Here is a 72,089-nt window from a genome sequence, read left to right as displayed (position 1 = left end):
TCGTCACAGAAGGTATAAACTTATGTAAACTCACATACCCATTTCACCAAACTCAAAACCCTTCAAAGCCTAGATGGATTTTTCCATTATTTAACAAATCAACCAAAACCCACAAATCAAGCAAACTCATGTAAACCCATAAATCAAGCAAACCCAGATGATATAAACTCATGTAAACTCACATACCCATTTCACCAAACTCAAAACCCAGATGGATTTTTCCATTTAACAAATCAAACATAATTGTAACTAGTAAAATTAGTGTAATTAGTGTAAATACTCACAAGATCTAAAACCGATGAACGACCAGAAGCAATACTCTTCAAATGACGCATCACATTCATTATGTTTCACAAATATAACCCACCTCTACACACCACCACCACTTAGGGTTCCCCCACCAACCCCAACGCCACCACCACCAACACCAGTCACAAAAACCACCGTCGAACCTACCCTCCACCGTCACCCACCTCTGCCCCACACCACCAAAAAAAACCCGCCACCACCACCACCACCAACACCTTCGCCCACCTCTGCCCCACACCACCACCATCACCGAACTCTACCGACCACAACCACCACCTAGGGTTCTGGCAGTGAGCAAGGAGAGAGAGATCTTAGATGTGACAACTCGAGTTTCCAAGATTCCTTATTCGCATTTAGTGCGCGTTGACTGTTTAAATTGCTTGATTGATTTCTTTGTAACTGTACACTGGATTATAATTCAAGATGATTGTTGATAAACTATGTGTTTTATATAAAGTGTTTGGTTTGTGAACTTGTAAACTGCAAACTGTTTAAGACTTGAACAACCCACGAAAACACAAGTGTGTTTCGCCCAAACCCACCCGACGAAACTAGTAGACGAAACAAGTGTGTGTTTCGTCACACACACCTCCGACGAAACAAAGTGTGTTTCGCCGGCCCAGAGTTTTGCCGAGGCCCAGTAAAGGCCCAGTCTGTTACGCAAATATTTATCAACTATTCTGGTTCATTCGTTACACTTCTGGCAAGAAGAAAAACCCTAGAGCTCTCCTGTGCACCGACGGCAACGTCTCCCCTTTAGAAAGTCTACCTGTCTCGTTCATACTAATCGCTTAGTTCTCCGGTTAGTGTTTATGTTAATTGATTTCAGTGATCTTCATAAATTGTTTTCTGTATCATCAAATACTGTTCCTGCTTGAAATCATTAGGAATCATGCTAGATTATGGTTGTGTTCATGACTGGGTGAGGAATTTGGCTATGTTATGATTTATATTATCAGTTACAATTATGTGATTGGAATTGTTGTTCTTAATGATCGGATTAGGATATTAATATTGTGGAAACTGTGATGCACTTTCATATAATGACTATCACCTATGCTAGATTTCATAAGGTTAACGCATGATCAAATTATGATCGGTAGTCAATGATGTTGATGAGTTGTTGAATAAATACTGTATGATTTCTGTATGATGAGGACTGTATGATTTTCGTATGATGATGACGGCAATTAGGGTTTCTGTGAATTGGTAACTGGCACGGCGTAACTGATGCTTTAGACAAAACGGGCATGGCGAAACAAATGTGTTTCGCTGAAACCCATCTTGACGAAACGAACAAGACGAAACACAAAATGTTTCGCCGAGACCATTACGACGAAACAAACGGGACGAAACAAAAGGGTTTCGTCGAAGGATTACACGGCGAAACAGGGGGGGTGTTTCGCCGAATGGGTAATTTGCACAGTGACTTGATTTCTTTCTGATAAAGGGGAACTGAATTAACTAACTGCTGTTAAATGTTAAGCATAACTTGTATGAACTTGAATACGTGCTTCGTGCTACTTGGTGATCATTGATTCAATAACCACTATCATTGTGCTATACATGGACTTGTGGATATAAACTGATTAAGTATATGTGCGTACTTTAGGACTTGATTGATTAACTGTGAGCACATACTTAGCATACCGAGCAAACCAAGGTGAGTTCACACTCTTACCAAGGCATGGGATTCCCGGGGTAGGGCATGGGATTGAATGGTTACCTGCACTTACATTGTTATGGGGAATTACGAATCACTGACCTCGTTAGGGGAAGGTCACTTATAGATACTGCTAGACTAGTGATACAAATACTACTCTTCGCATACATGCCTGGAATGGCCGCGATACAAATACGAATCTTCGCAAACATGCCTGGAATGGTCGCGATACTAATACTAAACTTCGCAAACATGCCTGGAGGGCCGCGATACAAATATAACTAGTCTACAATACATGGGAAACTTCCACTAATCTTCACAAACATGCCTGGAGGGCCGCGATACAAGTATAAACGATACATGGTTTACTAAACAAACAAACGGTTTACGAAATGAACACTATAACTAAACAACCAACTGTGAACTCGCTCAACTTTGTTGTTGACTCTCGGTTACATGCCTTGCAGGTCGTTAGGTACTCATGGAGCTTGCACAGGGAGGCGCGGTCGTTGTGGACATGGATTGCAGATGCTTTGTTAAACATTTATGACATTTCAAAACTTATACTTATGATTGGGTTTACTTTTATGCTTCCGCTAAACATTGAAACTATACTTATGTTTGAAACACCTTTCATATTGGGTTGGTTGATTTACATTTACTATTTACTTATCTGTTCAATATGATTGGTGGCTTGATCCTGGTCAGTCACGCCTCCAAGCGGTGGTACTCTGCGTGTGGATTTTGGGGGTGTAACAGATTGGTATCAGAGCCATTGGTTATAGAGAACTTGGTTTTAATAAGGGGAAAACGTTTTTATTAAAACCAGACTATAACCTGTACAGTGCTCAACGATCCACAACGACGCTTCGCTCCACGTGCAAGACTCAACACACTAGGTACTACTGTTCATGTTTACATTGCCTACTTGCTAGATTACCTAGAACTTTGCTCATGGTATACTTAGATAAACGTAACAACTATTGCCTGAGAACACTTGTGTGCTTACTCTCTTCTGTCATCGCACTTTTCGCGAACCTCTCTCACTTATGTTACCTTTGCTATGAAGATCATGGCTGGATGCATTAACATGACACAAGCCCAGTTGACGGCTCTCATTAACGAACAAGTTGTTGCGGCACTTGCAGCCGCACAAGCAGGAGGTATACCCTGCAGTCGTAACTCACACTAGGATCCTTAGATCCTTCACTCCTAAACCAACTCTTGTGTTTAACCTTGTCCTGTTCTTATAACACAACAGGTCAACACGCTCAGCAACCTGTGTGCACTTTCAAGAATTTCATGGATTGTCGTCCTAGCACATTCAGTGGCACTGAAGGAGCAGTTGGACTCCTCCATTGGTTTGAAAAGCTCGAGTCCGTATTTGAGATGTGTAAATGCCCTGAGGCTCGCAGGGTGAAGTACGCCACTGGTACTCTAGAAGGCATTGCGCTGACTTGGTGGAACGCGCAAGTTCAGATGTTAGGGTTGGCAGCTGCTAACGCCACCCCTTGGAATGATTTCAAGGAACTAATCAAGCGAGAATACTGCACACGAGACGACATCCACAAGTTAGAAGTGGAGTTCTTCCATCTGAAAATGACGGGGTCGGAAATTAAGGCATATACTAAACGGTCAAACGAGTTGGCCATCCTGTGTCCAACTATGGTGGACCCTCCTATCAAGCGTATTGAGTTGTATCTCAAAGGGCTAGCACCAGAAATCCAAAGTCACGTGACATCGGCCAACCTTGATAATATCCAGGATATTCAACGTCTTGCTCATCGCCTCACAGATCAGGCAGTGGAACAGAACAGGCTGCCTAAACGTATCAGTGCTACCGATGCTACTACTTCCGCTACTCCCAGTGATAACAAGCGGAAATGGGATGGGGATTCCAGCAAGGGTTCAGCTACAGCTCAGTCTCAGGTTCAGCAGCGAAAGACTGATAACTACCAGAGCCCTGGTCAGCAATCTTCGGGTAGTCATAGACAGGGTGGATATCGAGGAAACCTCCCAAGGTGCAATACTTGCAACAAGCACCACAATGGCCAGTGCAACAAGGGTCGTTGTCAGCGGTGCCTCAAGATGGGTCATGAGGCTAAAGATTGTAGAAGCTCACGGCCTGCGAATCAGAATCAACAACAACAACCACCTGCTCCACAAAACCAGCAGCAACAGCAGCGAGGCAACAGGGGATGTTATCAATGTGGTGCTGAAGGCCACTTCAAACGTGACTGCCCCCAGTTAAACCAGGAACAACAACAACAACAACAATCAGGGCAATGGGAACAACAACGGGGGAAACAATAATGGCAACGATGCGAGGGGTCGTGTGTTCGTGCTAGGGCAGGGTGATGCCAGGAATGATCCTAACGTGGTTATGGGTAAGTTTCTTCTCGACGACTTTTATGTTATTGTTTTGTTTGATTCGGGTGCGGATACCAGTTATGTGTCTCTAAAAGTTAGTCAAATGTTAAAACGTACACCAACACCCTTAAACACCAAACATGTCGTAGAGTTAGCCAATGGTAAAAGTTTAGAGGCCACACATGTAGTCAAGGGTTGTAACATCGTTTTAGCGGGTCAGACTTTCTCCATCGATCTCATTCCTATAGTTCTGGGTAGTTTCGACATCGTCATTGGTATGGATTGGTTATCCCAACAACAAGCAGAGATCTTATGCAAGGAGAAGGTAGTTCGTATTCCCCGTTCTGGTAAAGAACCTCTCGAAGTTCAAGGCGACAAGAGTGGTGCCGTGGTTGGCATCATCTCCTTTCTGAAGGCTCAGAAATGTTTGAGAAAGGGTCACACTGCCATCTTGGCACTTGTTACTGATGCATCAACGAAAGAGAAGAGATTAGAGGACATCCCAGTTGTACGCGATTTTCCTCAGGTGTTTCCTGAAGATTTACCTGGACTACCGCCTCATCGCCAAGTCGAATTCCAAATCGAACTAGCTCCAGGAGCAGCACCAATAGCTCGTGCACCGTATCGCTTAGCCCCATCAGAATTAGAAGAACTGTCCAAACAACTACAAGAACTCTTGGATAAGGGTTTTGTTCGTCCTAGCTCTTCGCCCTGGGGAGCTCCAGTATTATTCGTGAAAAAGAAAGACGGTACCTTCCGCATGTGCATAGATTACCGTGAACTCAACAAGGTGACCGTGAAGAATCGCTATCCTCTGCCACGTATTGACGACTTATTCGACCAGTTGCAACGGTCGAGCTATTACTCAAAGATTGGCCTGAGGTCAGGCTACCATCAACTGAGAGTCCGGGATGAGGACGTCTCCAAAACCGCATTCAGAACTCGCTACGGCCACTACGAGTTTCTAGTCATGCCATTCGGGTTAACAAACGCGCCTGCGGTCTTTATGGATCTTATGAATAGAGTGTGAAAGCCTTACCTAGACAAGTTTGTTATTGTCTTCATCGACGACATCCTGATCTACTCTAAGAGTCAAGAGGAACACGAGCAGCATTTACGACTTATTCTGAAGCTCCTTCGAACAGAACAATTATACGCCAAGTTTTCGAAATGCGACTTCTGGCTTCGTGAAGTCCACTTCCTAGGCCACGTGGTAAACAAGGATGGGATTCATGTTGATCCATCCAAGGTAGACTCGATTAAGAACTGGCCTGCACCACGTACACCAACGGAAATACGCCAATTCTTGGGTTTGGCGGGTTATTACAGACGGTTCATCAAAGACTTCTCAAAGATTGCTCAGCCGCTTACATTACTGACACAGAAAGGTGTTACTTATCGTTGGGGTAATACACAGGAAACCGCTTTTCAGCATCTAAAGGATAGACTTTACAGCGCACCTATTCTTTCATTGCCAGAAGGCACAGACGACTTTGTGGTTTACTGCGACGCGTCAATTCAGGGTCTTGGTTGTGTATTGATGCAACGGGATAAAGTCATTGCCTACGCTTCGCGCCAACTTAAAGTTCACGAACGGAATTACACTACACACGATTTAGAGCTGGGAGCTGTCGTTTTCGCGCTTAAGATATGGCGACATTACCTGTACGGTACCAAGTGCACCATCTACACCGATCACAGGAGTCTCGAGCATATCTTCAAGCAGAAGGAATTGAATATGCGTCAACGCCGATGGGTCGAACTACTAAATGATTATGGATGTGCCATCAAGTACCATCCGGGCAAAGCCAATGTTGTGGCCGACGCCCTCAGTCGAAAGGATACTACGCCTAGACGCGTACGAGCATTACAACTTACTATTCAGTCTAGTCTTCCTGCACAGATACAAGATGCTCAGGTAGAAGTATTGAAACCAGAAAATGTCAGGGCTGAAGCCCTACGCGGCTCAAGGCAACGATTAGAACAGAAGGAAGACGGCGCCTATTATGTAACTGGGCGTATCTGGGTCCCACTATGGCAACTTACGCGAGCTTGTAATGGATGAAGCCCGTAAGTCTCGCTACTCGGTACATCCAGGTTCGGATAAAATGTACCACGATCTCAGAACTACGTATTGGTGGCCTAGCATGAAAGCCCACATCGCAACTTACGTCGGCAAATGTTTGACTTGTGCGAGAGTCAAGACAAAATATCAGAAACCATCGGGCTTACTTCAGCAACCTAAGATACCACAATGGAAATGGGAGGAAATTTCCATTGATTTTGTTACTGGCTTACCTAGATCGCAGGTTGGGAACGATACTATTTGGGTGATCGTGGATCGACTCACAAAGTCTGCTCACTTCTTGGCTATCAAAGAAACATACAAATTCTCTACTTTAGCAGACATTTACTTGAAGGAAGTTGTTTCGAGGCATGGGTGCCAACCTCTATTATTTCGGATCGTGATGCACGATTTACTTCAGAACTATGGCAAGCAATGCATAAAGCTTTTGGCTCGCGATTAGACATGAGCACGGCTTATCACCCTCAGACGGATGGACAGTCTGAGCGTACTATCCAGACTCTAGAAGACATGCTTCGGGCATGTGTTATCGATTTCGGCAACAGCTGGGAAAAGCATCTCCCGTTAGTGGAGTTTTCGTACAATAACAGTTACCACACCAGCATTCAAGCCGCTCCATTCGAGGCATTATACGAGCGTAAATACCGATCACCTCTCTGTTGGGCAGAGGTGGGCGATAGTCAGATCACAGGTCCGGAACATGTAGTTGATGCTACTGAACGGATTACACAGATACGACAACGCATGGCGGCAGCTCGTGACCGTCAGAAAAGCTACGCTGATAAGCACAGGAAACCACTCGAGTTCCAGGTTGGGGATCGAGTGCTACTCAAAGTCTCGCCCTGGAAGGGTGTAGTTCGTTTTGGCAAACGAGGCAAGCTCAATCCATGGTATGTCGGACCATTCGAAATCGTAGAAAGAATAGGCAAAGTGGCCTACAAACTGAACTTACCAGCAGAACTCGGTGCAGTTCACAACGTTTTCCACGTGTCGAATCTGAAGAAGTGCCTGTCAGATGAGACCCTCATAGTTCCTTTGAAGGAGCTCACTATCGACGAACAGTTACATTTCGTCGAAGAACCAGTTGAAATCACGGACCGGGATGTCAAGGTCCTCAAAAACACCAGAATACCTCTCGTTCGAGTTCGTTGGAACTCCCGTCGCGGCCCAGAGTTCACCTGGGAACGAGAAGACCAAATGGAACTCAAATATCCCCAGTTATTCCAGAACAATGCAACCACTAGTGAGGCTGAAGCTACTACAGAATTTCGGGACGAAATTCCAAATCAACAGGGGGATGATGTGACACCCTAGGAAAAACAGTAAACGATACAACTTAACTAGCTTCCTCAGTAACCGCATGCTAAATTTCGTGACGAAATTTCTTTCAAGTTGGGGATAATGTGACAACTCGAGTTTCCAAGATTCCTTATTCGCATTTAGTGCGCGTTGACTGTTTAAATTGCTTGATTGATTTCTTTGTAACTGTACACTGGATTATAATTCAAGATGATTGTTGATAAACTATGTGTTTTATATAAAGTGTTTGGTTTGTGAACTTGTAAACTGCAAACTGTTTAAGACTTGAACAACCCACGAAAACACAAGTTTCACCAGTTGGCCGATAATAATCCCAACTTTAAAAATTCCCTCCAATAATCCCAACTTGTAAAAGTTTGGCCGCCATTGATCTTTTTCAAACATATAAGAATTTGGTCTCCTCAATAGATTCAATTACACCTAGAGACTCCTTAATTGATTTAAGTGCACCTATGTTAGAAAAGGATCAATGGCGGCCAAACTTTTACAAGTTGGGATTATTAGAGGGAATTTTTAAAGTTGAGATTATTATCGGCCAACTCGTGAAACTTAGGATTATTAAAATCCAATAACCCTTTAGATTAAAAGTAATTAAAACATATATTTAATTCTTTTTGTCTTATTATGTTTTTAATATTTATTGTCATAAGGGTAGTTTGATAAATTTGTTATTTTGTCTTATTTGGTTATTAATATTTTACAAATCAGATTTTTTAACAAAAAAAAATAATTTTTTATAGATTTTTTACAAAAAAAAAAACAATTTTTTTATAGATTTTTTTACAAAGTAGATTTTTATGCCCCGGTTTTAAACTTTTTCTTACGCCTCGTTTTTTAACCTTTTTTTACGCCCTTGTTTTAAAATTTTTTTACGCCCCGGTTTAAAAACTTCTTTTACACCCCAGTTTTAAACTTTTTTACACTCCGATTTAAAAACTTTTTTTACGCCCCGGTTTTAAACTTTTTTTACGCTCTGGTCGGTTTTAAATTTTTTTACGCCGGGTTTAAAAACAATTTACGCCCCGGTTTTAAACTTTTTTTACGCCCCGGTTTAAAAACTTTTTTACGCCACGATTTTAAACTTTTTTTACGACAAAATTTTAAACTGTTTTTACGCCTCGGTTTTAAAAATAAATTTACGCCTCGGTTTTAAAAATAAAATTACGCCCCGGTTTTAACCTTTTTTACGCCCTGGTTTAAAAACTTTTTTTACGCCCCGTTTTTTTTTACGCCAAAATTTTAAACTGTTTTTATGCCCCAGTTTTAAACTTTTTCTACGCCAAATTTCTTTTTTTACGCCAAAAACTTTTTTACGCCAAACATTTTTTACAGCAAAATTTTTTTACGCCAAACATCTTTTTACGCCCAGACCCCGATTTCGGGTTTACGAAATTTCAGAATCTTAACAAACAAAACTCAACCAAAAATCACGACTCATAGATGTCTCAGATAAATTAATAGAGTTAATTACACTGTTAGTCCCTGTGGTTTATGGAAAATAACAAGGTTAGGTACTAATATTTTAAAATCACGTTCTAAGGTACTAACTTTTCATTTTTTAACAATCTGGGGTATTAACACTAACTTTTGTTAACTTTTCTGTCAACTTTGAATGAAATTACTATAATACCCTTTTTCAACTACAAGGGCTATATATGTAATTAACTTTATCTTAATCCAAGGACCATTTGTGTAATTACTCTACAATGCTTTCCCACTGTGTAATTAACTTTGTCTTAATCCACTCTACAATCGTTAAGTAGGAGGGTCAGCTTATCAAAACTGATTCTTGAATCCACCTAAACGGCTTTTTCAATCCTTTTGTTGCATAATTTCATCAAATTAAACCATCATGTCCATTCAACATCTTCAAGAAAGAAACAGAGCATAAATGGAAAAAGGTTAATTGACCAAAAATCAAAACTGAGAAAGTAATCCCCACAAATAAAAAAACCTTTCTTAGAATTTTGATCGACCAATTGGTGTGCAAAGTTTCATCTCATATGGTAATTTCAGATTTCAGCAAATAAAATGGTTCTTTTTGTTTAATTCTCGCCCAAATTTCTACACAAAATCCGATTCTTTAAATGAATCTAACATCGACGTATACACCAAAATCTCTACAAAAAATTTCACACATTGAACATTTCCCCCAAATAACCACACATAAATTCATCAATCAATTAACACAACAGAAAACAAAATAACTCACTTATGATGTGTCGCCGTCACTTGTAGTTGCAGATCTGAGTTGCAGGTCTGGATGGCTAGTAGTGGTAGTGTCAGTTTGGGGTGAGGTGAGGTGGGCGGCGATAAGAGTAGAGGGTGGTGGCCAACGGTGGTCGAACGCCGGTGACCATCATCATCAGTTATGGGGAACGGTTGTGTGATGATGTTGGTGGTTGTCTGGGTTGTGTGAGAGGAATAGGGTGGGTAGGGATGGGTTGGGTTGGGTTTTAGTCAAGTATAGTAATTACACAAATAGTCCCTGAATTAAAATAAAGTTAATTACATAAATGGTCATATAGTTATAAAAGGGTATATTAGTAATTTTACTCTAAGTTAACTGAAAAATTAACAAAAGTTAGTGTTAATACCCCAGATTGTTAAAAAATGAAAAGTTAGTACCTTAGAACGTGATTTTAAAATATTAGTACCTGACCTTGTTATTTTCCATAAACCACAGGGACTAACGGTGTTATTAACTCTAAGTTAATACTTATCATCATCGACTGAAAATATAAAAACCAACAACAAAAATAAAAAACCATCTGTGGATCTTGAAAAAAACAGGGTTTGGCTCAAAGTTTCCAAAAACTCATGGCTGCAAAGTGAGGTTGCAAGTCAAAAACCTACCCTCCAGCATCATTGTCACGCCATCGTCATCAACTGTCGGAAAAAAAAATGTTTTGAACTATCACTGATAACTCAACCCATATGTTTATTTTCAATACAAAGGTTCAATAACAAAAACAAAGAACAAAAAATACAATTTCAAATAATAAAAACTAAAGAATGACAATTTACCGATGATATAAAAATCGGCACCAACGGCAAACCGGGACTACCAGCACCACCGGGATGAAACAAAGACCACCGGCACCACATGCCTCTCTCCCCCTTCACCACTTTCCTCCTCCATCTCCCCCCCCCCCCCTCTCTCTCTCTCTCTCTCTCTTTCTCTCTCTCTCTCTCTCTCTCCAACACTTCTGTAAACCTTCTGTAAAACCCAAAAAAACTAAACAGTTTAAATCTTATTAGCCAAAATTCAAGATACTCATTTCACCATCTTTAAACAAATCAAGAAACCCCATCATTAATTTGTGCTTAAACTCATCACAGAAGGTATAAACTTATGTAAACTCACATACCCATTTCACCAAACTCAAAACCCTTCAAAGCCCAGATGGATTTTTCCATTATTTAACAAATCAACCAAAACCCACAAATCAAGCAAACTCATGTAAACCCACAAATCAAGCAAACCCGGATGATATAAACTCATGTAAACTCACATACCCATTTCACCAAACTCAAAACCCCGATGGATTTTTCCATTTAACAAATCAAACATAATTGTAACTAGTGAAATTAGTGTAATTAGTGTAAATACTCACAAGATCTAAAACCGATGAACGACCAGAAGCAATACTCTTCAAATGACGCATCACATTCATTATGTTTCACAAATATAACCCACCTCTACCCACCACCACCACCACTTAGGGTTCCCCCACCAACCCCAACGCCACCACCACCAACACCAGTCACAAAAACCACCGTCGAACCTACCCTCCACCGTCACCCACCTCTGCCCCACACCACCAAAAAAAACCCGCCACCACCACCACCAACACCGTCGCCCACCTATGCCCCACACCACCACCATCACCGATCTCTACCGACCACAACCACCACCTAGGGTTCTGGCAGTGAGCAAGGAGAGAGAGATCTTAGATGTGACAACTCGAGTTTCCAAGATTCCTTATTCGCATTTAGTGCGAGTTGACCGTTTAAATTGCTTGATTGATTTCTTTGTAACTGTACACTGGATTATAATTCAAGATGATTGTTGATAAACTATGTGTTTTATATAAAGTGTTTGGTTTGTGAACTTGTAAACTGCAAACTGTTTAAGACTTGAACAACCCACGAAAACACAAGTGTGTTTCGCCCAAACCCACCCGACGAAACTAGTAGACGAAACAAGTGTGTGTTTCGTCACACATACCTCCGACGAAACAAAGTGTGTTTCGCCGGCCCAGAGTTTCGCCGAGGCCCAGTAAAGGCCCAGTCTGTTACGCAAATATTTATCAACTATTCTGGTTCATTCGTTACACTTCTGGCAAGAAGAAAAACCCTAGAGCTCTTCTGTGCACCGACAACAACCTCTCCCCTTTAGAAAGTCTACCTGTCTCGTTCATACTAATCGCTTAGTTCTCCGGTTAGTGTTTATGTTAATTGATTTCAGTGATCTTCATAAATTGTTTTCTGTATCATCAAGTACTGTTCTTGCTTGAAATCATTAGGAATCATGCTAGATTATTGTTGTGTTCATGACTGGGTGAGGAATTTGGCTATGTTATGATCTATATTATCGGTTACAATTATGTGATTGGAATTGTTGTTCTTAATGATCGGATTAGGATGTTAATATTGTGGAAACTGTGATGCACTTTCATATAATGACTATCACCTATGCTACATTTCATAAGGTTAACGCATGATCAAATTATGATCGGTAGTCTATGATGTTGATGAGTTGTTGAATAAATACTGTATGATTTCTGTATGATGAGGACTGTATGATTTCCGTATGATGATGACGGCAATTAGGGTTTCTGTGAATTGGTAACTGGCACGGCGTAACTGATGCTTTAGACGAAACAGGCATGGCGAAACAAGTGTGTTTCGCCGAAACCCATCTTGACGAAACGAACAAGACGAAACACAAAGTGTTTCGCCGAGACCATTACGACGAAACAAACGGGACGAAACAGAAGTGTTTCGTCGAAGGATTACACGGCGAAACAGGGGGGTGTTTCGCCGAATGGGTAATTTGCACAGTGACTTGATTTCTTTCTGATAAAGGGGAACTGAATTAACTAACTGCTGTTAAATGTTAAGCATAACTTGTATGAACTTGAATACGTGCTTCGTGCTACTTGGTGATCATTGATTCAATAACCACTATCATTGTGCTATACATGGACTTGCGGATATAAACTGATTAAGTATATGTGCGTACTTTAGGACTTGATTGATTAACTGTGAGCACATACTTAGCATACCGAGCAAACCAAGGTGAGTTCACACTCTTACCAAGGCATGGGATTCCCGGGGTAGGGCATGGGATTGAATGGTTACCTGCACTTACATTATTATGGGGAATTACGAATCACTGACCTCGTTAGGGGAAGGTCACTTATAGATACTGCTAGACTAGTGATACAAATACTACTCTTCGCACACATGCCTGGAATGGCCGCGAAACAAATACGAATCTTCGCAAACATGCCTGGAATGGCCGCGATACTAATACTAAACTTCGCAAACATGCCTGGAGGGCCGCGATACAAATATAACTAGTCTACAATACATGGGAAACTACCACTAATCTTCGCAAACATGCCTGGAGGGCCGCGATACAAGTATAAACGATACATGGTTTACTAAACAAACAAACGGTTTACGAAATGAACACTATAACTAAACAACCAACTGTGAACTCGCTCGACTTTGTTGCTGACTCTCGGTTACATGCCTTGCAGGTCGTTAGGTACTCATGGAGCTTGCACAGGGAGGCGCGGTCGTTGTGGACATGGATTGCAGATGCTTTGTTAAACATTTATGACATTTCAAAACTTATACTTATGATTGGGTTTACTTTTGTGCTTCCGCTAAACATTGAAACTATACTTATGTTTGAAACACCTTTCATATTGGGTTGGTTGATTTACATTTACTATTTACTTATCTGTTCAATATGATTGGTGGCTTGATCCTGGTCAGTCACGCCTCCAAGCGGTGGTACTCCACGTGTGGATTTTGGGGGTGTGACATTAGAAGCATCTGATTTCCGGTAAGTGAGCAAGGAGAGAGAGATCTCATTTTTGAGATATGAGAGGCAGAGAGAGAAAGTGATCTGGATCCTGACTTTTGTATGAGAGAGAGAGAGAGAGAGAGAAAAGTGATCTGATTTAAGAGACAGTGACAGTTATGGTTAAATTACAAATATACCCCTCAAATACACTCACATGTTTAATGATGTGTCCCTTTCTGATTGGTTATTATCGATTCCTACGGTTCTCGCAACTGAGGGTGGTTTACATTTGAACAGATCCCTATATATATATAGGCATTGGTTAAAGTACAATATTCCTTAACGTATGATGCGTACAAGATGAAATTACGCACGTTATAAAACTCAAAAACTCTAATCACGCATGTTGAAAACCATAATCACGCATGTTGAAATCAATAATCACGCATGTACAAAATCAGAAATCACACATGGGGTAAAAACCTAATTACGTATGTTATATTTTCACAGCGTATGTTAAGCAAAATTGTACAATACACTTTCACTATATATATATATATATATATATATATATATATATATATATATATATATATATATATATATATATATATAGTAGGAGTTGGGTAGAAAGTGGGTTTTTCCTAGAAAGTCTAGGAAGCAATCAGAATGCGGCATGCGGCATTGAAGATTTTTAACTAGAAAGGCAATTGTGTACTTTCACATTCTATTTTTATTTTTGGAATTTATCTTTATTAACTAACTATCCATGTCCATATTTTGTAACCGTTTTTCTCCATGATATTCTGAATAATTTGTTTTCGAAATCTAAACCAATCGCATATTCCATTGTTCAGAAGATTACTGTAAATTATCAGCATGTTCTTGGTGCTGTGTTTTAACAGTTTACAGGGCTAAAGTCAATTTTTTTATAGATCCCACAATATAAATATAAAGATGGTAAAACACAGGGTATGAATCTGCCTGCTGTTAAAACATAACTATATGAATCTGAATGCTAAAACACAACTGTATGAATCTGCTTCGCTGTTAAAACACAACTGTATGAATCTGAATGCTAAAACACAACTGTATGAATCTGCTTGTTGTTAAAACACAACTGTATGAATCTTAATGCTAAAACACAACTGTATGAATCTGCTTGCTGTTAAAACACAACTGTATGAATCTGAATGTTAAAACACAATTGTATGAACCTGCTTGCTGTTAAAACACAACTGTATGAATCTGAATGCTAAAACACAACTGTAATGAATCTGCTTGCTGTTAAAACACAATTGTATGAATCTAAATGCTAAAACACAACTGTATGAATCTACTTGCTGTTAAAACACAACTGTATGTATCTGCTTGTTGTTAAAACACAACTGTATGAATCTGAATGCTAAAACACAACTGTATGAATCTGCTTGCTGCTAAAACACAACTGTATGAATCTGCTTGCTGTTAAAACACATTGTCAAGAAAACGGAGATGATAAGAACAATATTTGAATGGTGATGATGAACTCGGAGATGGAGAAGTATTTTAATTTGATCTGGTGCTCTCCATCCTTTCTAAAGTTATCTTCTTCCATGATTGTAGTTATTTTTTGTATGGATTGGGGTTTCGAAGATGGGTTTGGAGAGAGAGAGAGGGAAAATCGCGTGAAATTAGGGACTGGGTTTGACTGACGGTTATCTAATTGATTTAAAACACAATATATTGACAAAATTTCCCCTAGTCTTTTAAAACAATGAATTAAATAAACTAAAAAATTACAAGATTGCCATTGACTTCATCTTAACCATTAAACACACCCATTGGATGGCCCAGATCGCTTCCTAGACTTTCTAGGAAAAATACACTTTCCGCAGGATCCCTACTCTGTATATATATATATATATATATATATATATATATATATATATATATATATATATATATATATATATATATATATATATATATATATATATATATATATATATATATATATATATATATATATATAACTATCCTAAGAAGAATAGTATAGATGACTCGAATTTATATCATCTAATGGAAACGTATTATATTTGACTCGACTCGTTTCCAAACAAAGATTACGTCAAAATGTAGAACAACGGAAAATGTATATAAAATTAAGTACAAAAACGTATTATATTTGACTCTACTTATTTGCGAAAGAAACATACGTTGAAACGTAAACTAACTTGAACTTATACCGACACATACATAAAAATAAGCACACAAGAATATAATGTTTTTTTAAGTTAAAGAATGGTATGTCGCGTTATGGTGGGGTTGAAACGTAAAGTAACCTTAATTTATACCGCCTAATGAAAACGTATTATATTCGACATCGCTCTTTTCAAACAAAATTTATGTCAAAACGTTGACAAAACGAAAACGTACATAATAAGCAAAAAAACGTATTATATTTACCTAACTGATTTCTAGAAAAACTTACATCGAAACGTAAGTCAACTTAAATTTATGCCGATACGTAATAAAAACAAGTACGTAGAACTCGATAAAAAGCTGAGTAATCATAAGTGTCAATGCTGAAAGTTGAAAAGTACAAATAAAAAAAAATAAAAAGACAGGAAAAAAAACATGTAAGTCCTTGTCCCCATCCTTGCCCGTACAATTACAATCTCAACAAAATACATAAAAAAAAAAAAAAAAAAGCGATAAAAAATACACGGATGGTATTGACTCAGTTACTTATATATGAATGAATTGCTATGAAGGTTATCTTGCTTCCATAAAATCTGCTTTGAAATAGTATAAAATTAGTACTCTTGATATGGCAGGTGGGGTGAGAATGATTAAGCTTGGATCACAAGGTATGGAGGTATCAACTCTCGGTTTAGGATGCATGACCATGACCGATAGTATGTATGGACCTGGCAAGTCTGAGGAAGAGATGATCAAACTCATCCACCATGCTGTCAACTCCGGAATCACTCATCTCGATACAGCAAACTTCTATGGACCTGAAACAAATGAAATCCTCATCGGCAAGGTTGATATGATGATTGTTCAGACTTCAGTCATTATTATTTATTATTTGTTGTTGATTTCTTTTCTCATTTTCTTTGTTGGTTTAGGCGATGAAGGGATTGGAAAGAGGAAGAGTGCAATTGGCAACGAAATTTGGGATCAAATCGGTTGAGGGAGACTGTGATATATGTGGTGATCCGGAGTATGTTAGAGCTTGTTGTGAAGCTAGTTTGAAACGCCTTGATGTTGATTACATTGATTTGTATTATGTCCATCGCGTCGACTCTCGCGTTCCAATAGAGATTACGGTTAGCATTTCGAGATCCCATAATTCTCTTAGATTGCATATGTTAACTTGCACTTCTTTTTGCTCAAATATTATTTCCTACTAGAACAATTTAAGTTAATTTTTCATTTAAAATCCATTCACAAACATACTTATCATACTTATTGTAAATAGTTAACTTCTCTTTTGCTCCCTGTGCTTTGGTCGTTTTAACGATTTTGCCCCAATCATTTAAAAAGTGTTATTTTATTCCAATTATAGTTTACTATGTTTTTCCATATCAGCTCATTGACATTAACTTTATTATAAACTATGTTTAGTCCACAATATAAAAATTGTAGGGTAGTTTATGTAAATTCTTAAATTGTATAAATACTCTTGTAGAAACCATAATCATTTGACAATCAATACAATCACACACTTTTCCTAAATTGTATAAATACTCTTGTATTATAATCAATGTGACATCGTCGTCATCTTAAACAACCATCTATTTCTCAAGGAAGTTACAGGCGAAAGTAAAAGGCTTCGCCATACAAGGCGAAACATACAAGGCTTCGCTATACATGTTTAGAGCGAAAGTACAAAGTTTCACTATACAGTTTTCGAGCAGAAGTACAAGGTTTCGTTGTACAACTTTCGGGCGAAAGTACAAGTTTTTACTGCATAAAGGTTCTGCTTGAGATTTTTGATTGAGGTTTCGCTTAGTTAAGTTCCTTTAGCTTATCTAAGTTATGCATGAAGTTTCATTTGACAAAGTTTTCGTTTGAATAATCAACCTTTCGTGTGAACAAGTATGGCAACAATTTTATGTGCCCAGACAGATCCCTAGCAATTTTACATTTACTCTATCTCCGACTAACTATGGTTATTGGAAAACTATGATCCAGCCTTTTCTAATCACGAACAACCTTCTTGGTTACACTGTCGATTCAATTATGTGCCCAGACAGATCCCTAGTAAATGCATCAATACAACTGCAATCTTATCCCAACTACACAACTTGGACCACAAATGATGCATATGCTGGCATGATTATCATATCCACATTAGACATTCTTCTGACATGCAAGGCATCACTGCCCACAAATTATGGGGTTCTCTTTCCCATTCCCCTGCTCCAGACAACGCCTTAAGTGAATAATTATTTAAGACAAAACTTCATAAGCTTCATATGAAAGGGGATAAGACACCCCTCACTTATATAAGCCATGCACAAGAGTATGCATTTGCACTTGCTAACAATGATCACCCAATCAAAGACAAAGATCTGGTTTTGTTTGTCATGTATGGATTACATAAGAAATTCAAAGGCCTCTAATACCCATCACTTGCATGCTCATCTCCTCTTGCATTTAATGAGTCTCACTAACCATGACTACATGGTAACAAAGTCTCCACAACCTGCTGCAACTACAACTTTTATTGCTACTATAACTCATGCCCTATATTCCCCACATCAGCTTCTCACTTTGCAACAAATAGATTCTTAACTTGTTTATGAGCTTATTCGAAGTATCATTGTTGCAAATTAGCCACCTCAAGCTTTCTTTAGTGCACGTTAGCTAAGCAATCGAGGAGACTAAGGTTCTTATCAAAGTAATAACACCAACTACAAAAAAAGTAACAAAAGTCCTACTGTGATCCGTCAACCATTCGTACGGCACGTGCAACAGGTGTAGAGTTGGAAACATTCCTTCAGACTGTCCCAACCGTGATCCGTCATCAACAATTGGTAATCGTGCACATGCAGACTATGACTATGCGGATGTTCAATCATAAGCAGGCTGCCAAGCAAGCTCCATGTTGTACCCAAATACATATAGATGAGCCAACATCCACATCATAATGGATTTGGCAAGTCTTGACAGTTCTAAGACATATCATGGTAAATGTCTTCCTCTTTGTTGGTAATGGTAAAGGTCCTCTTATTCTTCGTATTGTCTCTTTCAAAATTCATTCCTCACACAAACCTTTTAGCATATTGATATTCTTCATGTTCCTGAAAATATTTTATCAGTCCAAAATTTTTTCATAGATAACAATGCTTTCTTTGAATTTCATTCTTCCTTTTTTTTTGTTGTCAAGGACAAGTTTACACGCACTATCCTTCTCACACGTCCGGATGAGCATAATCTTTACACTCTTCATCTTCCACATATCCACACTATTCACATTATCTCTGCTACACGAGCTTCATATACTGGTTGTCACATCAGGCTTGGTCATCCACATCATCGTATTTTCCAATTTATGATTTTTAGTTGTTACTTCCTGTTACTCAACCTCATAGTCCATTGCTTGTCCTTTGGGCAGATCTACTAAGTTACAATTATCTAATTCCAATTCTCGTTGTTCAAGTTACTTTGATTTTATATATTGTGATGTTTGGAGCCTTGCGTTTGTTTTTATCATATAATGGCCACCGATATTTCATGCTTTAATCTTTTTCTATGGAAATCCTTGTGTACTTAAATTCTTTTAATCCTTCAATCATTATCTCAATTTGTATCTTGCCTTCTTTTCTTTTATTTACGTGGAATTGAAGCAGATATGAGAGTTGACCGTGTGTTAAGAGATTGAATTTTTAAAGATTACCTTGACAAGTTTGGGAAATCTATGTTTTAAGTACTGGATTACCAAGAACTTGACAAAGAGTATAATTCAACACTAAATGCATTTGAGTTGGTTTTTCTAGATCAAGATATAGTCCTCAAGATAATGTGCATGGATCTCATACCTTTTCTTGTACGAACACAGATGGGAGAGCTCAAGAAACTGGTTGAAGAGGGTAAAATCAAATATATAGGTCTATCTGAGGCCTCACCCTCCACTATCAGAAGAGCCCATGCTGTTCATCCAATTACAGCTGTACAGTTAGAATGGTCACTGTGGGTTAGAGTCCATGAAGAACAAGTAATTCCGACTTGCAGGTAAACCATGTCCGATGTAGTATACAACAAAGTCTGCAAACTTAATAGATGCGAGTTTGATTTTGGACCATTAATATGGTGTGTAAATTTTGGTTGTTAAAACATTGTATGTTCTTTAAAAGCCATCTCTTACAAGTCTTGTTTCCACTTTATTGATGTGTATTTTTCAGAGAGTTAGACATTGGGATTGTTCCGTACGGTCCTCTTGGAAGTGGGTTTTTAGCTTTGGGTCCTAAGTTGGTTGATGGTATGCTAGATGAAGATTCTAGGAAGGTTTGTGTTACTTTGTAATGAAAACTTTGTGCTTCATATTATACTTGTATTCTTATTGTCAGTTCTGATTTCTGTGATGTGTCTTTGTAGAGCATTCCAAGACTACAAGGGGAGAATCTTGAACACAACCTTACTTTGTTTAATAAGATTCATGAAATTGCAAAGAAGAAAAGGTGCACCACGTCTCAGTTGGCTTTAGCGTGGATCCTACACCAAGGGGCAGACGTGTGTCCCATCCCAGGCACGTCCAAAATGGAGAACTTTAACCAAAACGTCGGTGCTTTGTCTGTCAAACTCTCACCACAAGACATGGTTGAGCTTGAATCTATAGCTTCAGTTGATGCTTTTAAGGGCAGTAGATTACCTCCCAAAATCTTGGCTCTTTCATATGTTGAGACTATGCCTTTGTCATCATGGAAATAACTCTCTCCTTTGAACACATACTTAATTATTGTGATACTTAGCTTTATTCCACAGTCATATGGTGATATGTCATGAAATATCATGTAGATGCATAACTAATTGTGCACTTTTGTTTCATCCTCTTGTATTGGAATTGAGTTTTAAGGGAATTGTTCTTGATTCATCCAAATGTCTTTAGTTGTTTAATTTTTTTAACAGAAGAGGATATTATTCATTCATCATAAACAAGACCTGCTAGCCAGAGACTAGAAGTCGTTACATGCAGCCATTATACATCGCCTATATTAACTTCCTTTACTACTGTGAGAACATCTATGATTGCTGCGCAAGATGCGAGTTCCGTAACCTTCATCCACACACCCACTGGCCACCATAACGCTTCAACTGTCACACAAGAAAGCAACACGTGATTGGTAGTTTCCTGCATATAACCGCAAAAAGGGCATGAAGTGTTTACAATCTGCACTCCTCTTTTGGCTAGCTGGGTACAAGTTGGGATTCTGCCAGATATGCTCCTCCAAACCAATGTGTTAGCCGAGGGCCGATCCAACGTTGTTGGAGGCTCTAAGCGAACTATAAAATCGGTGCTCTTTTGAATTGGTATAAAGAAAAGATCGGTTTTTTCTGCCTTTCAAGTCCTAATCGGAAATTCGCAATCACAAGATCCGAAGTATCAATTAGGTAGTTATAGCAAACAATGATTGAGTAAATCGCAATATATACAACTTATTATAAGAAAAAAGTCGTTAACCAACTTGAATTATCCTCGCGATGCCATTAATTTCACCTATAATTTCTTCTCAATTTGCGACATTGAGAGCACGTGGCGTTACAGTTAGCAAGAATGACGAGGACGACCTGAATTAAAAATGATTGCATATCGCTTGGAGTTGGAATTGGTCATTTTATACTCTAAAATTGGTTCTTTATAGTTGGGCCTTGCAATCAATACAGTTTTTGTTTTGTTTGTTTGGGCCTACTATACTAATACAAATATACTAGATAAAAGATTTTTTTTTTTAAATGGAGGCCCTATTTTTTAGGCCCTTGGCACTTGCCTAGACATGAAACACTACATGTATGGCCCTGTGTTAGCCTTAGCCGTTGCCCAGCTACACCACTCCATCATGACGTCTTCATCATTCGAGTAATTTGCTGCACCAAGTTCTTCTCTAATAGATTTAACCCTAAAGAACCTCCCTTTATCCGACTCCTATCCCCACAGTTTATTTGTTTAATTGGTTAGTTTACTAGGTTGGTTTATTTTATTACTTAAATATAGTATTGGTATGTATATGGTATAAATACATGGCAGAACCTTGTGTTTTTGCCAGTAGTGACTGTTTCCAGTCTTATGAATTCTGATATCCCCGACTATTTACATATAAGCCCGTATCACATCATCCAGTTGGAGCAGAGTGAATCATTTGTTGCAACCCGGATTCACCACCAACTTCCCAAAAATGTGACATGATACACGCATATCACATCAACTATATTCCACGGGCTTGGGGTCCTAAAAACCATGAAATACAACATAATAAACAACACTTAAAAAGACGATAAAGATCATTCAAGCATATGAAGAGAAGAAAGAATGTTATACTACGAACCTATTGACTTACATGAAAGTTGATTGCTCTCTCAAGTTCCTTGATCACTATATCCATAGTAGGACGCTTGGCAGCCTCTCCCACACACTGACATGCAATTTTTAAGAATGTGTTTAAAGAATCTTGATTGGGTCCTCTATTTGAAGTAGAAATGTCTTCATCGGCGGCTTCTTTTAGCGTCGGATCCATTATACTCTCTATGGTTCCACCATTGAAACATTGGCATGCAATGGGTGCAAGCCCTTTGTTATTTTTTTCTATGTAAACTGGATCATATGCCACCCTCCCACAAAAGATTTCAAAAAGCACAACTCCAAACGAGTATATATCAGAATTCCTTTCCAGTGCTGTTTCTATATTTGTTGCAGGGCGTAACTTTGAGATTACAAAGTAAGCAATTTTCGGCCCCAAGTTCTTGTCTAACAGAATGTTGCCACTCTTTATGTCAATGTGTATTATCCTTTGTGGGTTGACCATCTTTGTGTGAAGGTGATCAAGTCCACGTGCAATCTCAAGGCACATGTGTAGACGGCGGATCCATGTAAAAGTACCCATTTTATCAACACTTTTCAAATAGTCGTTGAGGCTTCTCTCAGAAACATGCTCATAGACAAGGATCATTTCATCCCCTTCATTACAAAAGCCAATAAGAGGGACTATGTTGGGATGTTGATAACTAGTACACATTTCAATCTCTTCATAGAATTCTTGTTTTCCTTGCCCGCCTTTTCTACTGGTGATGCGTTTTATAGCTACGGTAATGCGTTTCTTGGATGACTCACTGTTATTCTTCCCTTCTGCTGCCAACAAATTATTGTTGTTAAAATGATCGAGTTCAGCTTTGTACACCGTCCCAATTGCGTCTAAACCGATGCAGTATTTTTCAGCAAAGTTCTCGGTAGCCAACACTATATCACTGAGTCGAGACCTTGAGAGTACCACGGTTGTCCCCTGCAACATTGTGTGATAAAATGCATGCAAGTTAAGATTATGATGATGATGATGATGATGATGATTTATATACTTGCTTAGAAGGCCCCACTAAACATACACGATATGTTCTCTAAAATTTCAAACAAGTATGTATTTTAATTCTACAAACACACAAAATTTATGGTTTAACAGTATCATAGTTGTCGATAGCGAATAGCGACAAGGCACCTATAGGCTACGTAGCGAATAGCGACAAATAGCGACGCTATTTTATAAATAGCGATTACACTAGAAAAAGAATTTTGAAAATTTTTATATGTAATATTACATCAAAATACCCTTGTATATATATGCTATTTTACATGTATATTTAACAAAAACCTATAAATCCAGCTATTTTATAGCTAGGTAGAGGATCCTGTAAAAAGTGCTCAAAGTGTGAGAAGTGTATTATAACACTATATATAATACTATATAACACCATATAAACACCGTATAACAATATGTAACACCATATAATACCATATAACACTATGTAACACTATATATCATTATATAACAAATATAACACTATAGTTTGTCTGATAACATGTCTATGATAGATGTATAGTGTTATATTTGTTATATAATGTTATATAGTGTTACATAGTGTTATATGGTATTATATGGTGTTACATATTGTTATATGGTGTTTATATGGTGTTATATAGTATTATATATAGTGTTATAATACACTTCTCACACTTTGAGCACTTTTTACACTATCCTTACCCTTTATAGCTATATCTAATTGCTATTTAGATAAAAACAAAAAAAAAAACAATCGCTATCATCGCTATTTGTCGCTATGACCCATATAGCGACACTACGTCGCATGGCTACATAGCGCGCTATAGCGGTCGCTATAGCCGCTATTAACAACTATGAACAGTATGGAGATATATTTGTCGCTATTTTATTTTGTGCTTTATGCATTCTAAACTAAAGGGAGAATAAACCCTACCATCTTTTTAAAATGTTAGCGAACATAGTATTTCAAAGAAATAAAGCATATGAAGAAAAGCATAGTATTGTTTTCTAAACCATCAACTTACTTGCAGTTTTAATGCATTCTGAAGTTCTTTAATGACGACGTTGATTGCTGGACGTTTGGCTTGAGTTTCTGCTAAACACTGATATGCGATTTTCGAAAATGCATGGAAAGAATCTTGATTGGGTCCTTTATTTAAAGTAAAAATGTGATCATCGTCATCTTCAATTAATTTAGGATCAATCAATTCCTTTATTGTCCCCTCGTTGAATCGTCTCCTTGCAATGGGTGCAAGTCCCAAGTCATCTTCATCGGTGTAAGTTGAATCATACGCCACTTTCCCAGATAGGACCTCAAATAAAACTACTCCAAAGGAATAAATATCCGATTCCCTTTTGTACTTACCGGTAGTTGTATATTCTGGGTCCATGTATAATGTTGTCCCTGCAATATTCTTTGAATAGATAGTGCTAGGTTGTTGATTTGTAGGATGCAATTTGGAGAGCCCAAAGTCAGCAAGCTTCGCGTTCATATTTTCATCTAATAAAATGTTATCACTCTTTATATCTCGATGTATTATCCTTGGTTTTCCCTCCATGTCAGTGTGAAGGTAACTAATTCCATGCGCAATATCAAGGCAAATTTGTATTCTTTGCGCCCAAGGAAGAACAACACTGGTTTTATCACTGCTTACTAGATAATCACCAAGACTGCCTTTAAAAGCGTACTCGTAAACAAGAATCATTTCACCAGACTCTCTAGAAAAGCCGAGAAGAGAGACTATATTTGGATGCTTACAACGAGAAAGCAGTTTAAGTTCCGTTAAAAAGGTTTGTTTACCTTGCTCATCTACTCTACTAGAAATGCGTTTTATAGCTACAGTTTTGCTTATCTTGGGCAGTTCATCTTTACTCTTCTCATCCATCGACGACAAAGCTTCGATATTTAAAAAGTCAAGTTTTGCTCTGTACACATCAGCATATCCTCCAGACCCAACAAAACATGCTTTATTGAAACCATTTGTGGCCTGCCTTATGTCTCTTAGTGGGATCTGCAAGAAATCCATTTAGAAAGTATAAGGAAACTAGAAAGAAAACTATGTCCTTTAATCTTTATACTATGTTCATCCCTATCTAGGAATAGATAGTGCTAGGTTGTTGATTCTAATAACGGGGACGCAAATTGCAGTTTACTCTAAAGATTTTATTGGTTTGAGTAAATAAGAAATATAATATAGTGGCGCTTAAAACGCTATTGAACTAGTTTGAAACAACAATACCATTTTGGTTCCAAAAGTGTCAACTGTAACCGAAAACTTAAAACCTTATTCAGCACATTTAGTTACATGTGTTGTGAAAGACCAGTTTTATTTACCATCATCGCAGACTAATGAAAAAGAAGTAATTACCTTCAAGATGTCGGATAATATACCTTCATCTGCAGCTTTGGTTACTAAATGTTCTTTCTATACACGGAAAACAAATTCGTAAACATAAAAGTGGTGATCAGGAAAGGTTGAAACAACAAAAACAAAGAAATTGACTTACCATATCAGCATGTTCCCATTGAAGTTCCCATTGAAGTTGCAACACCTCCTCAAGTTCTTTGACAATTTGATCCATAGTTGGGCGTTGCACATACTGTTGCTTCAAGCATTTATAAGCTATGTTTGTGAAAAGTACCATCGTTTGTGTATCCATTTGTTTCCTTAAATTAGGGTCAATGATCTCTTCTAGTTCTTCCTCAACAACGTCGTTTGTGAACACTCGTTTCCTCCCACAAAGAACTTCAAGCAATAATACACCAAAAGAGTAGACATCATATTTGGGCGTCAAATTGTTGGTGTCAAAGTAGCGAGAGAAGAGAAGACGATGCCTCAAACTTCGAGGATATGTTGTGGAAAGTTCGAAACCATATATCTTGGGTTCCCAATTATGATCTAAAATAATTTTAGAGCTATTGATGTCACAATGTATGACATCATAATGGATGTAATTCAACCCACGAGCAACACCTAAACATATTTGAAGTCTTTGGGACCATGTGAGAGTTGGATCACTTAGACGTTGACAAAGAGTTCCGTGAAATGCTTTGTGAATGATGATCTTTTCATCATTCTCATCACAATACCCGGAAATAGAGGCGATATTTTTATGATTGAGACTCTTAATTGTTGAAATCTCTGTTTGTAGCTCGTCTCCTTGCCCATGCTTAAAATCTAACCTTTGTATGACCAAATTCTTAACATGTGAAAGGTACACCTTTCCTAATGGGCCTTCCATTATCAGATTTTCATGAGAGAAGTTGTTGGTGGCGGATAATATCTCTTCAAGAGTGTATCTCTAAGCAAATTGAAGAGGAAAAAAACAGGGATAGATATGAATGAGAAGGTAATTGATACTTTTTATATTTTTGAAACTAAAAAAAAAGATTCTAGATTTAAATATTTATTGTGTTTAACACGCCTTTATTATTATTATTATTTATTATTATTATTATTTATTATTATTATTAATATACAAAAATAAATAAAAACATTGATACGTCTAGAAAACAGATGCTTGTGGTTTTCTGTTTTATTTTGCAGTTTTGACCACATCCCGAACATTGACAATGAATCTTGAGGACAGAATATTTGAGATCGATATGGGAAGATAGGTGGCCAAATTGACGGGACGGATAAACTGGTGAATCTTTAGGGTGGATCACCAAAAAAATTGTCTCCTTTTAATTCACAAATAATTGATATTTGACATATTAATTATGGTTACAAAAAGGGAATATGCCACACAATAGTAATAAAGTTTTAGAAGTGTTTCAATTAAGTCACTAATAAAATTTATTGTTCCAATTAGATCATTCTACTTTATTTTGGTGTTCTAATACTAGATATTTTATCTGAATAGCAGGTCATAGTCCTACATGGCATTTATTTAACCTTTTTTTAAACATGATGACATGGAATCAAATAAAAGAAATATAATAAATCAAAACCCAAAATTATCAAATATTACAAATCGTAAAACAAACAATTAGGTACTATTCCCACCATATCCTTATTCTAAAGTGATGTTCCATGAATCGGTATTATTAGTAGTATGAAGGGTTTGGTAAAAAAAATTGCATTTTTTGCCCATTTTTATTTTTTTAATAAAACTTTCATAATTTTTCGTAATTTAAACGAAATGATTTAGGAGCTTTTATTAATTTATTTATTAAAAATAGGGTAAATCACATTTTTTTTTAATTTTTTCGCATTTTTTTAACTTTTCTACAATTTAAAAAAAAATCGCATTTTGTTAACTTTTCTAGAATTTTTTAAAATTTTTTTAAACCTATTTCTCATTTTTTTTCTAATCCATTTGGCATTTATGTGCCATGTCAACAAATTTTTTAAATAAAAAACCTAAATAAATGCGCCATATAGGATGGATGACCTTCTATTTAGGTAAAATATCTAGGATTGAAACATCAAATGAAACTTGACTGACCTAATTGGAACAAAAAGAATTATGAGTGACCTAATTAGAACACTCTTAAAACTTGGTTACTATTGTACAAAGTTAACCCAAAAAAACCATTATTTAAATTTCATATGTTGACAGTTAACAATAAAAATAAAACCCACGTTGACCCATCTTATTTACTATAAACTTTTTAATATTTTACCTTGACAGCATGGAGATCGATATGGTGTTGCTCAAGGAACGACATGAAAGCATCAAAGTTTTCTTCCGTCGGGAGGTAATGTCCGCTATTAGGCCAAACAGCCTGTCAATTTTTGGAAATAATAATACTCTCTCCAGGGTTATATTCTATGGTAAAACTTAAAAATGATTACAAACACATACCTCTAAAATACCGTCTCTAATCACCAATCGACCGGCAGATATTGTAGCTCCACCGGCTAGAAAGCTTGAATGTACAAATCTACCTTTTTGTTTCTGCCCGATATATAAAACCATTGATGGGCTAAGCACAAATATCCACTTGGTGTGTTCTGGTCCACCTGTTGTATCAATCACAGTCTTACTCAGTTTGTACATGAACTTCCCGTCTTCCACTATAACTTCATATGCCTCCCTTTCTTTCTGTAAATTAGAAGATGTATCTTTTAAGTATCGTATCTGAACCGTTAACATATAATGGTTTGATTTGGGTTATGTTTAATCTCCAACAGATCGGAATTCGCCCAAGGCGTATTTGTAATAGATGAAACCTCATAAATCATATTGTGCAAAAACTCAAATTATTATTAAAATTTAAAAGAATATATATTTAAGTCATATTTGACACATCAAGTACTTGTAGAAAAGTTTTAAAAAAAAAAAGGGAAATTGGATTTTAATAATCTCACCTAGAGGTGGTTGGCCACTGGCAGTCCCACCTTTTTAAGTATTTTTCTCACACTCCCCCTCCGTAAAAGAGACTTAACGGAGTTAAGTTTTTTTCTGAATTACAAACTGATGTTTTAGGGCTTTTGATCAGAACGAGGATACGAGTCGATTGATGTAAAATTGACCTTGAAACAGTGCTCCAAACGACGAAAACGGTGCTTTAATTCGGGTGTTTAAACTTCCAATTAACAAAAAATCAAGCCGTTTGGAGCACCATTTCGAGGTAAGTTTTACATCAATCGACTCGTATCCTCGTTCTGATCAAAAGCCTTAAAACATCAGTTTACAATTGAAAAAAAAACTTAACTCTGTTAAGTTTTTTTAACAGAGGTGCAGTGAGAGGAAGATATTTAAAAGGTGGGACTACCAGTGATAATATTCAAAGGTGGGACTGCCAGTGGCCAACCACCTCTAGCTGGGATTATTAAAATCCATTGGATAATAAGTCTTTCAGGGCAGTCCGAAACGATGTAAACAAATTCAATCATTTGACCCACTACCCATTCCGCCCATTCTGATACTTACAGGGCCAAGATATATGATGCATTGCTGAAGAAGCTTTGTTCTTGGGCATATTTCAAGATTCACCTCTTTCCCTTCCCCTACGTCGAGCCTGAGATAATATCATGCAATATGCATTTAGACATTTTGATATGTTCAGACATTAGAGCAATTTTTTAAAAATCTTTTCTAAAGGTGTGTTGAACCTAGGGCTGTTCAAAAAACTCGTGGCTCGCTCGAAGCTCACTCGAAAAAAGCTTAAAAATCGCTCACTCGAAATCAGCTCGGTTTATAAACTAGCTGGCTCGGCTCATTAGAAACCATCTGAAGGTGGGACTATTTTACTGTTTGCAAATTTTGCATCACTTTATTTATTTTGAGTGATGAGTTAATTGACTTGAAATGCTATGCGAACATACTGTTCCTGTGGCAGATAATTGGCATGAACTAGTTAATAGAATCAAATCCCATAACTAGTTTGCTGAATTTTAATGAACATTTCTTAATTTATTTCTAGAGTAAACTTCCGTTTTGCTCCCTGTGGTTTGGTCATTTTAGCGGTTTTGCTCCAATAGTTTAAAAATAGCCATTTTCCTCCCTGATTTTTCTAACTTATCTTCATTTTGCTCCCAGCCTCTAACTCCATCAGGGGGGAAACTGGCGACAAACTCGAAAGATTAGGGAGCAAACTGGCGACAAACTCGAAAGATCAGGGAGGAAAATGGCTATTTTTAAACTATTGGAGCAAAACAGAAGTTTACTCTTATTTCTATTATTCTATCCCTCAATTTGTCGATCAGTTGTTTAATACTGTAATCTAAAGTTACATTTACATTCTTATACAAATCCACACTTTTTGTTGTCCCACATTGCTCAGAATATAAAACATCACAGATCTCTATCTCTATAAAAGGCATAGGAAGCCCTTGTAAAATTAATAAACCATAAATTACATATATAGTATATATAGTACTGTGTCTGTAGTAAGTTGCATTTTAGATAAGTTGTATTAGTAGTGTGTCGAGCTGAGCCGAGCTAGCTCGCTTTTTAATCGAGTCGAGCTCGAGCTCACATATTCAGCTCAATTTTTAATTCGAGCTCGAGCCGAGCCAGCTCAGTTTAAGTTCGAGCCGAGCTCAAGCTAGGCGTTGCTCGGCTTAGCTCTGCTCGATAACAGCCCTAGTTGAACCTTACCAATAGAAGAAGGGTTGTGTACTCTCAGAAAGAAGCCATTTGGTATAATAATAGTGAAGATTATGACCATAGCGATGTCTAGGATCAATCTGTTTCAATTAAAAAAGGGGAATAAATCACTGAATCATCATTATATGGGTGATTTTGTTTATAATAACAAAGTAGTGTGAAGACTTACTGCCTCAAGCCAATGTTGTAAGGCAAGTTTACTAGCCTTTTCATTTTTCGACAAACCTTTTCCCACCTGCCATTTGAGAAATGAAATTTGTTATCTATAAAGGGTCAAAAAAGCAATTGATCAAACGGGTCGAATGTTTCCAAGTGTATTAATAATAACGCATAAAACTATCTTGATCATTTTATTCAATATTAGATTGTTAAACAGACTAGTTAAAAAAAATAAGGTTGTTGACAAATTGTATATTGATGAGCGCGATCCGACCTCCACCGTATCTCAAATCCCCACCCATTTTGTCAGTCTAATTGGGATATGTGTACCTTTGCAGCTCCACGTGAAACAGCCGTTTCTGGTTTCACAAAGAATGATAATGAGCTGGATTTCAGCTGCTCAAAATCCAGCAGCTTCACCCTAAACAAATAAAAAATCTTGTTTTAAGAATGTTAAAATCTCCACACAAACAATTACACAAGTACAACAATGAGTGCTAACCCTTGCTCAACCATAACTGCACTGTCAGCTAGGTTTCTTCTGGTTCTAAAACCTCTATATATTTTCTGCAGCTTGACCGCAGCCAGATCAGGGTTCATGAGTGGCTTAGCTGACTGTGACTCGGATCCTTGTGCGTTCGACTCGGACACTAGAGATCCAACCCTCTTTATTTTAGGTTCTGGCAATGATTTGGACATTATGGATTCGATGTTATCATCTAGGTCATTCATATTTGCTAATGGGGATGATAAAACAACCCCATTGGCGTTAAGAGATACACACAACTTTTTCTTCAACCTGGTAAATGAAACATAGTTAGATAGAACACCCTAGTGTAATTTTCTTTCCCATTATATGCAACATATGTTCAAATTTTTACTATTTTACCACCATTTATAATTAACTTTCCATAGCAGGTAATATGGTGGCATGGCACCCACTGGTACCCACTTTCCCCGATTTTGGTACCGGTAAATACCGGTCCCCACTTTTCCCGTTTTTCGGTACCTGTACCGGTTCGGTACCGAACGGGTAGCGTGCTCATCCCTATGCGCCACAACATAGTATTATCTGATATAGGAGGTTACTTGTAACAGAAAGGTAGTATCTTGCATATAGTACTGAAAAATAACATCTTTTCATACATACAATACAATTAAAAAAATGAAATGGTATGGATACATTTTAATGTAATAAACCCTCTAAAATATAAAGCCAAATTTCCAAAACCCAATCTCAAGTTCTTGGCCACAAAGCAACCACACACTCACATACTCAATCAAGAAAGTCAAAGGAAAACAAAATACATATGCAGAAATCCAAAAATCCCCTACCCCAATTCAACTTTGTAACCAGAAATCATTGTAAACCAAGAACGGCATACATAGATGCTGGAAAGTTCAAGTTTTGTGATTTCTGACTACTGTTGTTTGATACCGAATACTATCTTTAGAGCAAACCTGGGAACATTACATACCTGCGATTAAGTCTGGGACCAAGGGTAAGTTGCTGGAAGTTTTGAGTTCGAGAATCAGCGGCAACTGCTGATTGTCCTGTGCACACCGATCAAAACCAAGCTGTAGCAAATCGGAGCTGAAACAGATCTGGACAGTAAAGGGAAAAGTGGGTGATGAAGAAGTTGCTGTTGTTGGTGCAGGCGTGCTGCGGGTTTTTCACTTTTTTGATTGGAGCCCAATCTTGAATCTATCTGTTTTTTCTGTTCTTTTTTTTGGAAAAGGCAAGGCTAACCATATAGAGACTACAACAATACAATCGGGAGCATGGTTGTAAAACAAGGTTTTCAAGACCGAGTACTTTTTGAGTAGTCGTTATAAGGTAGGATACTGAGGCGACTTCTTCAACTCCGTCTAATTACTCGGAATCGATCAAACACGGTCAACCTTGGCCAGAATCGGATCTCGTTGGTCAACTCGGGCCAAGTTTGACTTAAAATTAAATAAAATCTGATTTTACGTCTATCATATTAAAGAATGAATATCATTTTCAAGTATTTTATCATTTTGTTATAAATATTAGTAAATTTATGTTATTTGACATATATTTAATTTTCGAAAACTAATTTCTTTATGATTTAAAATGTCCGAGTACTCCCCGAGTACTCTCCGCCTAGGACGAGTACTCTCAATTCCCCGGTCAACCGACTAGGGAGCGCCTAGCGGCTTTTACAACCATGATTAGGACCTTAATAAGTCTTGCCTAAACAGTGGCCACTCTCCTCCTATGATCGGCACTTCAGGGCGTTTATCCATTCTAAGGTGTTGTTTGTTTTTTCTGAAAAGTTCTTCTTATCCTCTTATGATTGCGCCATGGAGACCACGCGCAGACATTTGGGTTTGGGTCTCCAGAGTGTTTATTTTATCGGTAAGCAGTTTTTTTTTTTTTAGTTTTTTTTTCATTTTTATTCATTGTCTAGAGTTCAGCGTGTGGTCCACAGCAACTTTTCGACCCCTCAGGGGCGAGGCTTTGTTTTTAGTAGGTTAGAGTTTTCTATTCAGAAAGGGATGGTGGTACAGTTTGTTGCTCGTCTACCTGTTATCCTTATGTAATTTGCCCAAATTATTGGAATGAAATATATTATTCTATATATTAAATTTAAATTTAATTCAAAAAAAAATCCATTGATTGATTTGATTCAAGGTAGCTTTAGCTTGCTTCCAAGTCCAAGCGCAAGCGGTAGAAGCTAGTCGTCAGAAGCGAACTTCCGGGCCGGGAAGGAGCCAAAAAAGGTGAGCACCCTACACGAGCCTTATTGAAAACTAAAGCAAGAAGGGAGAATGTTGACTTTGGGAAAGAAGGTACTTGTTGCCACTTTATTAGTAAGTTTACCTCAACAAAGGCGAAAACTTGCTTGACAATGACTAAGAAGATAGAAAGGACCTTTCATTAAAAAAAACCTTTGTGCGTATTTAAAACACTGCATCCGGCACCGGTAATACCGGTATAACCGGCCGGTATTTAAAACACTGCCTTTTTCGTTCTCAAGGGGTGTTTGGCTAAGCTTTTTAACATTAAGCTTTTTAACACCTCCTTATAACTTATTGACTTTTACAAAAATCTAATAAAGAGATAAAGTGTTTGACAATCTAATAAGCACTTTTCAAAATGACTTTTTGCATAGGCAGGAAAAGTTAGTTTTGAAAAGTTAGCAAGGAATGACTTTTTGGAACTGCTTATGACTTTTAGTCATTTTACATGAATAAGCTAAGCCAAGCAGCTTCTAAAACACAATTTATTAACTTATTGGCTTTTTTCACCCTATAAACTAATCAAAACACTTTTTTAAAAACTCATTTTTAAAAGGTGAAAAGTCAATAAATAGTTTTCGCGAAAAGTTTTTTATGAGTAAATAAGCTTAGCGAAACGAGCCCTCAATCATTGAGTTCTACTTATATAAAAGAGTAAACTTCTGTTTTGCTCCCTGTGGTTTAATCACTTTAACGGTTTTGCTCCAAACCTTTAAAAATAGCCATTTTGCTCCCTGATGTTTTGGTTTTTTTGCCAGTTTGCTCCCTGCCTCTAACTCCATCCAAATTGTTTGTGTTTCCATTTTGCTCCTCGCAGGGAGCAAACTGGCAACAAAACCAAAACATCAGGGAGTAAAATGGCTATTTTTAAAGGTCTGGGGCAAAACCGTTAAAGTGACCAAACCACAGGGAGCAAAACGGAAGTTTACTCTATATAAAACCTGCTTTGCAAGTTTGAACCCATTAGATGCACAATGGCAGGAGTAGTGAGAAGGATTAAGCTTGGATCTCAAGGTATGGAAGTATCAGTTATGGGATTAGGATGCATGAGCTTGACTGCTAGTGCCTATGGACCTGCCAAACCCGAACAAGACATGATCAAAATCATCCACCACGCCGTCAAAACCGGCATCACTCATCTTGACACCTCCGACTGCTACGGGCCTCACGCCAACGAAATCCTCATTGGCAAGGTGATTGAATAATTATTACTCCATTACTTTTGGTTGTGTTTGTTTTGTCCACTCCAGACTTTGATTTTCTAGAATTTGTTTCTTGTTCAGGCGTTGAAGGGACTGGAAAGAGGAAGTGTGCAACTGGCAACGAAATTTGGTATCAAATCGTTGGTAGACTGTGAAGTATGTGGTGATCCGGAGTATGTTAGAGCTTGTTGTGAAGCTAGTTTGAAACGCCTTGATGTTGATTACATTGATCTGTATTATGTCCATCGTGTAGATTCTCGTGTTCCTATCGAGATCACAGTTAGCATTTCGAAATCTCTTCTCTTAGTTACTATTAGGAAACACCAAATTTTATCTAGAAATAAATTTTGTGTTTTGGTTGTAGATGAGAGAACTCAAGAAACTGGTTGAAGAGGGTAAAATCAAATATATAGGTTTATCTGAGGCCTCACCTTCCACCATCAGAAGAGCCCATTCTGTTCATCCAATTACAGCTGTGCAGTTAGAGTGGTCACTATGGACTAGAGACCATGAAGAAGAAGTAATTCCAACTTGCAGGTAGCAGCAACGGTAGATACAAAAATTTTATTCATGGGTTCGGATGTTATTGCGGGTCGATTGTATCTATCGATAAATATATAAATAAAAAGAAATCGGTTTGGGTCATGTTGGGTCACATAGGGCGGCACTGTAGCCTGCTGATCGAATTGTCTATGTCTATAAAAAAGAAATCGGTTTGGGTCATGCTGGGGGGTTCATCAGCTGCAGTTCTTTCAATTTTTTAGGTTAATTTTCTTTAATTCTTAAATAGGCGAGTTAAATGGTTTTTATTGGGCTTATTAGTTGAAGGTTTTTTGTCAAAATTATAATATCTTTTCAATAATCAAACGAATCTGAATGATTTACATGAAGAAACTCGATGAAAAACAAACTAATTTTCAGAAACTAGAACCGATTTTGAGAGAGACTGTGTAAAAGAAAGAAACATAATGAACATCGGCTCGAACCCTCTCTGCAGCGAGACTTCAGTGTTATATATACTGCAACACATCCGGTCATTACCTAACGACCCGACCCGTCTGTCCATTCTGCCTTTAAGCCCATGTCCATTCTTCCAAGACTTCAGTGTATCAGCAGCCCGTTATACGCAACAGCCCAACATGTATATTCACTATTCAGTCCTTGGCCCAGTTGTACATGTAAAAAACAAAAATACGACAAACTTAAAAATAACAACAGAAATATATCTGGCATGTTTGCTATTGAATTGAACAAATTGTATATATTTTCAACATTTTTATTGGGCATTTTTGTTGGAACTTTGTTGTGCTGATCATAATACATGTTTTGTCTAATGTTTGACTGTTTGTTGATCTATGATTTTTAGAGAATTAGGTATAGGGATTGTTCCATCCTTACCTCTCGGAGGTGGGTTCCTTGCTTTGGGTCCGAAGTTGGTGGAGGGCATGCTAGATGAAGATCTTAGGAAGGTTTGGTGTTATCCTACATGTTCTTTTTATGAAAACTGACTTTGGAATCTGAATATATGCACTGCATCTCTGTAGTACAATCCAAGATTACAAGGTGAGAATCTTGAACACAACAAGATCTTGTTTGAGCAGATTCAGAAGATTGCAGAGAAGAAAGGGTGCACCATGTCTCAGTTGGCAATGGCATGGCTGTTAGACGTACAAGAATACATATATGTTCTGCATTATATGTATACAAAATAGATAAGCTAGATATAATTATTTGTTATGTTTTTTTTTTATATAACATGGGGCGGTTACAAAACATATATAAAACCCTATGTATGTACGTATATATATATATCTGTATCTCCACATTTGTAAATTATCAATTCATTTATGAACATTTTCGATTAGAACTTTCTGCAGATTCACTCTTCATTATTCAAAGATTTCCAACAAAGTGGTATCAGAGCCACAACATTCGATCCAAGAAATCTATTCACGTTAACTGTTTTAATTCATCGTCAAATTCAAGATCATGAATCAAGCGCAAGGAATACAAACACAAATCCCCAAACTGAATGGACAGAATTATTATCATTGGCACATTCAAATGAAAGTATTACTTGAATCACAGGAATTATGGACGGTTGTCGATGAAGGGTATCAAGAACTGGGACCAAATCCATCGGAAGAAAGATCCGCTGCATACCGGGAGTCAATTAAAAAAGATAAAAGGGCCCTGCATATCATATTTCAGTCAGTAATTGACACAGTATTTGAAAGGATTTCACAGGCAAAGTCGGCGAAAGAGGCATGGATTATTCTTCACAAATCATACAGGGGAGAAACACGCGTAAAAACTGTAAGACTTCAATCCCTCCGATGTGAATTTGATTCGTTAAACATGAAAGATGGAGAATCTGTTGAGGAATACTTCAACAGAACGATTCATTTAGTAAATCAATTGCGGATGAATGAAGAAAAATTAGATGAACAGAGGGTTGTAGAAAAAATCTTACGTAGTTTAACTAGGAATTATGAATCGGTTGTTATAACTATCGAAGAAACAAAAAATCTCGCAGAAGTATCCACCGAAGAACTAATGGGGATACTTCAATCACATGAATTAAGATTGAAAAGATACGAAGACAATCCTGTTGAACATGCGTTTCAAGTAACGAATGTAAGCCAAGATAGATCTAGACAATCATTTAAGAACGATTCCACAGGAAGGGGACGAAACAAATATAAGGGCAAGAATTTCAATATGAATTCAATATGATGTTTCAATTGCCATAAACTTGGACATACAGCCAAGTTTTGCAAACAAAAGGATGAAAGCGAAAGAACAGATAATGCAGTAATTCATACAGAAGATGATGTCGATGAACAAGATGACACTATGTTCATGATTTTTAACATGGAGGAGACAGTCAAAGGTGACTGTTGGTATCTTGATAGCGGCTGCAGTAACCACATGAGTGGTAACCGAGAACTTTTTTCTCATCTTGATGAATCTTTAAAAAAGGAGGTGAGAACAGGGGATGATAAACGGTTGGAAGTATTAGGCAGCGGAAATATCTCTATTACAATTAGAGGAAGAGAAAGGAAGATACCAGATGTATTTTATGTAAAGGGGCTGAAACATAACCTGTTAAGCGTAGGGCAACTCATAGGGAAAGGATATGAAGTTGCGTTTAAGGGAGATAGATGCATTATCAAAGATTCAAATGGTGAACTTCTTGGTATTGTTAAGATGACCAACAATAAGATGTTCCCATTACATCTTGAAAGCGATCTGACATATGTCATGAATATGACTACCAGTGATTCCTCACGTCTATGGCACAGACGCTATGGGCATGTGAACATGGATACTTTAATTGACATGAAAAACAAGGATTTAGTAATTGGACTACCAAAGATAAGGAAGGATGACAGTACATGCGAAGGTTGCATATCTGGAAAACATGCCAGAAAACCATTTCATAAAAAAATGGTCTGGCAAGCTACTGAACCATTACAATTAGTTCATTCTGACATATGCGGTCCAATGAGAACAGAATCCATCGGTGGATGTAGATATTTCATTACATTTATCGATGATTACACTAGAAAAACATGGGTGTATTTTCTCAAATTTAAATCCGAGGCACTATATCACTTCAAGAATTTTAGAGTTTTGAATGAGAAGCAGTCAAATCATGTAATCAAAACATTAAGAACGGATCGCGGAGGAGAATACTGTAGCAAAGCATTTCAGGAATATCTGAGACTTAATGGGATTCGACATCAGCTTACTAACAGCTATACACCTCAACAAAATGGAGTAGCTGAACGAAAGAATAGGACTTTAATGGAATTAAGTAGAAGCATGATGAACATTAAGCAATTACCTAACTGTTACTGGGCAGAAGCGGTAGCATGCACTACTTACATCTTAAATCGAACAATTACGAAGACCAGACCGAACATCACCCCTTACGAAGCCTGGAATGGACAGAAACCAAATGTAGAACATTTAAGAGTATTTGGTTGTCTAGCTTATGCTCTTATACCCAAACAACATAGGGACAAGTTATCCAACAAAACGATAAAAACTATATTTGTTGGATATAGTGAAGCTAGCAAGGGTTATAAGCTATATAATCCCCTAACCAACAAGATCATCATTAGTCGTGATGTGATCTTTGATGAAAATAAGAGATGGGTCTTCGAAGGTGAAGGTTCAAATGCACCGCTTATCATTACTGATGTAGAGGAGATACAAATTCAACATGATGAAGAAAATAATCGAGAACAGGAAATTGATAACCACGCAACAGATAACGTAAACGAAGATCCACAAGAAACTTCCAATAATGATCAACAAGTTTGCGGTGGCTCGGGGACGTATGAAGCACATCAACAAAGTGCTGATCAAGATCAACAAAATAGTGGTGACACTTCATCTACAGATTCAGAAAATGAAGTCATTAAAACCAAAAGTATTAGGAATGTATATCGCAATACAAGAAAACTAACGAATGCAGAAGTATTACAGAAGTACAATCAAAATCAAGTGTTGAATTTTGTTCTCTATACAAGTACAGATCCGACAAGTTATGAAGAAGCAAGTAAAGATGAAAAATGGATAGCAGCAATGGACAGGGAAATGGATTCCATTAATAAAAATCACACTTGGGTGCTGGTAGATCCACCAAAACATCAGAAGCCAATAGGGGTAAAGTGGATTTATAAAACTAAATATGATGAAAAGGGAAATGTAGACAAATACAAAGCCAGACTAGTCGTAAAAGGATACAGGCAGAAATATGGAATAGATTATCAGGAGGTGTTTGCACCCGTAATAAGATTCGAGACAGTTCGAATAGTGCTAGCTCTAGCTGCTCATTATGGTTGGTATCTTCATCAAATGGATGTTAAGACAGCTTTCCTAAATGGAAAACTGAATGAACAAGTCTACATAGAACAACCTCAAGGTTACGTTAAACAAGGAGAAGAACAAAAGGTATGTCATCTTCAGCGAGCCCTCTATGGTTTAAAACAAGCACCAAGAGCATGGTACAGTCGTATAGACTCTTACTTCGTACAACATAATTTTAAGAAAAGTGCATATGAGCATACTTTATATATAAAAGACACTAACAAAGGGAAGTTAGTGATATGCTTATATGTCGACGATTTAATTATTGCAAGTAATTCCATGCACTTAATTACGGAATTCAAAGAGTCAATGAACAAGGAGTTTGAAATGACTGATATGGGAAGATTACATTACTTCTTGGGCATGGAAGTACTTTATGAAGACGGAAATGTCATACTGTCCCAAAGGAAGTACAGGAAAAATCTATTAGATAAATATAAAATGAGACAATGCAATACGGTATCTACACCTATGGAGTATGGGTTAAAATTATCAAAAGATGACCCAGAAGAGTTTGTAGACGAAGGTGTGTATCGAAGCTTAGTAGGAAGTCTGATGTATCTCACCAACACAAGACCAGACATCATGTTTGCAGTCAGTAAAATTAGCAGATTTATGGAAAACCCGAGAAAGAATCACTGGGAGGCAGCTAAACGAATACTTAGATATATCAAAGGAACTCAAAATCAAGGAATTACTTATTCCAAAGGGGGAAAGAAAGTTCTGATAGGTTTTAGTGATAGTGACTATGCAGGAGATATGGATGATAGCAAGAGCACATCCGGATATATATTTCATTTAGGTTCAGGTCCAATCTCATGGCAATCAAAGAAACAAAAGGTAGTGGCTTTATCATCAACAGAAGCATAATACATGGCCTTATCATTAGCTGGCTGTCAGGCTTTATGGATCAAGGGAATCTTAGATGATCTACAAGAAACCAACGTTTCCTCAATCCCTTTATACTGTGATAATAAATCCACGATATGTTTAGCAAGGGATCCTGTTTATCATGGAAAGAGCAAACATATAAGAGTTAAGTATCACTTTATCAGAGATCTAGTCAAGAAAGGAGAACTGAATGTCATTTTTTGTGCAACAAAGGATCAGATAGCTGATATTATGACAAAAGCATTACAACCAAAGGACTTCATTAGACTTAAGGAGCTTCTTCGCATGTCACCTGAAGTAATCTAGCTTACGGGAGGGTGTTAGACGTACAAGAATACATATATGTTCTGCATTATATGTATACAAAATAGATAAGCTAGATATAATTATTTGTTATGTTTTTTTTTTATATAACATGGGGCGGTTACAAAACATATATAAAACCCTATGTATGTACGTATATATATATCTGTATCTCCACATTTGTAAATTATCAATTCATTTATGAACATTTTCGATTAGAACTTTCTGCAGATTCACTCTTCATTATTCAAAGATTTCCAACAATGGCTCCTGCACCAAGGGACTGACCTGAGTCCCATCCCAGGCTCCTCAAAGATGGAGAACTTTAACCAAAACGTTGGTGCTTTGTCTGTCAAACTCTCACCACAGGACATGGTTGAGCTTGAATATATAGCTTCAGTTAATGCTTTCTAGGGAAGTAGATTTCCTCCCAAATTCTTGGTTCTTTCAAACGTCGAGACTCCACCTTTGTCATCATGGAAATAAGTCCCTCGATTTTTAAATTGAAATGGTGAACAAATATTATGATTGACCATGTTGTATACCATTTGTGTATAATCTAATTGGGAATTGTTTCGGAACATTTATATGAGCTTTGTTGATGCACTTTTTTGTAGATGTGGCTCGGTTCGGTTCGAGACCGAAGTCAACAACGTTCCTCCGTCGTACGACCTGGCGAACAAGATATAAATGACGAAGACACAAGATCGACATGGTTGGATAGTTGGTTGTCATCATGACATCATCAATGTGAATAGAAAAGAATGCATGTTGTCGATCTCTTTAAAGTCTATCGATATATACCATTTGATCGATAGACTTAAAAGAGATTGACATACTGAAAGAGATCGACAACATGCATTCTTTTCTATTCACATTGATGATGTCATCAATAACCAACTATCCAACCATGCCGATCTCGGGTCTTCGTCATTTGTATCTGGTTCATCCGGTCGTACGACGGAAGAACGTCGTCGACTTCGGTCTCGAACCGAACCAAACCGAGCCACATCTAAACAAAAGTGCATCAACAAACTCCCCCTTGGATGTTGCTCGTGATGGCTTGTGCTTCACGCTGTCAGATCTTCAAACGTCTTCACTTGTCACAATCAGGAGGTCCATAAACAAACTTAAATATAAGTGGATGATGCTGATTTATAAACAACTAAATAAATAAAGAAACATCAATATTCCGACAACAAAATTTAACTATAAGGCTATAGGTGTTGTGGATTAACTAAATCCATTGTCAGATTACCGTCACGTCACTCCTACATAAGAACTTGAGTGATAACTAAATACCCGTTAACTAGAGGTGTACAAATAGGTTTTTTTTTTTTTTTTTTTTTTTTTTTAAACGGTCTGGTTTTAACCGAACCGGTTTTTTTCATCACACCATAAAACAAGTTTTTTTCTTTATAACCGGTTTCGGTTTCTAACCAGGTTTTGTAACCAAAACATGTAAATGGTTCCAACCGATTCGGGTAGGTTATAAAACTGGTTTTAAAGAACCTGTTTTTGTAACTGAAAATAAAAACCGGTCAAAACCCGACAAAAAAAAAAACCGGTGCACAATGCAACACAGTTGCTGTTTTTCTGCAGAAAAAATGCTGCATTTTTTATGTTTTTGCGCTGAAAAAACTGCTGTTTTGGTCGTTTTTTACAGAAAAAACTACTATTCTTGGGTGGTTTTCTACCGGAAAAACCTGCAGTTTTTTCGGTTTTTTTTGCTGAAAAAACTAGCAGTTTTTTGTTGTTTTTTTGCTGAAAAAACCTGCAGATTGCAGCTGCTGTTTATTGCTATAAAAGCTGCAAAAAATAACTTATATATTGCTATGAAAATCTGATGCAGAAAAACTGCAGAATGCAGCAGCTGTTTGCTGATGTTTATCGCTGGGAACATACTGTTTTTTGGGTTTTTTTTGCTGGAAAAACCTTATAAATTGCTATAAAAATGCTGAAAAAAACAGATTTTTTTTAAACAAAGACGTTAAACATAAAATACGATTCATTGATTAAACGTTAAATGTGGAAAATCATCAAATATAACAAAGGAAATACATAAACTTAAATTATTAATCCGCAAGAACGTCCACTAATATATAACTTTTTAGGGGAACTAAAATACTAATATATCTTGATTACCGTCATTTAATCTTTGTCGCCGCCCGAACCGGAACTATTGCGAAGGTATTCATCATATGCTTCTTCGTCGGTCATTGGGTTCAGTTTTAGACCCTAACCGGCGATTTGGGTTCAGTTTCAGACCTAATGACCGAATCAGTTAACCAGTTACATGTTTTGGTTACAAAACCGGCTAGAAACGGAAACCCGTTATAAAAAAATGGTTTTTATGGTGTGATGAAAAAAAAAAACTAGACAGGTTTTTAAAAAACCCGGTTTGTACATGATAGGAATCGTATGTTAGTTTTTTCACTTAAATAGTATTTTGCAATTGGGGGGGGGGGGGGGGTATATGTAACTTTTACCTTTTATAAATAAAGAGCACTAGTGACTTGGGGAAGGGGAGAAGGGAATTGGTTAGTTGTTAGGCTCATTGCCATGTGCATGAGAAGGGCATAGCCTTGGGACCACTTGTGGTTGTTATCTTTGTAGATCCTTGTGATCAAATCTTTCAATTTAATACATTAGCATCATTCGATTTCATCATCTTTGTTATACACAATTCAAACCCTATCAGTACACCTCTAGGTGTAATATTTGTACGTGCCTAAGGATAGGTTTATATATTATTACTAGTCTAAGATCCCACGAGTTTCGCGGGTGGACTAACACACAAATATATAAGTTAAAATTGTTGAAACAATACTTTTAAAACAAACCATCACCATGTGATCATGAACCCATATTTGTTAAGATTTGTTCTGACACGGAATTATTATGGAAATCTGAAGTTCACGATGAAAATACAATGAATCAACGTACTATAGATATAAAATAACTGAAAGGATAAGTAAATGAAGGAAATCCATTTTTGAGGTTTGAAATATAAATTGAAAGCCTATTGCTCTAATACTTCTGCTTGCTTGCTGGAGCTTCGTAACCAATAAATCAAACTTTACCACATATAAGGACCGAGCAAGCACTGGTCATGATTTTTCTTAAATGATATAACCTTTTTACATTTTTCAAGCATATGTTTTTCTTTACATTTTACATTGCCATTCGGATTTTTCAAGGTTAAAGAAAGATGTAAAAACTTTTGGGTATCTTTACCACATATAGTAATCTAGAATGGTTTAAGTAGGTTTTTAAATTATTAATGTTCTTCATCTTTCTATTTAATTAGCTTTTTAATTAATTTTTATAAATAAGGTAAATCAATTTAGGAGTAATTTATTATGGAATTTATTTAACATTAAATGATTCATTACACAATTTAGGAAATATACATTATTATTCAAAAGAGTTTCTAATATACAATTTTCAAACATTTCAATCTTGAATGGCAATGTAAAATGTAAAAGATTATATCATTTAATATATTAAACTAAATTTCGTTTTGATGTGAATATGATATGATAATCATGGGTGAATGGGTGGATTAGTTATTTTATTAATAAAAATGTTGTGGTTTCAAAATATATCAAATAGGGGAATGAAGAAATTATTTCCTTGATATCAGTATACTTAAATAGGGGAATGAGGAAATTATTAAATTTCACATATCCATTTTGGTAACTTACTACTGTTAGAAAATTTTAGAAGTTATTAGTCAGCCATATAATATATGGTTATTTTTTTTAATGCCAACAAATCTATTAGTCATCAATACTGGCAACAACAGTTAACCCTACATTCATACAAAGTCCACCAAAAAAACCACACAATATTACACCAAAAACAACAGTACATCAAACCCCAAGCGGGCTAAATCGAAACTGCACCAATCTTCCCAGCTTAAGTCGTGCCGTTTCGTCCTATGCTTAACACAAAGATACCCAAAAGTTTTTACATCTTTTTTTAACCTTGAAAAATCCGACTACTTGTTACTAAACACAACATTGTTCCCGTTTTCCACAAAACCCACACAGCAACCTGGATAATGGACAACACAACCTTCCGCCATTTTTGCGAACATGGACAACGATTATGGATGGAGAGTGCATATATACTATATTATTTTAAAATATGAATCTATAAATTTATGTTTTAAAAATCAAATTAAAAATGGATACTCATTCATTGAGTACATTGAGGGCGACCGAGTTTGGACTTTGTTTTTTTTAATAGGTTATTCAATTCAAAAAGTTGTAATATATGAAAAAAGTAAAGCAAACGAGTACATATGTGTTGGCTAAGAATAAGCCAGATAAGATAACCTGAGACGATTAAATCAAGCCAGGTCCGCTTTGTCTAGATCTTCCATTTGCAGGGCCTGTCAAGGAATAAACCAAAGACTAAATTCCACTAAATCAAAATAAAACAACTTGAAGTTCAAAAAGAACCTGGTGCAATGGGCGACAATGGGCAAATGGTAAAACTTCAACTTTGTCGTTACGAAGATTGGTTTGATTCAATCTGATTCAAAACAAAGCAAATAACTAAACTATTTTAGAATCATCGAATCGACAAAAACTAATTAGACAATACAAAAAATATAACTAACACCAAGCGGAAATTATAAACCAAAATGATAGATAATAACAATCAGATTGAATATGCACACTTGTTCGATATTTTAAAAGAAATCAAACACACTCCAGACTATTTTCAGTTTGTTACAATTTATCCTGTTTGACCCGTTAAATTTTTAACTAATAATTTTATATTACCAGCTTGACCACTTAAAATACAACATAACCCTAACCAACCCAATTCATACATAAGAGACCTATAAAGAGAACTAATAAGTTGTGGTATACTAACCGACTCATCAAAGAATGTTGCATCACATCCAAGCTCAGGGTTAAAAAGCGAAACCTAAGAAAAGGAGAACATATTGTATGAAATAATATCTAATATGGTAATACACTAATATGTATAATTTACACCAATAATATTCAAGAATTGCTCACCATACTTATCATAAATGCAGCAATGGACCCAAAGCAAGAGAGTTCGTATTTGGAGATCCCTTAAAGAATGCCTTAAGACCATCTAAAAGCAACCATGAGAAAGAAGCAATTATATACGATCAGCTAAATGTGTGGCTCTAAGCTACGTCAGCATAAAATTAAAAAGCAAATAATGTCCTATTTTGGTCTTTTACTCATTAAGGACAAATAATGATTAATTATAATAATGTGTATATTAGAGATCAATAGTGTTAGTCTAATATTAACACATAGAACATTTGGTATATGATTGTAGTCTCATGTTTTTTATGAAGAAAACGCTAGTATATTTTAAAGAAGCAAAACCAAAAAAAGCTATCCAATAAATCTTTACCATTTTCGGTCCTATACCCCACAGCTAGCACCATGATCTGAAGTTGTTCCACATGAACGTGAAGATACCTTGCGTACATTAAACGGCTCAAATATTATTTAGATTCCTGATTCGCTTATGCGGTTTGTGATTATCTAAATGACTAAATCATGTTTATACTGTATTACCAAAGTGTAAAACTGGAAATCCCTGCCCCCGGCTTCAATAGCAACATCAATAGGTCGGTTTACAACAACTTTCTTGAGCGATGATTCGTCATTAACCAGTACATCATCATAACCATCAGTAGTAACAACCTTCACATTTTTTCCGCACAAAGCAAACACACATCAGACATAAACCATAAAACCAAACTGAAAAAATTCAAAGAAGAACACAATCCAAACCTTGTAAGCATCACATCTACCCTCTCTACCAGTGTAAGGCTAGTCTTGTTCGGTCTCAATACCACCATAATCAAATATATAATCAATTTTTTTTTTTGTAATTATCTGTTAGTGTTATGGTATTTGTATATACACATGATTAACAATAAAATTAATCATTATACACAATTCAAACCCTATCAGTACACCTCTAGGTGTAATATTTGTACGTGCCTAAGGATAGGTTTATATATTATTATATATATCAAATACTAACATAGGTTTGCGCTAGGAAAGTTCTTGATTCTTTTACTTTGACCACAGACTTATTAGCCACATATATTTAGCATATATTTAGAAGATAATTATCGGTTATTAAAGATACTGTATATCCATTGCTAAATTATATTTAGGGTTCTTTGTATAGATCATTATATATAGGGGGCTGATTATTTTGTATTCGATCAATGAATTCCATAATACCGTGAACACTTTCATGGTATCAGAGCTTCGGTTCTAACCTCGTTTTCTTTTCTTTGTCGCCCCCTGTTTCGTTTTTTTTTTTCCGATCACTAGTCTAACCCAATCCGATTTCCGGCCAAAACCATGAACAAAGGCGATACTCCTGAACAAAACATGAACAAAGGCGATACTCCTGAATCATCAGCCGCTGTCAAGCCCACTAGCCTTCATCCGGCTTATTCGGTAACCAATATAAACTCCAAAATCCGCACCCTAGACGGGAAGAACGTCACATATTCTTCCTGGCTGAAACTTTTTAAACTCCATGCCACAGCTTACAAGGTTTTCGATCATATTGATGGCACCTCCCCACCTGATAAGACCTCTGTCGACTACCCTATATGGCTGGAACTCGATGCTTTGGTCCTCCAGTGGATCTACAGCACTGTTAGCGACGATCTGCTGGGCCGTGTAATCGCCAGCGACATCACAGCCCGGGACGCTTGGCTCCACCTTGAAAAAATATACCTTAGTAACAAGAAAGCCCGCGCCGCCGCTCTCGAAGCCAAGTTTGTTAATCTTACCCTTGCCGCCTGTTCCTCACTTGACGATTATTTCCAACGTCTAAAGGAATTATCGAATCAACTTTCGGATGTCGATCATCCTGTATCCGAATCCCGCTTAGTTCTCCAACTCGTACGAGGCCTCCCGGCCGAGTATGATACCACTGTTGCCCTAATCAACCAACAAGATGCCGACTGGGATACGGCTCGTGCTATGCTCCAGGATGATGTTATCAGACATGAAGCACGCCGCAACACAACCTCATCAGTTCTCCTTACCAACTCTGCTCCTCAACAAAACCCACACCCCACAACTGGAAACAACCATCAATCCTCTTACCCATCACAATCGACCTACTCCAACAACCCCAACCCTAACAATTACTCACCTCAGTCAACTTACAAGGGACGTGGCGGTGGCAGAGGACGGGGCAGATCTTCCCGAAGGGGAGGACGTGGCAGAGGTGGTGGGGGTCACTCAGGTTACTCCGACTAGACACAGCATATGCAGCGCTGCCCAACTTGGGCATGGTGGAACACCCCACCATGTCCTTACCCTACACAGCCAACCTGGATGCCCAATAACTCATCTCCGAACTCCTATCTTGCTTCACAGCCCACGGTTAAGGCTCCTCAGCCCAATTCACAGATGGTTCAGGCCCACTTTTCTTCGTTTGCCCCTCCTGCACCTCCGGCCCAAGCATCATATGGACTGGCCCAACAGAATTACAATGCATCTCAGCCCTCTGGCTACAGCTATGATGTTGTATGCCCATCGGATTTAAATGCCGCTTTTAATGCTATGCAAGTTAATCAACAGGACCCGACCAAGTTCATGGACACAGGTGCAGAATCTCATGTTACTCAAAGCGAAGGTATGATCACTATTCCCTCATCATCTATTGTGCGTACTAAAATTTTAGTTGGCGATGGCAATTGTATTCCAATTAAAGGATCAGGAACAGGTTTTTTTACCCTCCCAAATCGAACCTATATTTTGCCTAACCTTCTTTATAGTCCACAAATCATTAAAAATCTTATCTCTGTGCGTCGTTTTACACGTGATAATTCCGTTTCTGTTGAATTTGACCCTTTCAGTTTTTCTTTGAAGGATCTCACCAGTGGACACCTTCTTTCTCGCCACAATAGCACCGGGGATCTCTATCCACTCACACCACCGCAGCTACCTCCACAAGCTTGCTTCCTCACCACTACTTCCTTACCTTGGCATGATCGTTTAGGCCATCCCGGTGCTCAAGTTTTAGATATTTTATGTCGTCATTTTGATTTTCCATGTAATAAAGACAAATTGTCTACGTTTTGTAATTCATGCCATTTATCTAATAGTAAAAGGCTTCCATTTTATGCTTCCAATTCTTTCACTTTTGCACCCTTTGATATAATTCATTGTGATTTGTGGACCTCACCCATACCAAGCAAAACCAGCTATAAATACTACATGGTCCTAATTGATAATTTTTCACACTTTATTTGGGTCTACCCGCTTAAATTCAAATCCGAAACTTTCCCCACTTTTGTCAAATTTCATCGCCTCATAGCAACTCAATTTAATCGCAACATTAAAACGTTTCAATGCGATTTAGGCGGTGAATTTGACAATAACGCCTTTAAAACCTTTGCCCACCAAAACGGACTTCTATTTCGCTTTTCTTGCCCACAAACCTCATCCCAAAACGGTCGGGTGGAACGTATGATTCATCACCTTAACGACATCGTCCGTTCCCTCCTTATCCATGCCAAACTTCCACCAATATTTTGGGTGGAAGCGCTACATACCGCTGCCTACCTACACAATATCCTACCAACAAAACGACTCAATTTTTTCACCCCCACTTTTGCCCTTTATCTTCGCCATCCATCTTATGATCACCTTCGGGTATTCGGATGTGCGTGTTATCCCAATACATCCGCTACACAACCACACAAGCTTCACCCGCGGGTAATCCGGTGCATTTTTCTTGGGTATCCACCAGACTTCCACGGTTACCGTTGCTTTGATCCTACAACCGGCAAAGTGCACATCTCCTGACATGTCACTTTTGCCGAACATATCTTTCCTTATACCATACCCACAAACACCACCACCTATACCTTCCTAGACGATAACATACCACCACATTTCACTTTCCAACGACCACCACTGCCCACCCAAACACCTCCGGCTTCGACTCCCACATCATATCCTATTACCTACCGTCGAAGACCACGTCACCCACCAAATACAACCCAGCCCGCTGCCACCCAGCCATCCCAGACCCAACCACCGGCCAACCAGACTGCTCCTGCCCAAACCGGCCCACCTCCGGTCACCTCCACTGCCCAAATAACACATCCGCAGCCTGCCCACAGGCCTAATCCGCCGCCTAACTCACCACCGCTCACGACGCACCCGCATTCTTCCACTACCGCCAATCCCATGACCACTAGATCCAAAACCGGCTCCCTTAAACCCAGAACCCACTTCACCTTAAACACCAACGCCTTGTCTCCTGTACCCTCTACCTATCCGAAAGCTTTTTCTGATCCTAATTGGTTACATGCTATGCAAACTGAATTTAATGCGCTACAGGAAAATGATACGTGGGAACTAGTTCCACGACCATTAGACCGTCCGGTTATTCGTTGCATGTGGCTTTTTCGCCACAAATTTCGATCCGATGGATCACTTGCACGGTACAAGGCTCGGCTCCTTGTTAATGGCAAATCACAGACGGTGGGTATAGATTGTGAGGAAACGTTTAGTCCGGTGGTTAAGCCAGCTACTATTCGTACCGTTTTATCTCTTGCTGTATCTCGCTCTTGGCCTATCCATCAATTGGACGTCAAGAACGCTTTTTTGCACGGTCATTTACAGGAAACAGTGTTCAATAATACCGTGAACACTTTCAAGACTTACTTGGCTTTTCATCTGGGCCTATGATGTGGCCGTTAAAGGTTGGTTCCACATGCTCACCTATTGCCTTTTATTATCATTGACATAATGTTATAATTTTTACCAAACTTACATTATTTTATAAAGGGTGGTGATGGGAAGTAGTGAGTTCTGACGAAGGATGGTTTGAAAGAAATTAATATTTTTGTTAACCGTGATTATAAGTGATGTTATATTCCAAATAGGGTAGTTGCTTTCCTATCGTACCTTATACGACTGTTGTATTGGTATCGTGACGAATCGAACGAATTCTGACAGAACAATATCGATATCATCGGTACCGCTATTCATTTTTATGGTTTTCGACCAATGTAAAACACTTGTGGATATCTTTTTTGACACATCACAACTTTATTTTTGAGTTTTCTCTTTTGGGTGTTATGACGAGAGTCGGGGCCCTAACGATCGAATTCCCGCCGCGTAGCGCGGGAGTACCGCTAGTTTATACTACATACACAATTATTTTTAACTTGTTAACCTATTATTACTTTATCCATACAAATGTGGGTAACCATCAAACGTCAGATAGCTCGAAGTTTCAAGAAATAAACAAGTGGATAGGATGTTTTGCGGGTTATTACAACAATTTGTACCTCCATCGGCCATGAAGGGGTAAGGTCCCAAAAACCTTATAAAAAAGTGCTTGGGACCATACCACAACTTTAATTCTCAGCTTGGCACCTTGCGCGGCCGCGCACTGGTCTCACCAAAGGAAGGGTTAAAAGGCCCACAACAGTCAACACTTGCGCCCAAAAGGAATCATAAAACCTTGCGCCTGTCCTACACAAAAGCAAAGGACAAGAATCCAGAATTAGATATTTCCGCTTAATATTCAGACTTGGATGTTATTTGCCCAGACTTGGGATTTATTCATCTGTTTCCACCCGATAAGGTGTCACACCAGATTACAGCAGTAATCTTCTAGAAACAATATGATCGTGCACCACCAAGACGGTTACAACCGTCTGGCCACGTGTCACTATATCAGTCGTCCCCCAATTCACAACGAATGCAATGAAGAGTAATCTTCACTTAAGTCACTTTACACGTGGCAAATCCCTAGCCTTTGATCTAAATCACGATCCGTGAGCTATCACATCAGATCAAGGAGTATTAACGGAAGAAAGCATAACTGCTTACGGAGTTAGCATTTTCCGTCTTCTTTTCACTAACGGGTTTTCCCGCCTTCAAATAACTCTCGGCTATAAATAAGAGAAAAAGCAGGTATGAACTCAAGTTACACACACTTCTCAAATACATCTTCTTCTTCATTCCCAATACTTATTCTCACACCGGAGTCGGGTCAAGGAGAGAACCCTCTTCTCCCCTTGGCGAGGCTAACGGTGTTCTTTTTTGCAGAATTACCGGAGAAGAAGGTCTGTTAAGATCTAAATCAATCGAGTGGGAACTATATAACAACCCTCGGTAAAACCGACACCCTCATAATATTTCTGACACCCTAATATATCTTAAAATATCCCAATATGTCTTTATATGTGCCCCATATGTGAAAACCAAACCCAAAATACAAAATAACATATAATATAAATTAAAAACCCTAAAAGATAAGCTGAGGCGGGCCGCGTAGGACCTCACCTCAAGCTCATGCGGGCCGCATCAGGGTATAACCAGACTTCGTCAAAACCTTAATTTCATGTGGGTCGCGTATGATCTCGCTTAAGTCCATGCGGGCCGCGAGTGTCCTGAATGGTGGCGCAGCCCTGGGCCGCCACGTGGCCCAACACACGGCAGAGCTATACGATGACCGGGCCAAGCTACGCAGTTGACTGGAGTCAATGCGGGCCGCGTAAGTGTTAGTGCAGTTGTCTGTCGACTACATCTTTGTTCGAGTCTTAGAGAGAGAGAAAGACGAGTTTCGCTACGAGATTGACTACGGCAATATCCAAGGGGGAGATTGTTGATGCATTTATTGTCTATCGCCTTCGTCAATCCGAGTCGTAGTGAGAAGCCGGAAGGAATCAAGCGCATAATGTCATATTTAGTTAGAAATGGCAAGGTGGCAAACTTGTAATTAGTGTGAACTTTCATTAAGTTGCCTTGACCATATAAATAGGAGATTATGTCACTAGTTTAGTTAGACTTTTGGAGATCTAGATAGAAGAGTTGGAGAAGACTTGGAGGAGAAGACTTTCTAGAGAGAGAAAGTAGAGAGAGAAAGTATTGTATTTGTGATTCTTGTACCGTACGCGTCAAGTTTAGCAATGGAATCACATTAGTAGTACGTTATCGTGTGTTCGGTCACGTTCGTTCACGGATTCCGCACATGAAACGTTCGTTACGCAATCGAACGGTCGCAAAACCGGTCCTACAAGTGGTATCAGAGCTAGGAGCTCGATTGCTTGATCAAACACATTGTTTTCGCACCAGATTTGAGCCGATTCAGATCCGATTTCTCCTATTTCTTCATCTTCTACTTGTTTCTTACGTTTTTTTCTGAAAAAACGTCAAATTGAACAGGTAAATACGGTCCAAATCGTCTGATTTTTGGATATGTTGTGCGTTTAGACCCGATCTACAATCCTACCAAATTTCAGCTCGAAACTCCAAGCCGTTTTGGAGAAATCTCGATTTTTCGGTCCGAATTCGCAGCTGTGGATCGCCTTTTTGAACATTTCAGGACCGCTTATTTGGTTTTCATCGTGGTTCGCTCATTGGAAACTTCTTGGATCGCTCAAAATCAGTTGATGTGGAACCGCTCCAAAATCAATCCTTTGAACCGCTCAAATGATAATCTTTGAATCGCTTTTATGATCATCGTGTGAACCGCTCATACGTCAAGTATTGAACCACGTGAACCGCTTTAGTGGACTAATATGGCTCGCTTTTAAGTCAAAGTGTGGAACCGCTCTTTTGTCATCTTCTACATCGAAACAGTAAATTGCAGGCCTATTGAATTGAAGGTTGTCGTGTGATTGTGTTTGTATAATAAAAATGGTCAAATAGAAAGTGTAGGGTTGTCGGTTATCTCACATACACCACCCACTTATATACCCAATCAACAACCTACTTAACTCACCGCCCCATTACATTGTACACCGCCCCATCACCGCCGCTTTAACCAATCACCAAAGCCCAAAGGCCGGCCCATCTGTCTACTTTTGAACCGCCCACTATCATTTATGTAAATTGTTGGATATTGACAAAAGGTGCCGCCCCACTAAACAAAATGTCTCTTGTTTGTTGAGTAATTGTGTGTGCAGCCCATAAGGCCCAATCAAGCTTTTTAAATTCACCTCCCAACCGCCCATTAGTTTTTTTGTCGTCATTGATTGATTAAGCCCACGTGCGTTTAGATTTACTAAAGTGAAAGGCCAAATCCCTGAAGCCTCACAGTTTGGGTTGTTTGAAGAATTGGGGGGCATTTGAGTTAACAGTGTACATTCATTGGAACGGGTTCACGAATCTTCGACAAACATAAGGTTGAAAAATGACAATGATGTTTGATGAACAGGAGAACTATTATTTCGAAAGATTTAATGATTGGCATCACGGATATCTAGATGAGGGTTATAGAAAAGTGAGCAAAGATGTTTGGTCAAAAAGGTTTAAATATTTTGTGTGTCTGAAAGACGAAATGTTGGACGATCTTATCGACAGATATAATGTGGTACTGAATTATCTGAAAGATCATGAGATATATCCGTCAACTGCTGAAATATTGGAGAAATTTGCAGATGCATTACCGATTGAATGGAGTGAATGTTTGAAAAATTTAAGAGAGGACTCAAATTTTTCAAAACTACCTCTAAATCAATTCATCAGCAAACTTAAAGCTCATGAACTTGAAGTTAGGAAGAAAAAGAAAGAAATGATCAAGGTTTTGGAGAATAATGTGCTAGATCTGAGTTCAGATGTGATTGAAGAGATGCACAAAAGGATTGGTAAATGTATCAGGGCAAAACATGTGCTGAAATACGATTTCAAACGAGGTTGTTATATTGATAATAATGGAAATCCTCTTGATTTTGTTAAAATGTTCTGTGCAGGTACATTCACAGCAAAGGAAGAAGAAAGTCCAAAAGCTGAAGAATCGGTGAAGAATGAAACAGTGTGCTCTAAGTGTGACAACGTCAAGACTGATAATGACAAACTCGTGAAAGACATGGCAAGTTTGGCATCTGAAGTCAAAAAGCTGAAAGACGAGAAGCACGCTGCTGAAAACCAGATTCTCTGGTTACATAAAAATTGTGAGAAACTAAAAACAGAAAATGACAAATTGTTAAATGACTTTAACAGTTTAACTTTGAAAAATCAAGAATGTGAAAAGCAAATGAAAATTCTTGAAGATGGGAGAAATGTGTTTAGTAAAAACAACATTGAAAAACAGAAATGATAAATTCCCATCTTCAGAAAATTATCATACTTGAAAAAGAAGGTGAATATGCTCAAATGAGAATTAAAGAGTTGGAAAAAGAGATTGAAAGTAAACAGAAATCATCAGATGATGAAGATTTCTGGATCAAGTTGGAAAACAAGAACTTGAAAGCGAATGAATCAAAATTTCAAGAACAGATAAAAGTTCTGGAAGATAAAACATCTATTCTTGAAAATTTGAAGATTGAGAATGAAAATTCCATCAAGTCTCATCTTGAGAGAATATCTCAGCTTGAGGAAGAAGCTAAGAATTCCAGGATCAAGATAGATGAACTTGAAAAGAAATTGATCAGTTTTGCAACTAAATCTGACAAGTTGAATATTCCTTGTCCAAAACCGATCAATTCAGTTCCAATAAGTGACGTAGTCACAAACTTTGGCTCTGTCGAAGTTGAAGATTGTGATGAGACACCTGATGATGAAAATGTTAAAAAAGAAAAACAAAAATTGTTTTTAAAGTTGAAAGAAAAATTTCAGAAAACTGTTCTGCAATCAACTGAAAAAGGTGAATGCTCTAAGCAAAAGTCTTTGAAGAAGAAAGCAGAACAGAAACAAAAAGATAATAAAAGTTCATCGGGTCGATCATCAAATCAAAAACAAAAATTACAAAAAGTAAAAAATGAAAATTCAAAAATTGTTGGTAATAAGTGGTGCAGGTCAGACCACAGTGCTAAAGCGTCAAATCCAGGAAATGTGAGGAAGGAATACCATCAAGCCAAACAGTGTTACGACTTGAATGTTTGGAACAACGGTGGTAACTGGTATGATAACAGAATGTGCTACAGCTGCGGCTATCACGGACACATTGCTGTTAACTGCCAGTACTGGAGTTATGAGACTAGGAGGTGCTTTAACTGCAACATCAAAGGTCACATTGCCCGAGATTGCCCAAGGAGATCGCATGAAAGATTGAGGGCCAATTCTCAGAAAATGGCAAAGAAGATACCAATCGTTGTCAAGCCCATAGAATTGAAAGCTTCGGGCCAAAACGTCAAAGAACAGAAGGTCAAAGAACCTAAAGTTCAAGAAACAAAAGTGAAGCTTTCACAGGGGCAGAACGATCGACTGAGGAAAAAGAGAAAGAAGGCAAGAGAGTATTTAGAGAGAATTTTGTCCTCGGGTTCACCCGACAGATCGAAGAAGAGTGCTGATGAATCAATTTCCTCAACTGCAAACTCAAGCAAGTAGAATTCATCAGATGCAAATCTGAGGACAAAAGAGGAGAAAAAGAAGAAAGTGAAGTTTACACTTCCTGGCGATGAATCTGTTTCTTTGGAAACAAAGGAGCCACATGTCGGCAATGAATCTGACTCATTAAAGTCAGACAAGCCACATTCAGGCAATGATTCTGGTATGGTAAAACCAGAAGAGCCATGTGTTGAGGTAAAGGTCGAAAATTCTAGTTTAACAATGGATGAGAAAAATTTTCCACCATTGTTGAATAAGAATTCAAAATCACCCAAGGCTGGTCAGGCTTGGGTGAAACTTTTCAAATAGAAAAACCTGACTTGCCGGAGCTCCCAGGTTTGTAAGAGTGGAGCATGAATCGGCATCTTTTTAAATCTGTGTTTGAAGATTTTGCAGGAATTGCCGGAGATCCCAAGATGGTATCGTGGATCATGAATCGGCATCTTTCTTGAATTTTATTCGGTAACGCCAATCATGCAAACGGTAAAGAGGTTTGGTTGTGTTTGTGAATGTTTTACAAGTGGTACAGAGGATTCTGGACTGCATATGGTAAATCAAGGACATTAACTTGTACTTGGATTTTCCTATTTTTGTGTAGAAAACAAGATGATGAAGTAACCCCGTACCTAAACTGTTTGGTAAACAAACTAAGTTTTCCGGAAAAGCCATTTTGATTAAAACAAACTTAAGTGTTTTGAAATCACAATGGGAAAATAGTTTGTTGTGAGGGGGAGTTCTGATTGTTTATGCCAAGTGGATAGAGAATTGAAGTGATTCTCATCAGGTTGTCAAGTTTGTACAGTTTGTTTCAAATTTTCCCAGAAAATCAAAATTGAAACATATTTTGATTTTAGGGGGAGAAAAATTTTAAAAAAATTAGAAAATTTGAAATGTCAAAAACATTAAAAATTTAAAAATGAGTTTTGTTGTGAAAAAGAGGAAATGATTGTAAATCAGTGGACTATCACAGCATGCTAAAGAAATGTAATGTAAAATGTGATAAACGGTCTCACTGATGATGTGACGATAGGTTTTTGTACATTTAGTAGATTTATTCGGGATATAAACCTAAAATTTCAAACTTGTGAAATTCGTGGGGAACACTACTTGGATATATAGGTAACCCCTGAAATCTCGTTTGATAGGTTTCGTATTCTGATATACTTGGTGTTTATACTCTATGATGTCTGGGGTATTATTCCGGGACTTCTGCTGAACGGTAGTTCTGACCTAGTCCTTGGCTAATACTTTCCACAAAATGCTTGAAATATAGCATAAAGCCCTCAGTTGATTAGACAATAAAATTGATAATCATCTGTTGTAGCTGAAAAGATCCTCTAAAGGGGACACACTGCTAAGTCGAAGCTGATATCTCTCTGCTGAACGGAAGTTCTGACCTGAGATCCCTCAGTTCTCGCATTTAACCCCTAATTTATGTACAGATATCATTGTAGTATTCTTGCCTGTAAGACTGAATATTGGGATTCTGGATACGGGAGTATATTCAAGAGGTGGGACACATGAATTGAACTAAGTTTATAAAATACCTAAATAGTATCCTGAATAGATTGAAAATTGTATGAAAATTTAAGAGGACAATTATATCGTCAATCTACGTGAATCGTTTAGAACTTAAAACGATTAAAAGCTTAACGATGCTTGTGTTATGTCTCAAAAACTGATATGATCCTCTTGCACAAACTCACAAAAATATGTTTGTTTTGCATTTAAATTTCTGTCTTTGCATTTATGTTTCATATTTTCAAAAATCCATAAAGATTTTCGACAACTGATGGTGAAGAGCTGATTTTCAAAATCTCAAAGGCTAAACTTGATGAACATACAGGTTGGTTAAGACATTTGAAATGTTTAAAATGATTCATTAATTTTTTTTAATTTGAATTAGAAATTGAAATGTTTCAAATCTGTGATTAGTGTTTAATTTGTAAAAATTCTCAAATGATTTGTTGATTCATTAAGTTGAATCACAACATTATTTGTTTGTGATAGAGTGTTTGAGATGTATGCAGATGATGCAGATGATGAGCTGAACAGAGAAAAGCCAGGAGATAATTTCTATGGTGGTAACAAATCCCACTATCCTAGCAGGGTGATAGGGGAAGTCTGATGAAAGTTATAGCCAAAGAAAGAAAGATCCAGGCAGAATTTCTGAAGAAGACCAAGCTATATCCGAGAATGTCATGTTGAAGACTCTCACTGAAGATTCCGTCAACATTCAATCTGTTGATACGCAAAGCCAGGTGTCGATCCCAAAAGCACGGAAGCTTGACGCAAGGGGGAGCCTGAAGAATCTGAAGAAAGAGAACAACGGAAGCTGAAGACAGATCCACCGGGATTCTGTTTGAGCTAGAGTAGTTGAAGACTCTCACTAAAGATTCCGTCAACATCCAATGGGGAGTTTGTTAGTGCAGTTGTCTGTCGACTACATCTTTGTTCGAGTCTTAGAGAGAGAGAAAGACGAGTTTCGCTACGAGATTGACTACGGCAATATCCAAGGGGGAGATTGTTGATGCATTTATTGTCTATCGCCTTCGTCAATCCGAGTCGTAGTGAGAAGCCGGAAGGAATCAAGCGCATAATGTCATATTTAGTTAGAAATGGCAAGGTGGCAAACTTGTAATTAGTGTGAACTTTCATTAAGTTGCCTTGACCATATAAATAGGAGATTATGTCACTAGTTTAGTTAGACTTTTGGAGATCTAGATAGAAGAGTTGGAGAAGACTTGGAGGAGAAGACTTTCTAGAGAGAGAAAGTAGAGAGAGAAAGTATTGTATTTGTGATTCTTGTACCGTACGCGTCAAGTTTAGCAATGGAATCACATTAGTAGTACGTTATCGTGTGTTCGGTCACGTTCGTTCATGGATTCCGCACGTGAAATGTTCGTTACGCAATCGAACGGTCGCAAAACCGGTCCTACAGTAAGCCCTGCCCATATCCCACGCGGGCCGCGAGGAAGTCCGATTTCAGCCCTATAAATAGAAGGCAACGAGCCTTCAGTCCGTCGTTCAACTTTCTTTCTTTCTTTCTAAATTTCTATAGTGGCGTTACTATACCCGGGCATTATACCCCCTAAAATAGTGAGGTTCTGCTACGATGTAAGTATTATAACCCCTGGAGACGTATTAGATACGCTGCCCGATTGATCTAGGGTTCCGTAATGGCTGTCGTGGTTCTGCCCGACGTAGTCGTTGGAATGCCGTCTCGGGGAGGGTATTACTAATGTTAAAAAGGGTTATTATACTAACACACGTGCATTTGTGTAATTTATAGATATTCACCAGGAAACCCTAAAGAATAACCTAAGACAGCAATGTGAGTTGATCCACTTTTTGTAAATCTTTTTGTTAACTGTTTTTACAAAACCTTAAATATCTTTCCATGCGAATGACAGTTATTGAGTATTTGTAAGAATACAATTACAGTCGGTAAATTTGGGGTTTTGTATACAAAATTTGTTACCACCTGGTAAAGGAGTAACATGACCATAAGTCGGAACGACATTACCGTGTGGTGGTAATTGATATAACTTGGAAACAAATGTAATTGCGGATGCGCCCTCAATACTGTTCACTGTGAAATTGTTTTTATATAAACTTGATTAAACTGGGATTCACTCACCAGTATTTCCCACTGACAAAATGTTTTTAAAACGCGTTTCAGATAACAATATGTGAAAGCCAAATAGAAGCCAGCTGGACAGCACTGAAGGCTTGGAAAAGTGGCAATAAAGTTACCTAAGAATAAAAGAGATGTTTTTAATAAATAAATAGGATTTATTCCTATGAAACGTGTGTATTGAAAACTTGGGTTTTACCCATATGTTTAATATTATTAAACAAGGTGGTTTACTCTGATTTAACATTTCCTAACTACGGTCCTGATGAAAATTTCCGCTGCCAAATTGAATAAATAAACGTGATACCACTGAAACTGGCTCACGGCCGCCCGTTCCCCCGGAAACTAGGGATCGGGGGCTGTGACAGAAGGTGGTATCAGAGCTATGCCACTGATTCAGCCACAGAAGTGTTCTGCTGACATCAAAATTCAAAGTGTTAGGAAAGAAATTATGGAAATACGTGTATAATTGTATTTCTTGCTATGTGTTATCTGACTATTTGTTAGTTTACAGTATGAGCGACCAAGGACCTTCTGACACCTATCGTCAACTGTCTGGTTCGCCTAGGAGCGAAGGCACCTCCTCTTCTCAGCCTGCCCTCTCAGGGTATTCTGCTGACACAGAAGAAGGAATCTTTGTGTTTAAGGCTCAGTCTGAAGAGCCATTTCCTCAGAAAAAAGAGCGGATGGTTCAGTAGGGGAGCGCACGAGCGTAGGAAAAGAATGAAAAAGTTGCAGGAGCAGCGAGTGTTAGCCGCAGCAAAAAGAGAGACTAATGCTTATAATCAGGATATGCTCAATAGGGGTATCGCTAATATCCATATCTTAGCAACCACTGCTGTTGACCCAAACCTGGAACAAATGCTAGCACCCCAACCACAAAATCCTGACCAACCCATGGAAGTAGAAAACCAGATAGAAATGCCTGATTACAACCCGGAGGAGATACCTACGGTACCTGCACCAGATCCCCTAGACCCAAACAACTACGACCCCTGGTGGGACGATGTTAGGGACTACGTGCAACAAAACCCAATACAGGAAAATATGCCAATGCCCAACTTAGGAGCTTACCCAGGGTTAGATCCTCAAGATCCCTACAACATTAGTGATGCATATGTTAGGGAAATTTTAGAGAATCCATACCCGTACCAGGCCCCTATGCCTCCGTATCAGGAACCCGTACCACAAATTCCAAACCTAGTCCTAGAACCTGCACCCCCAATGAGTGCAGAAAATGTCCAAGAACTTAGGACTTTTGGGGAGGAAATTTTAGAAAGCAGTGAGAGAATGCGACAGGTGGGAGAACGCCTCGTATGGAAATACGATGAGCGTAATATGGATTTTTGGATGAATCCATATCAGTGAATGTGATGACAGGAACGGTAGTAGTAATAATAATAATAAAATAATATATGTGTGTATGTGTTAAAAAAAAAAAACTACGGATGCCTACTATTAGTATTGTAGCTTTACATTTCAGTCGATATTGTAATTTAAATTTTAGTACTTGTGTGTAATGATAAATACTATATAAATAGAGTAAAAGTCGCAATGCTCGACGCTTTTGGTTAAAAGTGCGTGTCATGTGATTGGCTATATTCAAATATTAATTGTGATATTAATATTTGGTAATTGTTTAAAATTCAGATGGCCGATGAGGAAAATCAAGATAATCTGAATAACGATAACCAGAGTAACAATAACATGGTTAATGAGAATCCAGACAACAATGGATACCAAATGGATAATAGTGCCGTTCAACATATAGTGGCACAAGGAATTATAGATGCAATGCCATTTATTATTCAAATAGTTCAAGAAGCAAATAATAAAAGTAAGCATAGCAGTAAACGACCCAGTGAACTGGAAAACAGCGTGAACAATGGACCCGTACTTCAAGCGCCCATTCCCAAAAGAAGAAGAACCATGCCATATGGTTGTTCTTACAAAGAGTTATAGTCCTGTAAACCAATAGAATTCTCGGGCAATGAAGGACCCATTGCAGCCCTACGCTGGATAGAGAAAACTGAGGCCGTTCTGAAAATAAGCAAGTGTGCTGAAGAAGATAAGATAATGTTTGCTTCAAATTTGTTTAAAAACGCAGCCTTAGAATGGTGGAACACTATCCTCCAGTCAAGAGGAAGTGATAGAATTTATAGCATGGAATGGGAGGAATTCAAAAATATGGTAGAAAGGAAATTCTGCCCTCCTAATGAAAAGGAACAAATAGCAAATAAATTTATGAATCTTAGAATGGTCGGGGTAGACAGTAAGGGTTACACTACCACATTCTTTGAATATGCTAGGATAGTACCTACCCTTGCATCATCTGAACTTGTGTTAATCTCCCGTTACATCTGGGGATTAATTGGAGAGATTAGACATGTAGTCAAGGCAGCTAGACCCCAAACCATAGAGGAAGCTGTAGAACTAGCCAATACCTTGACTGATGAACTAATAAGAACTAGAGAAGAAGATCAGAGGAGAAACCTAACCCAAAGGCTTACTCAAGAATTCCGTTCTGGGAATTCCAACCGTAGGAATATAGGTTCTACCTCTGCACCATACTGCAAAGCCTGCAAAAAGAAGCATTCTGGAAGATGCTCTACTTACTACAATTTCTGCAAAGCACCAGGACATAAGGAGGAGACATGCAGAAGAAAACCAACTAATGGAATGTCACACCCCCAAAATCCACCTGCGGAGTATCACCGCTTGGGAGCGTGACTGACCAGGATCAAGCCACCAATCATATAGAACATTGTATAAAGTAAAAGTAATTGCAATATAAACCAAACCAATTCCATATGAAAGGTGTCCCAAAACATAAGTACGTTATCACTGTCTTAGCGAAAGCGTATAATTAAAACCCAATGTAGATAAGTATGTAATGTAATAGAGTGTCAAATAAACAATCACGATCAAATCCCACAACGTCCCGCTCCTCCATGTGCAAGCTCCATATACCTAACGACCTGCAAGGCATGTAACAGAGGATCAACAACTAGTTGAGCGAGTTCACAGAAAGTAAATGCGTAACAGTAAGTTCGTATGTAACAGGTGGCTCTACTGGGCCGTTAGTACGTTCTATTGGTGGGGGTTTCCCTTGTTGTTTAACCACTAGACTACTCGTAACCATAAGTATCCTTCACAACCGAGGATAGTAGTGAGTATAAGTGCACGTAGGTTTTACGTGTGTATCCTTCCCAACCGAGGATAGTAGTAAGTATAAATGCACGTAGGTTTTACGTGCGTATCCTTCACAACCGAGGATAGTAGTAAATATGAGTCTACGTAGATTGTAAGTATGTGTCCTGCACAACCGAGGACAGTGAATAGTATAAGTATGTGTCCTGCACAACCGAGGACAGTGGTATGGTAGTCTAGTATTAGTGTCAGTACAAATCTATTCAATCTTAATCTTTCAATCCCATTCCCAAGCCCTTGGGAATCCCATGCCTTAGTAAGGGTGTGAACTCACCTTGGTTTGCTCGGTGTGCTAAATAAGTGCTCACAGTTAATCAATCACGTCCTAAACACGCACGTATACATAATCAGTTTGTATCCAAATTGTTCGCGTATAGGTATAATCACAGAAGTACTAGCATGTATCCAATATCATAAAAGTCATGCACATCACTTAACATAACAACAGTTAGATATCTTAGTTAATATTTAACAGGATTAGACTGAGTTACTGGGCAGGTTATACATTTGGCGAAACACACTTTTTGGCAAAGCACATACTGTTTCGCCAACTACCCTTGGCGAAACACCCACTCTATTTCGTCAACCACCCCTTGGCGAAACAAAAATCCAGTTTCGCCAACCGGTGATTCGTCGGTACAAGTTTTTGTTTCGTCAATTCACAACATTAACAAAAATAAATTCCTAAATCAACCATTGGGCCGCCCACTACGACCAATAAAAATATGTGGCCGCCCAAGAATAATATTAGTCAACAAAGTAGTTGAATGGTCTTATGTAAAAAAACAATAAATAAATAAATAAATAGCCGCCACCCTCCTACTTCGGTTCTTTAATATTACTGGGCCAAGCCCTTAACCAATTGTCTTCAATTGGCCGCCCACCCCACCATTAGGAGGTTTACATCTCCTTTGACAAAATTTAGTACCAATTTTTAAGGACTGACGTTATTTACATGGTAACCGATTAATGGATCATGATGTCACCCCATATCACTATATAATAAATTAATTTAACCATTGCCGATTGGACCAAATATATACAATGGCCGACAACTTATGGAGTAATGATTATAACCTGTTGCACATGCATAACCCATACCCTTAGACCATACTCTTATATGACTCCACTATTTTTGATTTGACCAAAATTGATCCAGCCGAACAACTCAACCAATGGCACATAACAATTTAGTCAACAAGTGCGGCCCTCTCACATGCCTTCGGCAACAGATCATTGAGGTTTCCACCACATACATCTACCAACATTTAATCCTAACATCATCATTACTACCGATCAACACAGCCTAATTCGAACTTATGTACATGCGATCAATCTAAGTAACAACTAACAAATACCATAAAGCCCATAATCATCATACAAATATGAAATCATAAGCAAGAATCACTAACCGAAGACCCAATTAATCGAGATGCAATCACAAGTAGAAAAGGGGGGGGTCTTGTTACTGCCGTCGCACCCTCAATGAAAAGGTAGGGTTTGATATGATCTACTATCCTCCCTAGTCATTCACGTAATATGAAAATATAGGGACAAGGGATTTGGGCCGGTTGTCATGTTAATAGAAACAAGGGTTTGGGCCTAACAGATCTCATTTTTTTAATTATACAACCATGATACTAATACAAAATATGTATACAAATACACCCATAATACACACCATATATAACATATCAATCACGATACGTTTTAACATACTACAAACGTATACAGTTGTGAAACAAACAAGTCGTGTAAACAAATCACCTAAACGATTAACGTGCAGTAAATGCGAAGATGAAATCTTGGAAACTCGAGTTGTCACATTATCCCCAACTTAAAAGAAATTTCGTCCCGAAATTTGGTACGCACTCACTGAGGAAGCTAGGTAAGCTGTATTGTTCACTGGTTTTCCTGGGGTGTCACATCATACCCCCGTTGGTTTGGAATTTCGTCCCGAAATTCAGTAGTAGTAGCTTCAGCCTCAGTAGTGGTTGCATTGGTTTCGAATAACTAGGGGTACTTTTCTGTCATCTGGTCTTCGCGTTCCCAGGTGTACTCTGGGCCACGACGGGAGTTCCAACGAACTCGAACAAGAGGGATTCTCTTGTTTTTGAGGACCTTAACATCCCGGTCCGTGATTTCAACTGGCTCCTCGACGAACTGCAACCGCTCGTCGATAGTGAGTTCCTTGAAAGGAACTATGAGGGTCTCATCTGATAGGCATTTCTTCAGATTCGACACGTGAAATACATTGTGAACTGCACCGAGTTCAGCTGGTAGGTTCAGTCTGTAGGCTACTGGGCCTATTCTTTCGGTGATTTCGAACGGTCCAACATACCGTGGATTGAGTTTGCCTCTTTTACCAAACCGAACCACACCCTTCCAGGGTGAGACTTTAAGTAAAACCCGGTCCCCGACCTGAAATTCCAATGGCCTCTTACGCTTATCCGCGTAGGCTTTCTGACGGTCGCTTGCTGCCGCCATGCGCTGTCGAATCTGTGCAATCTTTTCTGTGGCGTCCACTACAATCTCTGGACCCGTAATCTGACTATCCCCCACTTCTGCCCAACAGAGAGGTGACCGGAATTTACGTCCGTACAATGCCTCGAATGGAGCGGCTTGAATGCTGGTGTGGTAACTGTTATTATACGAAAACTCCACTAACGGGAGATGCTTTTCCCAGCCGTTGCCGAAATCGATAACGCATGCCCGAAGCATGTCTTCAAGAGTTTGGATCGTTCGCTCAGACTGCCCATCCGTCTGAGGGTGATACGCTGTGCTCATGTCTAAACGAGAGCCAAACGCTTTGTGCATCGCTTGCCATAGCTCTGACGTGAATCGTGCATCCCGATCTGAAATGATGGAGGTGGGCACACCGTGCCTCGAAACAACTTCTTTAAGATAGATGTCTGCGAGAGTGGAGAACTTATCCGTTTCCTTTATTGCCAGGAAATGTGCAGACTTGGTGAGTCGATCCACGATCACCCATATGGTATCATTCCCGCGCTGGGATCTAGGTAAGCCCGTAACGAAATTCATGGAAATTTCTTCCCATTTCCACTGTGGTATCCTGGGTTGTTGCAGTAGACCTGCGGGTTTCTGATATTCAACCTTGACTCTCGCACAGGTCAAGCACTTGCCAACATAGGTGGCGATGTGGGCTTTCATACTTGGCCACCAGTATGTTGTTTTGATGTCGTGGTACATTTTATCCGACCCTGGGTGTACCGAGTAGCGAGACTTGTGCGCTTCGTCCATCACAAGCTCTCGTAGACCGCCATAAAGTGGGACCCAAATACGCCCCGTTACATAGTAGGCGCCGTCTTCCTTTTGTTCCATGCGTTGCCTTGAGCCGCGTAAGGCTTCAGCTGTGACGTTTTCGGGCTTCAATGCTTCCACCTGAGCATCTCGTATCTGTGCAGGAAGACTAGACTGGATGGTGAGCTGTAAAGCTCGTACGCGTCTAGGTAGAGTGTCTTTTCGACTGAGAGCGTCAGCCACAACATTGGCCTTGCCTGGATGATACTTGATAGCGCATTCGTAATCATTAAGCAGTTCGACCCATCGTCGTTGACGCATATTCAATTCCTTCTGCTTGAAGATATGCTCGAGACTCCTGTGATCGGTGTAAATTGTGCACTTGGTACCGTACAGGTAGTGTCGCCATATCTTAAGCGCAAAAACAACAGCTCCCAGCTCTAAATCGTGCGTCGTGTAGTTCCGTTCATGAACCTTGAGTTGACGAGAGGCGTAGGCAATAACTTTATCCCGCTGCATCAATACACAACCAAGCCCCTGTATCGATGCGTCACAATAAACCACGAAGTCATCCGTGCCCTCGAGCAGTGAGAGGATAGGTGCGCTGCATAGTCTATCCTTCAGATACTGAAAAGCAGTTTCCTGTGTATTACCCCATCTGTAAACGACACCTTTCTGTGTCAGCATAGTAAGTGGCTGCGCGATCTTGGAGAAGTCTTTGATAAACCGCCTGTAGTATCCCGCCAAACCCAAGAATTGGCGTATTTCTGTTGGTGTACGCGGTGCAGGCCAGTTCCTGATCGAATCTACCTTGGATGGATCGACATGGATCCCATCCCTGTTCACCACATGGCCTAAGAAGTGGACTTCACGAAGCCAGAAGTCGCATTTTGAAAACTTTGCGTACAGTTGCTCCTTTCGAAGAAGTTCCAGGATAAGACGTAAGTGCTGCTCGTGTTCCTCCTGACTCTTGGAGTAGATTAGAATGTCGTCGATGAAGACAATGACGAACTTGTCAAGATAAGGTTTGCACACCCTGTTCATAAGATCCATGAAGACTGCAGGCGCGTTCGTAAGCCCGAATGGCATGACAAGAAACTCGTAGTGACCGTAACGAGTTCTGAAAGCGGTTTTGGAGACGTCCTCATCCCGGACTCTCAGCTGATGATAACCTGACCTCAAGTCTATCTTGGAGTAATAACACGACCCTTGCAACTGGTCGAATAAGTCATCTATGCGCGGAAGAGGATAACGGTTCTTCACCGTCACCTTATTGAGTTCACGGTAGTCGATGCACATTCTGAACGTACCGTCTTTCTTCTTCACAAATAACACTGGAGCTCCCCAAGGCGAAGAGCTTGGACGAATGAAGCCCTTATCCAAGAGCTCTTGCAGTTGCTTTGACAGTTCTTCCAATTCCGTTGGAGCTAAACGATACGGTGCACGAGCTATAGGTGCTGCTCCTGGAGCTAGCTCAACTTGAAACTCGACCTGGCGATGGGGCGGTAGACCAGGTAAATCTTCAGGAAACACCTGAGGAAATTCGCGTACAACAGGAATATCCTCTATTCTTTTCTCTTTCGAAGCTGCATCCGTAACCAGTGCCAAGATAGCAGTATGACCCTTTCGTAAACATTTCTGAGCCTTCAGGAAAGAGATGATGCCAACCACAGCACCACTCTTGTCGCCTTGAACTTCGAGAGGTTCCTTTCCCGAACGAGGAATACGAATGATCTTCTCCTTACATAGAATCTCTGCCTGCTGCTTGGATAACCAATCCATGCCGATGACGATGTCGAAACTACCCAGAACTATAGGAATAAGGTCGATGGAGAAGGTCTGACCCGCTAGAATAATACTATAACCCTTGACTACATGTTCGGCTTCTACACTCTTACCATTGGCTAGTTCTACGACGTGTTTGGTGTTTAGGGGTGTTGGTGTACGTTTTAACAATTTACTCATTTTCAAGGACATATAACTTGTATCAGCACCCGAATCAAATAAGACAGTAACATAAATATCGTCGAGAAGGAACTTACCCATAACCACATTGGGATCATTCACTGCATCTCCTCGACCCAACACAAAAGCACGACCACGAGCTTCATTGCCGTTGTTGTTGTTGTTGTTGTTACCATTACCCTGATTGTTGTTATTGTTGCTGTTGTTCTGGTTCCTGTTCAGCTGAGGGCAGTGCCTTTTGAAGTGACCCTCTGCACCGCAATGAAAACACCCTTTGTTGCCTTGCTGCTGATTCTGCTGTGCTGGCGGCTGCTGCTGATTCTGGTTCGCAGGTCGAGGGCTTCTACAATCTTTGGCCTCATGACCCATCTTGAGGCATCTTTGACAACGGCCCTTATTACACTGGCCACTATGATGTTTGTTGCAGGTGTTACACTTCGGGAGGTTTCCTCGATACCCTCCCTGCCTGTGGCTGCTTGAGGAGTGCTGACTGGGACTCTGGTAACTGTCTGTCTTTCGTTGCTGAGCTTGTGACTGCACTGAAGCTGATCCCTTGCTAGAATCCCCATCCCATTTTCTCTTGTTTTCACTGGGAGTAGCAAGTGTAGTAGAAACAGTAGCGGTAGCAGTAGCACTGATACGCTTTGGCAGTCTGTTCTGATCCACTGCCTGATCTGTGATGCGGTGAGCGAGGCGCTGAATAGCCTGAATGTTGTCAAGATTAGCCGATGTTACGTGGCTCTGGATTTCTGGCGCCAAACCCTTGAGATACAACTCAATACGCTTGTATGGAGGGTCTACCATGGTTGGACACAGCACAGCCAACTCGTTTGACCGTTTAGTATATGCTTCAATCTCTGACCCAGTCATCTTCAAATGATAAAACTCATCCTCCAGCTTGTGGATGTCTTCCCGAGTACAGTACTCACGTTTAATCAGTTCCTTGAAGTCATTCCAAGGGGTGGCGTTAGCAGCTGCCAACCCTAGGATCTGCACCTGCGCGTTCCACCAAGTCAACGCGATCCCTTCCAAAGTACTAGTGGCAAACTTAACCCTGCGAGCCTCAGGGCATTCACACATCTCGAACACCGACTCGAGCTTTTCAAACCAGTGGAGGAGTCCAACCGCTCCTTCAGTGCCGCTGAACGTGCTAGGGCGACAATCCATGAAATTCTTGAAAGTGCAGACAGGCTGCTGCGCGTGTTGACCTATTGTGTACGAATAGGACAAAGTTAAATACGAGAATTAATGTAGGATCTAAAGATCCTAGTGTGTGTCTATACTGCAGGGTATACTACCTGCTTGAGCAGCTGCAAGTGCCGCAGCTACTTGAGCTTGAACAAGAGCCTCTAGCTGGGCTTGAGTCATGTTGATACGTCCGGCCATTGATCTTCACATCAAAAGCAACATAGGTGAGAGAGGTTCGCGAATAGTGCGATGACAGAAGAGTGTAAGCACACAAGTGTTCTTAAGCAATAACAAGTAGTGAGCAGAGTAATGTAAGCATACTACGAGCAAAGTTCTATGCAATTCTAGCATGCAGGTAATAAACATAAACCTTATTACCTAGGATGTCGAGTCTTGCACGTGGAGCGAAGCGTCGTTGTGGATCGTTGAGAGCACTGTTCTGGTTATAGTCTGGTTTTAATAAAAACGTTTTCCCATATTAAAACCAAGTTCTCTATAACCAATGGCTCTGATACCAATCTGTCACACCCCCAAAATCCACCTGCGGAGTATCACCGCTTGGGAGCGTGACTGACCAGGATCAAGCCACCAATCATATAGAACATTGTATAAAGTAAAAGTAATTGCAATATAAACCAAACCAATTCCATATGAAAGGTGTCCCAAAACATAAGTACGTTATCACTGTCTTAGCGGAAGCGTATAATTAAAACCCAATGTAGATAAGTATGTAATGTAATAGAGTGTCAAATAAACAATCACGATCAAATCCCACAACGTCCCGCTCCTCCATGTGCAAGCTCCATATACCTAACGACCTGCAAGGCATGTAACAGAGGATCAACAACTAGTTGAGCGAGTTCACAGAAAGTAAATGCGTAACAGTAAGTTCGTATGTAACAGGTGGCTCTACTGGGCCGTTAGTACGTTCTATTGGTGGGGGTTTCCCTTGTTGTTTAACCACTAGACTACTCGTAACCATAAGTATCCTTCACAACCGAGGATAGTAGTGAGTATAAGTGCACGTAGGTTTTACGTGTGTATCCTTCCCAACCGAGGATAGTAGTAAGTATAAATGCACGTAGGTTTTACGTGCGTATCCTTCACAACCGAGGATAGTAGTAAATATGAGTCTACGTAGATTGTAAGTATGTGTCCTGCACAACCGAGGACAGTGAATAGTATAAGTATGTGTCCTGCACAACCGAGGACAGTGGTATGGTAGTCTAGTATTAGTGTCAGTACGAATCTATTCAATCTTAATCTTTCAATCCCATTCCCAAGCCCTTGGGAATCCCATGCCTTAGTAAGGGTGTGAACTCACCTTGGTTTGCTCGGTGTGCTAAATAAGTGCTCACAGTTAATCAATCACGTCCTAAACACGCACGTATACATAATCAGTTTGTATCCAAATTGTTCGCGTATAGGTATAATCACAGAAGTACTAGCATGTATCCAATATCATAAAAGTCATGCACATCACTTAACATAACAGCAGTTAGATATCTTAGTTAATATTTAACAGGATTAGACTGAGTTACTGGGCAGGTTATACATTTGGCGAAACACACTTTTTGGCAAAGCACATACTGTTTCGCCAACTACCCTTGGCGAAACACCCACTCTATTTCGTCAACCACCCCTTGGCGAAACAAAAATCCAGTTTCGCCAACCGGTGATTCGTCGGTACAAGTTTTTGTTTCGTCAATTCACAACATTAACAAAAATAAATTCCTAAATCAACCATTGGGCCGCCCACTACGACCAATAAAAATATGTGGCCGCCCAAGAATAATATTAGTCAACAAAGTAGTTGAATGGTCTTATGTAAAAAAACAATAAATAAATAAATAAATAGCCGCCACCCTCCTACTTCGGTTCTTTAATATTACTGGGCCAAGCCCTTAACCAATTGTCTTCAATTGGCCGCCCACCCCACCATTAGGAGGTTTACATCTCCTTTGACAAAATTTAGTACCAATTTTTAAGGACTGACGTTATTTACATGGTAACCGATTAATGGATCATGATGTCACCCCATATCACTATATAATAAATTAATTTAACCATTGCCGATTGGACCAAATATATACAATGGCCGACAACTTATGGAGTAATGATTATAACCTGTTGCACATGCATAACCCATACCCTTAGACCATACTCTTATATGACTCCACTATTTTTGATTTGACCAAAATTGATCCAGCCGAACAACTCAACCAATGGCACATAACAATTTAGTCAACAAGTGCGGCCCTCTCACATGCCTTCGGCAACAGATCATTGAGGTTTCCACCACATACATCTACCAACATTTAATCCTAACATCATCATTACTACCGATCAACACAGCCTAATTCGAACTTATGTACATGCGATCAATCTAAGTAACAACTAACAAATACCATAAAGCCCATAATCATCATACAAATATGAAATCATAAGCAAGAATCACTAACCGAAGACCCAATTAATCGAGATGCAATCACAAGTAGAAAAGGGGGGGGGGGTCTTGTTACTGCCGTCGCACCCTCAATGAAAAGGTAGGGTTTGATATGATCTACTATCCTCCCTAGTCATTCACGTAATATGAAAATATAGGGACAAGGGATTTGGGCCGGTTGTCATGTTAATAGAAACAAGGGTTTGGGCCTAACAGATCTCATTTTTTTTAATTATACAACCATGATACTAATACAAAATATGTATACAAATACACCCATAATACACACCATATATAACATATCAATCACGATACGTTTTAACATACTACAAACGTATACAGTTGTGAAACAAACAAGTCGTGTAAACAAATCACCTAAACGATTAACGTGCAGTAAATGCGAAGATGAAATCTTGGAAACTCGAGTTGTCACATGGAATGTGCTTCAAT

The 72,089-nt window shown here is 38.6% G+C and overlaps 3 protein-coding genes across 4 annotated transcripts; 2 read left to right on the top strand and 1 right to left on the bottom strand.

The window, feature by feature from the left end:
- The first annotated feature begins 16,493 nt into the window (after positions 1 to 16,493).
- On the top strand, positions 16,494 to 20,878 carry LOC110908606 (probable aldo-keto reductase 4). Its single transcript, XM_022153546.2, has 5 exons — positions 16,494 to 16,822; positions 16,908 to 17,108; positions 19,847 to 20,019; positions 20,190 to 20,292; positions 20,383 to 20,878. The coding sequence occupies exons 1-5, from the start codon at positions 16,604 to 16,606 to the stop codon at positions 20,713 to 20,715; spliced, it is 1,029 nt and encodes a 342-aa protein (XP_022009238.1). The 5' UTR covers positions 16,494 to 16,603; the 3' UTR covers positions 20,716 to 20,878.
- A 1,079-nt stretch (positions 20,879 to 21,957) lies between these two features.
- LOC110908605 lies at positions 21,958 to 32,275 on the bottom strand. Its single transcript, XM_022153544.2, has 13 exons — positions 32,030 to 32,275; positions 31,054 to 31,350; positions 30,882 to 30,972; positions 30,562 to 30,627; positions 30,384 to 30,472; positions 29,214 to 29,301; positions 28,143 to 28,382; positions 27,961 to 28,062; positions 25,839 to 26,633; positions 25,700 to 25,756; positions 24,356 to 25,342; positions 22,341 to 23,279; positions 21,958 to 22,231 (listed from the first exon to the last, which is right to left on the bottom strand). The coding sequence occupies exons 2-13, from the start codon at positions 31,281 to 31,283 to the stop codon at positions 22,205 to 22,207; spliced, it is 3,711 nt and encodes a 1,236-aa protein (XP_022009236.1). The 5' UTR covers positions 31,284 to 31,350; positions 32,030 to 32,275; the 3' UTR covers positions 21,958 to 22,204.
- Positions 32,276 to 32,608: 333 nt separating this feature from the next.
- Positions 32,609 to 36,430, top strand: LOC110908607 (auxin-induced protein PCNT115). 2 transcript variants are annotated; one of them, XM_035982557.1, is made up of 7 exons: positions 32,609 to 32,934; positions 33,211 to 33,368; positions 34,299 to 34,510; positions 34,601 to 34,798; positions 34,884 to 35,056; positions 35,886 to 35,988; positions 36,064 to 36,430. In XM_035982557.1, the coding sequence occupies exons 3-7, from the start codon at positions 34,334 to 34,336 to the stop codon at positions 36,229 to 36,231; spliced, it is 819 nt and encodes a 272-aa protein (XP_035838450.1). In that variant the 5' UTR covers positions 32,609 to 32,934; positions 33,211 to 33,368; positions 34,299 to 34,333; the 3' UTR covers positions 36,232 to 36,430. The 2 variants fall into 2 exon arrangements, with proteins under 2 accessions (XP_035838450.1, XP_022009239.1); XM_022153547.2 differs by lacking the exons at positions 32,609 to 32,934; positions 33,211 to 33,368 and having other exon boundaries at positions 34,249 to 34,510.
- Positions 36,431 to 72,089: the final 35,659 nt, after the last annotated feature.

The sequence above is a fragment of the Helianthus annuus genome, chromosome 14, assembly GCF_002127325.2.
Source record: "Helianthus annuus cultivar XRQ/B chromosome 14, HanXRQr2.0-SUNRISE, whole genome shotgun sequence".
NCBI lineage: Eukaryota > Viridiplantae > Streptophyta > Magnoliopsida > Asterales > Asteraceae > Helianthus > Helianthus annuus.
Note: the sequence above shows the minus strand (reverse complement) of the source record. Positions and strands in the feature narration are given on the sequence as shown.

What these genes read in the sequence shown, in the direction of transcription:
- LOC110908605 (XM_022153544.2), bottom strand. Translation starts at nt 31,283, where the DNA reads ATGAATGACCTAGATGATAACATCGAATCCATAATGTCCAAATCATTG. An exon ending in TTTCACGTGGAGCTGCAAAG is followed by an intron (nt 30,628 to 30,881) that starts GTACACATATCC and finishes CTCAAATGGCAG; the next exon opens with GTGGGAAAAGGTTTGTCGAA. An exon ending in GCATCATATATCTTGGCCCT is followed by an intron (nt 28,383 to 29,213) that starts GTAAGTATCAGA and finishes TCTAATTTACAG; the next exon opens with AAAGAAAGGGAGGCATATGA.
- LOC110908606 (XM_022153546.2), top strand. Translation starts at nt 16,604, where the DNA reads ATGGCAGGTGGGGTGAGAATGATTAAGCTTGGATCACAAGGTATGGAG. An exon ending in GCGTTCCAATAGAGATTACG is followed by an intron (nt 17,109 to 19,846) that starts GTTAGCATTTCG and finishes GTACGAACACAG; the next exon opens with ATGGGAGAGCTCAAGAAACT. An exon ending in CAAGTAATTCCGACTTGCAG is followed by an intron (nt 20,020 to 20,189) that starts GTAAACCATGTC and finishes TGTATTTTTCAG; the next exon opens with AGAGTTAGACATTGGGATTG.
- LOC110908607 (XM_022153547.2), top strand. Translation starts at nt 34,292, where the DNA reads ATGGCAGGAGTAGTGAGAAGGATTAAGCTTGGATCTCAAGGTATGGAA. An exon ending in GTGTTCCTATCGAGATCACA is followed by an intron (nt 34,799 to 34,883) that starts GTTAGCATTTCG and finishes TTTTGGTTGTAG; the next exon opens with ATGAGAGAACTCAAGAAACT. An exon ending in TAGATGAAGATCTTAGGAAG is followed by an intron (nt 35,989 to 36,063) that starts GTTTGGTGTTAT and finishes GCATCTCTGTAG; the next exon opens with TACAATCCAAGATTACAAGG.